This window comes from Tauraco erythrolophus, chromosome 3, assembly GCF_009769465.1.
Source record: "Tauraco erythrolophus isolate bTauEry1 chromosome 3, bTauEry1.pri, whole genome shotgun sequence".
NCBI lineage: Eukaryota > Metazoa > Chordata > Aves > Musophagiformes > Musophagidae > Tauraco > Tauraco erythrolophus.
The window spans coordinates 92281820-92352311 of NC_141467.1; the positions used below are offsets into that span (position 1 = coordinate 92281820).

Genomic DNA, 70492 nt, shown 5'->3' on the forward strand with positions numbered 1-70492 from the left:
GACGCTTTCTCCTAGAGAACAATAAAGAACGAATCATCAAGGATACAAAAAAAGCTGTAAAATTATAATAGCCCAGGAAGGACATAGACTGTCAAAACTCACAGTGACAAACAGACACAAAGAAAACACCTTTACAATTTTGCAACTGATCAGAGAAGACTCCCACCCCAAAAAACAGGCCATTTTCTTGAGTACTTTTATCAACAGCAGGAGGTGGTGTCACAGTGCAGCTGTCAGACATTCCCTGGAGAGGTGCAGATCACAAGGCTTGTCTTAAGCTGAAATACAATTGAGTGGAACAGAGACAGTAACAGAGATTAAAACTTTAATTTAAAACTTTGCCAACAAAAATTGATTACAAAAAGGGAAATTATCTGTACAAAATAAGAAAGGAGGTACTCATTTAACAAGAAACTGCCATTGTCAGTGTACGCTGGAGGGCAAACAGTGCTCCAATTCGAGTGACAAGTGAGGAACGAACAAACTGCGCTCGTAATACGGAATTCTGCAGTGAATTGTCCATAAACCTAGAGTAAATACACCTGAAGCAGCTCAAAATCTAATCCAGACTTATCAGAAGTCTATTTTCTTTGCAAATCTTTTCTTATCAATTTAGAGGAGGATGTACTAGAAAGCAAGACCCAGCCCAGTGCACTGGGCCAAGACAATGACTTTTGTCATGTTTCCTCCCACTCAAGCCTTCCTTCCGGCCTTCTGTACGAAGGTGTTCTGCAGTTTCAGTGTGCCAGGGTTTTAGCCGAGTCAAACTATTGCATCTTCACTTAACAGTGAGGTCCTGACTCAAAATGAAGACAAATGCTTTGGAGACACTGATATCACTATGGCTAAAAAGACCAGCTGCATCATGACTTGATGGAAACAATGGTTTTCAGACTTTTCAAGTTAGCATCAAATAACAGCTTCGCTCAACGACAGATTAGTATTTACAATATTGCAGTCCTCTTTTCTACCTACCATTTTATACAAAGAAAGAGACACGAGCATCTTTAAAACTCATCACTGAACAGACAAAAATGGCAAGTGATTTCTGAATTCCAAGTTTCTGTAAAACCTAAGCACACAATATGATCATTACCAGTTTTCTACGTTCCTCGACAAGCCGAATCAACAAAACTGAGTTGCAGTGAAGAAACAGGGCATGCATTACTTTCAAGCAAGCCAGTTGAATACTTCTAGTCCAACTGCTTATTTTCCAATCAGTTTCACATCACGTAGTATTTACAAGTTTTTAAACCTACAGAACCCAGCTCTAGTGAAGAAACAAAGTAGTAATAAAAACGTTTTGGCCCAGATTCACTTCATCTACTTATAGATACCTGAGATACCTAAGCTGGGGCAGAACAGCTTTCTGTGCCCTACCTACCAAGTAAAAAGACAGATAAATGCTAAAAGGAATTTCGGTCAGAGACTTGAATCTCATCCTAGTGACGATGCTCTTTTTCCTCCAACTATAAAACAAAAAGTGAGAAACTATATTCCAATTTAGAAGTCTTGGTTAAGCTTAGAGTAATTGTGTTCCTAGCTTAAGTGTTGTCATTTACGTGAACCTAAGCCTTACCTTGCTCACTAGCAGCTCCCACCTAGGGGAGCTGGGAACGGCTACCTTTTAAGAATGCTATGAGACATGCATGAGTCCTCCTTACAGCCAGGAAAACTGAGATAAGCAAGAATTTTGCTCAAATCCATGCGGTGAGTCAGTAACAAGCTAGCATTACAGCTTCCTGGAACTTAGCCCTGTGCTCTACCCACAGGAACCCAGTAAGAGGAATACTACTGTACAGAATCATTCCCTTTTCTATGTCAAAAACTTTTACCAAAAAAAGTACAGATACTAATAAACAGTGTACATAATTTCTTATTTGACAATGAAAGAGTCCTGTAGTAAAGCAATCTGTTTTACTGTATCTTGACCCTGGAAAAGTTTATTTCCAGCTTTGATTCTTTGATGTCTTAAAGCTTTTAAGAGAAGGCTGAAGATTCAGTTAACAAGCATAATGCTGCAGTCAGTACCCTTCACATTAACCACAATACGTTACATTTTCTAGTTTAAGTAGTATTTGTGCTACCCAATTTTGCAATCAAAATAGAAACCTTGAAGCCAAGAATTCACAGATCTCAGGGGGGAAAAAAAAAGCCAGACAACTTCAGTTTAAACAAAGCAAGCCTTGTAACATGCCATGAAGAGTTCAGAGATTTCAGTTCTGTGAGTATCTGTTATTGCCATTTCAAACGAAAGCCCACTTATCCTCAGTCTTGCCCATCCCATGCTGTAGCAGGCAGGACGAATGCTGCATGGCAAGAAAAAACTCCCCTCAATACACAGCTTAATAATGGAAATGAATCATTTGCACTTTGCTTTATGAATGCAGCAGAGAGATATCACTTAAATAATATTTTAAAAGACAGCTATGGAAAAACTCAGCTTCCTAAAATTGGAGTTAGTTTGATCCATCTGCCTCACATTGGATTCTTAACTTACCATGGTCAACAAAGCTTTTAACATACCAGGCGAGACAGACCACCATTAGCTTGTTCCATCACATCACAGAACAAGACAGCATAATGGATGCCCGTTGCAACAGACAGACAATACTGTATAAAGAAGGCTTTTTTTAATGGCAGAATCAAATTGGACACTATTGACTAACCTGGAGCAAGATCTACATTTTTCCCTTTTGGAGTTTTTAATTTTCTCTTGAATCAGAAACACTCTTCTAATCAGTTAAATCCAACAGTACTACAGAGAGCTCAGTTCTTAAGCATGCTCTCCACCAGGAAGAGTCGGTTCTACATCCAGTTAAAACAGAAGACAGTTGCTGTTTTCCAAGGGCAGGAGTTCTTCACTGATCACCTAGCCGGAAACCTTGGCCCCAGTTGTGTCTTCCACCACCCTGCTGATCTTCTGCAGCTCTTCTCATGCTAGCAGGTGGGACACCAAACCCCGACACTCCTCCTCTCCTATTTGGCAGCCAGCGGTACCTAGGACAAGCCAGAAGAGACGGAGAGAGTTTGAGAAATAGCTGTACCTTGGGGGTCACTGCCAGACTACTTTTCCATGCACTTCCTTTTAGCTGCTAGACTTTGCAGTAAAACTGGCTTTTCACAGCAGTACTTCACAGAATTCTTTCCAAAGCTAAGCCCTCAGCACATTGAGAAATGGGAATTCTGGGGAACTTCCATCGCTGGTATATGGTCAGATACAGTAATTCAAACACAGGGAAAAAACCCACATGATAAGGGAGTCTCGTTGTTGAGAAAAAATGCTGTGACACAAACTTAATTCTCCTAATTTCTCTCTCTTTCTTTCAGGGGAAATAATAAAAAAAATCCAAATCACTTCTGAGCATTTCTCTCTCCAATAGTTACAAAGGTCCTGTTATCACAGCATCTAACTATCTCACTGCTTCCCAAGTAAACATTCCTGAGGAACTGAGGACCAAAGAAACAGGAGGGCTTGCAAATACAAAGCAGAATATAAAGCCTTCTTACTCGTTACAACTTGTACAGAAAGTTTAACTGTAACTCAACTTTGCATCTTATAATTAAGAGTTTATGCTTTAAAAAGGGTTAACTGTGTTGCTAAATAAAGTTTGGTAGAGAAAGAATATTTACAACCCAAAGGGATGAGGACAAGGGAACCGAAGCTACAAACTTTGGCTTCTGATTGTAGTATTTCAATCCTAAAACAATGAACAGATCCCAAGAAAAAGCACTTCAGAAACTAAGACCTGCAGTCTCAGTCAAGGTGAGTGGTACCGATTGCAAAGCTGAATACACATTATAGTCCTGAACACGCCTACAACCGACTCCTGTTATTGCTACAGGTTGCTGAACTGATAGCTACTGTAACGACAGATGGAAATACAGAGATCACATCATGTACAGGAGAAAACAATTTTTTCGATACTATCTGATAATCATCAGATAATTGAGTTCTCTTTACTACAGCTCAATTCACTAGCAGAACTATGGACTTTTACTCTCACTCTTAAGAGTGGGTAAAGGACACAAGCCATCCATAGGGGTAACAAAGAATTCTCACATGGGCCACTTACAAGAAACTCCACGTTTTTGATGACTTAGCAGCACAGTCACTATGATAGTCAAGCAGGTTGATTTAGCAAAGTACTTTACACCTCATAATCCCAGCAAATGTAAGTCTGAGGAACAATACAGAAAATTGGATCAAACAAACAGTGAGCTAAAGAATAAAGCCAGCTTACAGGAACTGAGGCGTGGACAGGAAATTCCTTCCTCCCAAATCCATTGGATATTTAAACATTAAGAAGAAATACAGGTGTCCAACCAGATTTCCTATCAGCTCATTGATGACTCTGCAATGCAAAAGAAAAAGAATTGTTTCATGTGCTGTCTTCTCTGAAAATAAATGAGTGACCATCATCTGCCAGTTTTTACTGTTCACCTGCCACGGGCACTGCCGAGGTCGTAAGCCACAAAAAATATCCCTTCCCTGAGAATTTTGCAGCCACTTCTTTAGAAGGGCCAGTCTTCAATGCCAACACATCAACAGGCTGTTCCACCCTCCCTTCCAAGCCTCTTCTACAATCTGTACTGAAAACGCAATTAAATACTTGTTTACATCAGGGAATTAGACCGTACAGCTATTAATGTCTAAAATAATAATTTGCAGAGCTTGAGAAGTTACTGCTGTTTTCACTGGACAACCTGTCTCCTGCTGTACTGAACTGTTTTGTTCCCAGTTTCGCAAAAACACTGCTGAATGGAGGCCCTTGAGTATCTTCCATCATGCATAGAAACAGCAGGTATCTAACAGCAAGCAGTTTTCTCAAGTGACGGATGAGTCAGTAGGAGGCACAGCAAGAAAAGGGAACTTGGTTTTGCTGTAAGATCTCCTCCTTTTATAAATCAACCACATTTTATCGTTACTAATTGTGTTACAGCGGCACCAAGAGGCCCCAACCAAAAGGGCACCAAGGGGACAGACCATGCACAGAGGGGATTTCAGCATCAGGGACTTTAGTCAAAGAAACTGAAGACAGACCAACGAATTCAGCAGGTGCTAATACTGCACTCTGTCGGTTTGTTATCACCATTTTCCCTTGTTTCACAAGCCAAAAAAACCATCACATTGGGCGAGACTGTGAGGGAAAGAAGTAACAGCACCATCAGAGTCAAGCTGAATTTGTTGCTAAAACCAGTAACGATGACTGGTCATATTGGATGCCATCTTTCTTTGCCATGCATTACTCTTTAAGTAAGGAAAAGACCTAATGCACAGATTTACTAGAAAATAAACAAAATTCTTATTACTTTCCCCTCACCTACATTCTCTAATTCTCACATGCACATCTCCTCTTTGCATTTGTCTTAAATGACCACCATGTGACACTCAGCATTACCAGTCAGACTACACAGCTTTAAGCCTCTTATTTCAATATTGCTTCAAAATCCAGCAATAAGTTCAATAGCTGTAAAAGCTTTTGTAACTTCAAATTGGCCATATAAGTAAATACGTACGATCCACCAATGATGTAGTTGAATCCCAGAATAACCCATGGAAGGTAACAGGCCTGAAAAAGAACGCAATAGAGACAGCACAAGTTAAGGACATAAACCTGCTCATCTTCACACTACACTAATAAGCATGATTTTAACCTCAATGTTTTAGGCATTACACAAATCCTGATATATTAACTTAATCAAATTCTACCTAACAAGGTAGGATACTGCAAACTGAGCGACCACTAACACTTTTAGACAAATCATACTCATTTAGACATTGTAACTGGATGCACCTTTTGCACTCTATGTTCCACAGTAAGCTTCCATTTGAAACAAAGTCCTAATATTTCTGATTTTGAACAGGTCTGGAAACAATGATCACAAGAGTTTTCACTACAAGATCTGGCAGAAACAGACGACGTTTGTACAGGAAAAAACAATTTAAAGTATCAACATTTTGTCACTATGGTGTCACTACAATTCAGCTTTTATCCAGGTTAATGTTTACCAGAAATGTTTTCCTCTTTTCAGACCGATGAATTTCAGTTGTCAGGACATCTTTTCAGTAAAGTCACACTGAGTGACACTGTATGGAAGACCATGAAGAAATTTGTCTTTGCTGCATCTCAAGGACTATACAGTTATAAGACATCTTTAAAAAGAGAAAATACTTATATTTTTTCCCCTCACCCCATTGATGTGCATCTTCTGGGCAGAAACATTTCTAATATCCTGTCTGACATACCTTAAATCTTGTTCCAAACCAAAATGATACAATCATGTCTCTGTTCAGCTGGGCCCACACATAAAGCACCGACATGATGAGTGGAATCATCAGCAACTGCAATGTTAAAAAAAACCAAAACAAACCAAACAAAAAACAAACACACACAAAAAGTTACCATCACTTTCACAGAAGCCCAAGAAACTTAAACAGGCAACAGGAGCTATAGGCTTAAGAAATGGCTTGTAAACATGATGTATCAGCAGAATCTTTAAAGATTGCCCCAGAATCTTTGCAACCACGTGTCACGGATCTCTTCAAAAGCTATTGTGAAAGCTAAGCAGGAGAACCCACTTGGTCATTCTCTTTTGCAAGACCATGCCAAAGCAAAGGGCTCCAACTTGCACCAGTGAAAGAGCAGCTGTGGTGAGCTCCCCTGCTCCCAGCTGCTTGGTACCACACCTGCAGCAGAATCAGTGACACATTTGTGCCACAATCATTTCCATTCACAACCCAGGGCACTAAGCCAAACACACCCATCTGGGGCTAAGCTAATATGCCAGATAAAATGGCCAGCTACATCCCCCTCAGAGTACCACAGAGGGAAGGTGCACCAGTAAATGACCATTTCCGAGTACCGCAGCCAGCCTTGGCAAAGCCACCTTGGTAGAGCTCAAAGTTAAGCCGTGCTCCCTGCCAGGAGATGAGACTGTTTCAAATACCTCCTTACTGCTGCTGCATATTAGCTGATTGGACTATTTCTAGTGAAGCAAACAAAATTCTGGTTTAGCTATCTGCTGGTTTCTAAACTGAAGACAGACTGTGCCATCAACATTCCCATGAACTGGTTCAATGCTATGAACCAGCTTGTGTGTTCGAAAAAGAGGTTCAAACTCATCCCTTCAGGGGGTACCACTATTTAACAGGTTCCACATTAAAGCCGGCACACCGGCATCAGTCCAGCCTTCCCCAAGCCCTACAGTGCACCAGCAGGCTGACTCATCACATAAGAACCTTAAGGTCTTTATTAAAACCATTTTTATCTTACTGGAAAAACAAAGTTATATCTAATTTCTGAAAGTACTTGACACGGAAATAGAGCCCCAGCTACCCTACTCTATCTTCTCACTTTCAAGCAAGCTGCTCAACACAAGTAAAAAAATGTATTTCTAATAAAAACACATTTGTACATCAAACAACTGATTCTCTTTTAATATTTTGTATGCAGCTCTAAAACCATTTTAAGTACCTTTTAAGAAAAGATACAAATCAACAAAATCAGTTTAAAACTCATACAACATATGAGTGACTTCAGCATATTTGTGAAGAATTTTGTGGTGTCTTCCCAACAGCAAAAAAAGTTTAAGTGCAAAGTTATGGACAGCCCTTAACAGAACTCAGTCCTGACTGCAGATGCATAATCATTATTTTTGTCTAGTAGGGGAGCCTGATAAGTGATCTAACAAATGCTAAGATAATATTGTACAGAATATTAGAGATATTGGTGCAGGCATTGGGAGATGGGGACAGAATAGGATGAGGAGGGAACAGCAGAGGCAGGCTGAAGACATGCAGTTCCCTGATACTCTGTTGTGTCCCAAGAAACACTCCCTCATTTCCCTCCTTAATATTTGGGGGATAAGAACTACCTCGGTTCTTTAGACCACTGTTTTAACCATTCTTGTGAGGATTTTGTACTTCACAGTTCTGATCTGAACCTGAAGCTGCATTTTTCACAAAAAGATCTTCAGTTGGCAAGTAAAAACCACACTGAATTTGAGAAGACTAATGAACCCAAGAATCATTTTTAGCTAAAAAAGCAAGAATGCAGACCCACATTAATTAGAAGAAACGGTGCACAGGTGACACCTTGTGTCCATTTTAGTAAAAGGCTGAACACTTCCTGGCTGCACACAGAGCCACCTTCACTCCTTGACTCCCTAACTGGGTTAGGAGTGGCAGAGTCAGATGCAGGCTTGTGACATTAGCTGAGGCTAACCTAAACTAAAAAACTAACAATACACCCACAGCACTTCATTTCAATGTAGACTAAACCAGCCTGGCTTAACTATGTTCTGCAGTTACGTCGATAATGCTCTCTATGAAGTCATTAAGCAGTCAGAAAGTTCCCTACGATTATTATTTCAGAAACTGCACTGCACTTACCTGCATGTCCATCGCCAAGCCAGTTATCTGTCATCGCACCATTAAGGAAAACGCAGCAAAACCTTATAGACTGGAGCAACACGAAGAAGCTGCACACATGCTGAGCACACACGCAAAGGCCTTTACTGTTCAAAATTAAAACAGCCTTCCTGTGTAGTATTACATTAAGCACTGGAAAAAATGAAAACCTCCAACAATCTAGAGACTTACATACAGTTTCAATAATTGCTTTTCAGTAGCCTTTCAAGCTGCCACCTCAAGTCGTTACCCCAAGGGCTGACGGATGCACTGGCCTCCTTTCCATGATGAAACTGGCTAACGACAAACTCAATCAGTCCTTGCATAGAAGCATGTTACAGGTTTAACAGCTGGATTCTTTCATAGTTTTTTTAAGTCAGTTTTCTAACTAATAATACCAAATCATAAAAACATATCAATATGTTGCCACAGCCATAGAAAATAAATAATTTCTTGAAGCGCATCAATGTAGGCTTTTAATACTACTCTCCTACCTCAGAAGCCAAAGGATCTACTTGCTGTGGTAACTGCTGAGCACAAACAATCGCTGAAGAATTTTGCTATGATTAGAATGCTTTTAACAGTTCACAAATGTGTATAAAATGCCATTAAGCATTTTCCCAGATCACATATCCAGGTTGCTCCATACATCACACAGGGAACAAGCAGCTGGAAGCTTTTAAATGACCAGTTTGCAAGTCAAGTCACAATCAGATTCATCTAATAGCTCACAGCCAACAGCCTGCAACCACAATGAAGCTGATGGTTTTCTTAACAACATAACTAAACCCACATTGTTTTCCTAGTTACTGCTGTGGCTCAACAGGACTAACAGGAATAGCAAATCCCTCCATACTGTGGAATGCGACTAGAGATAGTTAACCTATTGATAAAGGCGACAGCATTTCTACACACTGGCTTTCCTGGCTGTATCTAGTTCACACTGATGTCACCGCTCCCTTTTTCCACATGCTGTGCCACTGCAAATTGCTACAAGGACACAGCAACAACACAGAGAATGGGAGCATCCAAGGATGGAGTTTCCACAACATCTCCTGGCAACTAATGCCAGTGTTTGACTGCCCTTACAGTAAAAAGAGTCTTTCTTACATTTAAATGGAATTTTCTGTGCTTCATTTTGTGCCTTTTCTCTCTTGTCCCTCCACTGAGAGAAGTCTGGCTCCATTTCCTTTACTCCCTCCCCCATCAGGTATTTATCCACATCGATAAAAAAACCCTGAGCCTCTTGTTTTCCAGGCTGCACGATTCCAGCTCTCAGCCTCTCCTTATGTGACAGATGTGCCAACCTTTCAGTCTTCTTTGTGACCCTTCACTGGACTCAATCCAGTATGCCCATGTCTCTCTGGTACTTGGGAGCTAGATGTAGGCCCTCATATGTATTACAAGGGCTGAGCAGAGAGAAATATCACCTCCCAAAACCTGCTGGCAATGCTTTGCCTAATGCAGCCCAGGAGGCTGGTGGCCACCTTTGCCGCAAAGGCAAATTGCTGGCTCATGGTCACCTTGGTGTCCAGCAGGATACCCAGGGCCTTTTCTGCCAAGATGCTTTGCAGACTGTCAGTCTCCAGCCTGTCCTGGTGCCTGAGGCTGTTCCTCCCCAGGGGCAGGACTCTGCACTTCCCTTTGCCAAGCTTTGAGACTCCTGACCAGCACATTTCGCCAGCCTCTCAGGATCCCTCTGAATGGTAGCACAACCATGTGGTCTATCAACAACTCCTCCCAGTTTTGTATCCAACACCTAAAGAATATTCACATAGAACAGCACAGTTCAGGGAAAAACTGTTTCCCGACATTCCCAAACCAACAAGCCCAGGTTCTTCAGGAAGACGGCTCAGTGCAGGTATCACTGCTTTCACAGGCTCAGACGACTTGGACCCAGGGGGTAAAGGATCTCTCCACAAGGTACCCCTGAATTTCCAACTGAGGGAACAGCAGAGATCAGACCTGTTTGCACGTGGCAGCTTAAACACAATGAATTCACTCTTAGCCCACGCGGCAATCCACAAAAGCAGCTAAGGGAAGCAATACACTGAACACCATGGAAGTTCACGCAGCACCAGCTGAGCTTCATACAAGCAGAACTCGAGTCCCCAGATTAATAAATGTGCTAACACAGGTATGTAGTGTTCTCCCTCAAAGTCACTCACTACCTCTCCAGGGAGACTAAAAACTCACCTGTGAACATTTGCTACATGTTAAAACTGTTGGTTGCTAAAACCTGGTCTTTGAATTAACATATTTTAGGCAGAAATAAAATAAAATATTCTAAAAGTCTGTTGATGAGCAGAAGGATACAACAATGCAGATCCAGTTAAACAGGAGCATGAACATGTAATCTGCTGGCCTTCCATCAAAAGCCCCTGTAAATAAAAAGAATTGTTAGGAAAGGTAGTGAAATCTTTGTGAGAAATTTTTTACTTTTAGGAGTCTGAGGAAAGCCCAGTTAATAACAGTTGCCCTACATGCAGTCTGTGGCCTATGATTTTTATTTTTAAAATTTTAAAAGGCCTTATAATACAAAACTACAGGACCAAAACATAAGACATTCAGCCTATTGCCTTAAGTGCACACACAGCAGCTCTACTTAAAAAAGAACACACTTTAACTCTGGAGAGAAGTGGTTTTAACTTCACAAGACTTCAAGACGGAGTTAGACCCCAACCTTCCTAAGCAGCTGCCAGTCAGAAGCACACAATAAGGAAATATACTTGCACAGAAAAAGCAGACACCAAGTTTAATGACCGAGTCACGTGAAAACCAGTCCTTGCTTAGGCAAATTGCATCCTCTTTGCATCACCTAGTCAGACTCAAGAGACACAGAGTTTCTACACTCCAGAAAAAGCAACATACATGACAAGGAGGGTACACGTGCGGCACATTCTGCTCCTTCTCCTAAGCTGAACTGCTTGCCTAACTTCCCATTTCAAACGTGTCGATTTTTTTTCAGGACAGGGAAACAAAAGCGGCAGAGTAACATTCCCCACGGGTCATACTAAACGAAATTATCCTTACATTCCCAGTTGAGTTTGAGACCTGGCAGAGAGAAGGGTTGGAAAACGAAACCCCTAACAACTCCTTGCAAACGTGGAAATCGTAAGCTCTCCCTCTTGCAAACTGTGGTAAAAGGCTGGCACGGACCTTGGCATTTGAGCAAGACTCATATCAGCTTTCATACAGCTCCACGCAGGCACGGAAAGCCTGAGAATGCTGCTGCAACAGACCCAAACCACTCAGCGACAAACAGTGCACCACGAACAAGGTGAATTACATGCTAATTAATTAAACACCAAAATGCCCAGAAAGAAGGACGCTGCTTAATGCTAGCACTATTTGGCTTCCTACAACTACCTTACGTGTCCCCAAAAACTTAAAGACAGACAAACTACTCTTAAGCGTTAGCTTTTTAGAATAACTAGAGTAACTCAGCCTATGTGAAACAAAATTGATGTTTCAGTCATTTTAAATTTATTTAAGTTCAGCCATGCAAGTTACACGATGAGGGGCGGGGGAAGAAAAAAAACACACTTTGAAAAACCTTTTGAAAAGTCTTAAAGTTGGAGAAGTCCAGTTTATGTGGTTTTCTCCTCCTTACTGTTGCCATACAACAAATAGAAACAAATAAAGAGAGGTAGCTGACTAAGCCTGTAGAAACCCCCAAACAGGAATTCCTCCAGAATAGGAAGAAATCAAAGCAAGTATTATTCCCTTAAAGTTTTCCACTTCTCATTATCTAGGAGATTACTAACAAGAATATTAGACAAACTATTTAAGTTGACTTTCCAGCAAATATCTAAAAAACTGTGCTACAGACTGCCAAAAAAGCTCAGTACAGGGGTGAGGTGAGCTCTAACCCACCGGGTCCTTCAGTAGGGCCCTGGGTATAATCCAGTTATCGGGGAACAGCTGCAGACTCATAATCTCATCACTCATACTGCTGGGGAGTGAACTCTCTATATTCCTTTTTCTCTGTTGATATTTGTTGTGTTCTTCTCCAACAGAAACAAAACAAAAACACATCAATCTCCTTTTCCTCAGGAAGCTAAAGGTCAGCTTGTTAGGAAAGCATAGTACAAAACCATATGTGTATTTTTGACAGCTAGCATGCAACACTAGTGTATGCTCAAAAACCATGTACAATCCTGAAAATAGAAGTTTCACTCCTGCAGTTTCACAGACTAAAGGAGGCACAGACCTACACTGGTTTCCACCTGTAAACACATTATCAGCAACTTCTACACCTCCCATTTTCAGAAGGATTCAAGCTTTTTTCATGGAGAGGGAGGACTGACCTAACCAAGAACTTCATTGATACCCAGAAAAATGACTGTAATGTAAAAGAAATGAATTGATTCAAACAACAACACAGCTGACTTCCCAGTTCCAAAAATCCAGATGTGTCGTACAGCAGGAATGTAAATTTACTGCTGAAAGAACTGACTTCCTTCCATGAGGCTTCTGCCACGCATAGACAACTAGAGCATTTTGTAAGTGTATGTTCAAGCAGTGATGTCTTATAATTTGCATATATTAATCAGGAACTCTTACTGCACATGGCTTTGCACAGTAGAACATTGTAACTGCCAGTACTCTCACGTGTTCATAACCCACTGCAGAAAAGCTCAATGAGAAGGAGGAACTGTTTCTAGCTATTAAACTACTACTTATTTTCACTAAGAAAACAACCAAACACAATCTGGCACTACTCCTCCCTTTTCCTGCTACTCTTCTCACAACTTAAAAGGGATTCCACAATACTCACAGGATGACAGGTTTACTGGGATCTATGCTCTGTCGTAGGACTTCCCAACCATCCCCTTGCAATGCATTTCCACTTACACCATCAGTTCCAAGACTCCATTAGAACTACACTGAAATTCAGGTTCGTAAAAGCTTTCAAAAGGAGCTTGGCTTTGCAAATACTTTAATTACTTACTTCAATTGAAACAATTTTTGTCTACTTTTAATGAGCTGTGCAATACAAAATGAAACCAGCTTTGAACCTACTTAGTAAGAAAAATCTCTTTTTTGAGAGAACTAATCCATTATCTTATCTCCCTTCTTCCATCTTAATTTTTCCCCTCAACTGAAAATCCAACTAATGCCTTAACTTTTTCACATTTCTATTTGACAGAGGGGTACATTTCATTTGAACAAACTATGTCTCAATTCAACATAACAGATAGAATAACACAGGTAAGCATAGTTGCCTTTTAAAAAAAAGGAAAAACTGATATTGTTATTTTCTCAAGATGGATAAACCCATTATTACATACGGTCTATCATGCTTCTATATAAGACATATGTTTCATCTATGTTTCATCAGACACAAGAAAACAGAGGTAATGTCATCTTTTACTGTCTATCCTTCATTTCCTGAAATCCAACAACTAAAAGTACCAGGCCCTCCTACTGAAAGATATCAAGTTTAGATCCTAAATGAACAGGCTCCTTGCAAAAAGGAAGGTGCTAGTCACAGAAAATCAGTTTTCAGAACAGTTTCCCAATGACCAACATAAGCAGACACAGAGATGAGTCATCTTTCTCACGATTCCACCCGAATCAGCCACAACCCCATTGCCGCAAACATTCCCAACAGAAGCTCTACCTGACAACATTTAGACTCTTATCAACTCTGGGCAGAGTTCACCATATGCATACAATTAATGGATAGCATACCTGTTTCTAATCGTGATGAATACTGATACAAGAAATACAAATTCACCAGGTACAGGAATCCTGTTCCAGGTCCCACTGGGAAGAAGAAAGTCGCTGTTATCGGCCGCCAGATCTGTCAGGATAAATAGAAAAAGATACATTTATAAACTCATGCACTCCTGAGTATATGAACTCATATGTATATTTTTTTTTTCTTTTCCTTCATTATCAATTACTTGGAAGATCAAGGAGGAGAATAAAACAGCCCAAGTATCAATTACTGCTGCTTTGGCAGCTTTTATGGTCGTTTTCTTTTTCTAAATCCGATAAGCAAAGCTGTTAAGATTACAACAGAAATCACACACAACTTCCCAGCTTGCTTCCATCACATCTTCATAGTATCGAGTCTGTACTTCGGTGCAAAAAGGATATGCTCTCAAGGATGCTATCCTGCTTTAAAAGCCTCCATGCAGAATCCATTCTTGCCTGTTGTACAAAGGCCAAGCAATTCACATGACAGCCTTCAGCATGCTATTCCAGACAGCACGCGCGGCTCTCGAGCATTTTGCATCTGCTTTAGACAGTCTCCCAACTATGAAATCCTGGGCACAGGCAACTGCATAGCAGCACGTAGCAAAGACAGAAAACGTCTGGCCATTTATGAATGAGCTCTTTAACTGGCAACACTTCCACATAGAGGATTAGGATCCTGAACATCACAGTTCCAGAAGGAATAACAGAACTAGAGGAAAAAAGAGCCATCTAAGCTACTAAGTTTTTGGGGACAATACATGAAACAAACTACAGATCGAGCTATCTTTTTACCTTTTTTTGTACTCAGACTTTTTTACTGAAGACGTAACGAGCACATATAATAGAAATTTAAAGGTTGGGATCTTTTCCTCCATTTCCATTTTCAGTTCATCCACGCTGAATCTGTAACCTCCCAATGCAAGGAAAAAGACTACGTCCAGTTTGTGACCACTTTTGATATTGCTAACACATCCAGAAACACCATACATCTGAAACTCCAGGACTTCAGTTGGTAGTTTATGTCAACCACACCTAGACACAGAAGCTGACAATCCCAAAGACAAGCTTTTTCAAGTTCCAAGCAAGAAACGCTCAGAAGGTGTGAAAAAAACACTTCATTGGCTCTACCTTCACAGAATCACAAAATCACAGAATCACAGAATGTTAGGGATTGGAAGGGACCTCAAAGGATCATCTAGTCCAGTCCCCCTGCCGGAGCAGGACCATCTAGATCAGATCACACAAGAACGCGTCCAGGCGGGTTTTAAACATCTCCAGAGAAGGAGACTCCACAACCTCTCTGGGCAGCCTGTTCCAGTGTTCTGTTACCCTTACTGGGAAGAAATTCTTCCTCATGTTTAAACGGAACCTCCTATGTTCCAGCTTATATCCATTTCCCCTTGTCCTATCATTGGATGCCACTGAGAAGAGCCTGGCTCCATCCTCATGACAGTCACCCTTTACATATTTATAAACATCAATGAGGTCCCTCCTCAGTCTCCTCTTCTCCAAGCTAAAAAGACCCAGCTCCTTCAGCCCGAAAAAAACACTTCATTGGCTCTACCGTAACATCTCCAGAGCCACCCGCAGTTTAGGACAGCTACATACCCGCCCGCTAACCCCAGTTCCCAAAGTCACGCCCACACAACCGCACAACAGAGGCCGGGCAAGTCACGTGAAGTTGCAGCCACAGGGTTTATGAGTTTATGTCGTGCTTTGGCACGACAACCGGCGCCAGCCAGAACACCTCCCCCCAAAAAAAACTTCGCAAAAAGAGGCATCGGAATGAGACACGAGATGAACTGTCTCGTGTTCGGCAGGGCCCGGCACCGCAGCTGTGTCACCTCGGCGGGCGGCTCGGGGCCTACGGGGGCAGAGCACCAGGGCCCGGCCCGCAGACCTCACGTAGGCTGAGCAGGACAGTAGGCCCACCTTCCCGCTGGAGGTGACCTGGATCCCTGCTAAGGGCTGCCCCGGTGCGCGACCCCCAGCTCCCGCCCGCAGCCCCCCCGCCCCACGGCACCGCGGCCGCGCACTACAACTCCCAGAGGGCCGAGCGCGCCCCGGGCCGGGCTCTCCGATGGAGCGAGCACCGCGGGGCACGCCGGGGCCGGCAGTGCGGCCCGTACCTGGAAGCGGTTGATGAAGGCGTCGGGCCAGAGGAAGAGGTAGACGGGGCTGACGAGGCCCAGCTTGCCGATGAGCGGCACCGCGATGGAGCCGGCGAACCAGTAGCGGGTGATCAGCGGGATGCTCCGGAACCAGTCCCCCAGGTCCGACATGTCGCCGTCACCGCGCCCAGCAGCCGCCGACACCTCGCTACGAACCCGCCGCCGAGAGAAAGGCGAGAGCCCGGCCACGCTCCGCCCGCCGCCGCCCCGGGCCAGACGTGGCGCCGCCGAATTCGGTCGAGCTGCCGCGACTTCCGGCCCCGCCCCTCCGGCTGCCGGGCACGGGCAGCGCCGGAAATGCCGCCTCCCAGGGACGGGGCGAGCCGCCGTTGCCGGGTGACGGCGCCGCCATCGCCGCGGGCCGGGCTTGCAGCCCGTTCCTTTCCCGGGGCTGAGTGGAGTAACGCGCGGGCGTTCGTGACAAGAGCGGACCGGCAGCACGTCCTGCGCTTGCGAAAGCCTGAAAAATGTCCCACTGCACTATCTTGTAAAAATACTTGCCTGATAGGACGCGACATTATGTTATAAAAATATATTTTTTATAAGGCCTGGCCTCCGCTTTATTTATTATCCGAGCTGACCACGCTTCTCTTCCCGGTTCCAGCGCGGCCCGATCGCGTGACTCTCACCAGGAAAACTACAACTCCCGGCAGCCACGGGGCCCCCGGGCGGGGCGGTTCCATTCCCCGGCAGGCCGATATCACGGGGGGGGTGCCCGACTCCTTCTTCCCCCCTCCTGCCTCCTGCTTCCCTCTTCCCTCCTTGCTCCTCCTTCCTCCTGCTTCCATTGGCGGAGCGGGAGCGGGCCCGGGCCGTACCGCGCGCGCGGCGCCCCCCGCCGCGGCGGCCGGTGGAGCTGCCCCGAGGGCGGGCGGCGAGCGCGGGAGCGGCGGCGGCGCTGGGCGGAGGATGGAGAGCTGCGACCTGGGCGGCCGCCATCAGGGCCCCATTTGGCACCGCAAGCCCGGCCCGGCGGCGCGGCGCGGGTAACGGTCGCCGCGGGTTGGGGGGCGGCGGCGGCGGCGGGGCGGGGTCGGCCCCGCGCAGCGCTGCCGCCTCAGTTGGCAGCCGGGGCTCGGCGGCCGTCGCCGGCCCTGCGCCGCGAAGGGGCCGAGGGAGTGGGCAGGCCCAGGGGCAGCCCAAGGGGAGGGGGCGGAGGGGGCAGTGCCGCCTGGAGCCTCTGCAGGAGGGAGGTACAGCCCGGCCCTTCCCGGTTAGATAACGAGGAATAATGTTCCCGTTGAAGGTGGAGCGGGACCCTGAGGAGGCTTGGAAACCTCCGTGCTCAGAGATGCTCACAACTTGGCTGGACGGTTATCCCAATTTAGTTTTTGGGGTTTAATTTTACTGAACGAAATACCATGAGTCAATTCCCAGAGTTTAGTTAAAATGTGGAATACTCCGAAAATACCGTGTGGCCCAAGCTGAGGAGCAGCAGTAGGAATGCTGCTCTGGGGTACCTGTGTGGTGTTTGACCGGGGAAATCTGGATGCAGCTCCATGAACTCCTGGGTTGGTTTAGTGGCAAAGGAACTTTCGAAAGGCAGAGAGGGACACTGAGGCAGTCCGGGGAGACGCTGTAACTACGCCGATAAGTACGCTTCTGTAGAATCAGAAGTCGTACTTTGCTTGTGGGGGTTTTTATGACATTAAAGATGCTAACATCACTAAATTATAATGATAATTTAAATTAGCCTAACATCTTTCAAATTTCGTTTTTGTGGCCCTTCCCTTTTATTGCGGAAAAGAAAAGGCTTAACAGAATGAGGTACAGTTAGTTTGGTCTCTACCATGGATGCGTGACCCTTCCTTCTTCCAGCGTTCGCTCACACTCTGTAACATAGGCCAACAGCTGCATGCAAGTGCTGGCTTGCATGTTCTACTCTCTTGGCAAATGGTGTCTCAAACAGATACCAGCATCTTCTGTAGCCATGGTCACAGACTGCTGCGAGTGCCTCACAGTCTTCAAGTAGCCTCCCAATATCCTGTACAGTTTTAGACGTTTGGGTTGACTCTGCATTTACATCCAATTGATGACAGAAAATAATGGGCTGGCTCAGCGTTATCGTAGAAATTGAGGAGTAGCAGATCTCCCAAATCTTAATGTGCCACTTCCTGGAAAAAACTTTCCTCTTACGGGTTATTCTGCACATGGGCTTCGGTTCTGCATCTGACTCCATTTTATGTTAACAGCATGATACAAGGATAGAATGTAAAAAAAAATGGCAAATTCTGTTCTGTGATATCTCAGATGAATAATGATAAAAATGGCTTGCTTCATGCTTTTGAAGACTCTGGAAAGAAGTGATATTAAAACCGATTTACCCCCAACATCTAATCCGAGTGGTTTCTTACAATAATTCTTAGCTTTTTTGTTTTCTAGTGTGTTTCTTAAAGTGATAATGAAGAGCCAGGTTAATTTGTGAGTGCTGAATTGTGCTTTCAGATACGTTGGTAGATGATACATCAGCATATATGTTAGTGTTATTCATTAATAATATAACTGAAAATCAGATAACTAGGAGCCACATAAAAAGATCATGAATGGTGGATTCCCCCATACACTTTACATGTCTCCTAACTACCTTCCAACATAGTGAATTAATTCCTTTGTTTAGTATGTTTTTTATATTAGAAATATGTATTTTTCATGGAAGAAGATTTTTCATAGAACACTATGAATTATTAGATTGTAAAACCATAAGGTAGAAACATTTTAATCCTAGGTCTTGGAGAAATATGTGATAATAAAACAGTTCTAAGCATGGTTGTTTTGCTTGCTTTCTTCACAGAGTTATAGTAAACATAATTCATAGTGTCAAAGGATATCACTCAAAGACAATACGTTTTCTGAATGTGGCTTTTGACAGTTCCGGAGATTCTCTACTTGCTGGAGACCACCAAGGCAATATATATGTTTTTGACTTGAATGGAAACAGGTAAGAGTATTTCTGTCAAGGCATTTTAATTGTCTTGACATCTGTAACATTCAAGGGTCTGGATGGAACTTGCCTAGACATCGTGCCACAGGCCTGGTTTTAACCCTCACTTTTCCATGAATGTGGAAATAGTGGTTTTCTCAGAGCTGAAACTGCAAGCCCCTGTAGGCTCTCTAAATATTATTTTATTAGTTTAGCTGCTCCAAAAGATCAGCAGTTTGTAACTCTAAACTGAACAAACAGAAATTTCATAGAACTTCAGTGATTAAATACTACCACAAGGTTATTCCTCAAACAGTACCGATCAATTCATAGAACCATGAGTTACAATAAACTAGACCTGGTATTGTCATGTGCAGAAATATATTAATCAGTCTTTCCAATTTTAGACTACCAAGTTTTAATATTTTTATTTAGATATTATTTTAAATTCAGATGTTATTTCTTTGCTCCCTTTTGAGTTATGTTTTTCTTTCAGTGAAATACATTGAAACCGATTAAGTTGTTACTTCACTTGACATTATGAACCAAAGTTTCCCAACACAATGAGAACATGTATTTTCAAATAGGTTCAACCTTGTTCAGCGGACAATGCAGGCTTGCACTGCTTTGGCATTTAATCTTCACAGAAAGACAGAGTTCCTGGTGGCTTTGGCAGATTATTCCATTAAGTGCTTTGATACAGGTAAAGAAATTTAAAGGCTTGCTGTCTGGGTGGTTAAAAAAACCCATATAATTTGAGTTTCAATCTCATTTTTTTTGTACATAGAATCATAGAATCATTCTTTGATGGAAATCTTATTATGTATTTCATGCCATGTGTTCTTCCCAAAAAAAAAAAACAACCCACAGTTTGGGGCCATGTGGGTTATAGTCCTGTGGGTAAATGAACCCTTTGCTTTGTCAAAGTTTCTTGTTCCCACTGAGTCATGCAGGCGTCTGTTTAACTGAAGTCTAGCACAGGATCACAATTATATATGTTACCTGTTCTAAAGCATTTCTGTATGTTTGCTTAGTATGAAGTGCTATATGTAAAATCAAACCAATATCAGTTGACAGTGTGTTAGTTTACAACTGAACCAGCTATTAACTGTATTTACAGTAAAATATTTGAACGAAGTGACAATATACACTAAAAGAACTGACAGTACTTTTGCGTATGCAAATAGATCTGTATCCTTGTTCAAAGGCGGTATCTAAAATTAACTTCACAGGCCAGCTGTGTGTCTGTCTTGATTAGAAGTTTAAATAATGAAAGGCCTTGACAATTCATGCTTCATAAATCAATCTTAACCTATCAGAAAGTGCAGTTGTAGCATCTCACATTATCTGGATTTAAATCTTTTTTAAAAGCCATAGGAATCACTCATCTGCAATTTGAGGGTTCGAGTCTGATATTATCAGTGAAGATTCTAATATAACACAGTTTCCCAAAATAGAGGAAGAGTCAGATTTAAAGACTGAAATCCTCTGTGCTTTTTCTCCTCCTTTCAGCCACAGTAAGACCAAACTTAGATTTTAGATGCACTTAGAGAAATCTTAATTATTCCACAGAGTCCTGCATGTTTACATGGTTCTGTTTCCAGATACCAAGTCATACTGAAGAATGTTTTAAAGTATAAATGTTGTGAACTATCCTTAGAGGTGTATTAGATAATAGTTGGTGGGCACCATCTCCTTTAGAAGCCATACTCTGTAATCCCATGTCATCCTCCCAGGTGACAATAGCTTTGAGCACTTAATTGTCTGTCAGCACCACAGAAGGTTTGACTGTTAGGCTTTATGAGCTGATTTATACCCGTTTCCCATCTTTGATGCCACAGCAGTAGGTCAGCTGGAACCACCCAGTGGGCTGTCAGGCAAACTACCCACCGTAAATAGTGTAATTGCCACAAATACAGTTTGGTTGCTGAGGGAAGATTAGTGGTCATGCAGTCACAAGTGGGAGACGGTGTGGTCAGAGGAATCATTCATTTCCGTAGTATGCAGTACACAGCATAAAAATGCTTTGGACTCTAAAAGAATTAATGAGGTGTTGCTTTCTGACTGTGCCTTTCTATTGTCATAACCCGTTGTCATTAAACCTTTCTTGCTTGCACCTGTAAATAGCTGCATAATCATTCATACATATTGTTGACAAGTCAAAACAAGTGGAGAATTCTAACTAGAACATTCAGTCTCAACTTCTAGAGATTACTGCAGGTGTTCACATCGGATAATCTGCCTGCAAGGCATGCTGAATTTACCTGATCACAGCATTCATGACTTTTTAAGGTTGATTCTTAGGGTAAATTAAACAAGTCTGTGCAAGTTTACTTTCTGTATAGACCTAAGAATAACTTATGAAATCAGTTACTTGAAGATCAAGAGATGGTTATGTTTCTTTAAGGTATAATAGCTACATGAAGACTGATACCTTTGTTTCTTGTTTGTTGTGCTGTGATGGTAAGTGGTCGTGTATGAGGTATGCTTAAAAGTCTCTTTCACAGCCATAGTGTCAGAAATAAAGAGTAAAGTAGTAGTTGTTTCACTTTGAATGGCTTTCGTATCCTTTTCATTTTTTTCATCAACTGTTACAGAAACCAAGGAGCTAGTTAGTTGGATGAGGGGACATGATTCTTCAGTGTCTTCCATCTCTGTCCATGGCTCGGGCAGGTATGCCATCACTACGTCCACTGATACAGCACAATTGTGGGACTTGGACACCTTTCAAAGAAAAAGAAAGCTGAATGTTCGTCAGTCTGTGGGTATACAGAAGGTGAGTAAAGAGCAATTGCTAAAGCATGAACAAGCATACCTCAGTAGGAGTAACTCCGCATGTTAAAATCGCAGTACTTGAAAATATTTTTTAAAATACAACTGAATCTTTTCTGTGTTCTTTGGGCATATCTCCTTAACTGTCATATCACATCATCCAGACCACTGAAATCATGACTCAATAGCTGCAGAGATCTGCTGGAAACCTCCATCTTTAGACATACTCAAAACTTGGTTGGATATAGAATCATAGAATGGTTAGAGTTGAAAGGGACCTCAAAGATCATCTAGTTCCAGCCCCCCTGCCATGGGCAGGGAAACCCTTCACTACACCAGGTTGTCCAAAGCCTCATCCAACCTGGCCTTGAACACTTCCAGGGATGGGGCACCTACAACTTCTCTGGGCAACCTGTTCCACTGTTCCCTGCTTCATCACCCTCTGAGTGAAAAATTTCTTCCTTAGATCTAATGGAAATCTACCCTTGTTCAGTTTAAAGCCATTGCCCCTTGTCCTATCACTACACGCCCTTGTAAAAAGTCTCTCTCCAGCTTTCCTGTAGGCCCCCTTTAAGTACTGGAAGGCTGCTATAAGATCACTCCAGAGCCTTCTCTTCTCCAGACTGAACAGCCCCAACTCTCTCAGCCTGGCTTCTTAGCAGAGGTGTTCCAGCCCTCAGATCATCTTTGTGGCCCTCCTCTGGACCTGCTCCAGTAGCTCCATGTCCTTCTTGTGTTGGGGATTCCAGAGCTGAACACAGTATTCCAGGTGGGGTCTCACGAGAGCAGAGTAGAGGGGCAGAATCACCTCCCTCGACCTGCTGGCCACTCTCCTTTTGATACAGCCCCGGATACGGTTGGCTTTCTGGGCTGCCAGTGCACATTGCTGGCTCATGTTGAGTTTCTCATCCACCAGCACTTCCAAGTCCTTTTCCTCAGGGCTGCTCTCGATCCATTCTCCGCCCAGCCTGTACTTGTGCTTGGGATTGCCCCGACCCACGTGCAGGACCTTGCACTTGGCCGTGTTGAACTTCATGAGGTTCTCACAGGCCCACCTCTCCAGCCTGTCAAGGTCCCTCTGGATGGCATCCCTTCCCTCCAGCGTGTCCACAACACCACACAACTTGGTGTCATCTGCAAACTTGCTGAGGGTGCACTCGATCCCACTGTCCATGTCTCCAACAAAGATGTTAAATAGCACTGGTCCAAGTACTGACCCCTGAGGAACACCACTCGTCACTGGCCTCCACTTGGACATTGAACCTTTGACCACAACTCTTTGAGTGCAACCATCCAGCCAATTCCTTATCCACCGAGTGGATATGACCTTGACTAACCGAATTTAACCTGGAAGTTGGAGCTGTCTTCTAGATTGACCCTGCTTTGACCTAGAGGTGGGCTCAGAGGACCTCCAGAGATTGGTTCCAGCCTGAGTGATACTGAGATTTAAGGGTGTTGTTAAAAAAACGATTTTGGTGTCATAATGGTAACTTCAAACAGTCACCACCACCTACCCCAATCAGCTGCTTATGCCAAAGCTGCTTTTCTTTCTGTGCACACTCAGCACTGAATGTGGGAACAAACAAAGCTGAAAAGTAACTCAGCAAAAAGAAATTGCTGCTTTTCAGCGTAGTGGTTTCTTTGCTTTGGTTTTTTGCACAGACACTTATACTGGAACAACATGGGGGAGGAGAAGGATGGCACGTCTGTGTCAGGGAGTGGTTAAATAGGTCTTCCTTAGTGTTACACTGCTTTAAACAGGTCTGCCTGCGCCACCAAATGTCACACTTTGGCATAAGTACTACAGAAAGTACTGACGCAGTACCTGAGCATTGCTTACACACGTGCTGCCCTGCAGTGAACAGTCATACAAACACCACTTCAAACCGAAGTTCTCATCAGGCTGGTCACTAGAAAACCATGCTGATTTTGCAGAGAGCAAGGCTAGTCATTTCAGTGCCTTCACTGTGTTCTAGGTCAGGCAGAAATTTTGTCAGCTGGAAATAGTCACCTCGCAATTACTGTGGAAGATCACACATAAATTTTTGTTTGTTTGTTTTATTAAAACTGTTGTATAGTGCACGTTGCTAAAATAATTATGTCTTTCCTCCAAAGATGGCTGCATTTCTTTAGTGGACAAGATATTTCTACTGCTCAGTATCTTTGTTTGTGTAGGCTGTGTATAGGGGCTTCTTACTGATAAATGACTCTTGGAATTTGGTATTGTCAGGATGTTACAGTATGGAAGCAACTTTTAAATCCAAATGATAGTGACTATGATTGAATGAATAAATCACTGTTTGGGAATCAAGAGCCTGCACTTTTTTGCTTGGCTCTACCATTTCTGATAGGATGTTATGCAAATAATCCAATTTATCTGGATTTCATTTTCCTGTCTTTAGAGTAGAGATAACGATACTTACTCCCAGGCCGCAATTTAAGACATACAGAACAGTGCTTTATTAAAGATCAGATTTATTGTTAGACCATGGCCCTGACAGTCACTGTCCAAAGTTGGATTCTTGATTGCTATCTGAGCCAGTGTAGTAGTGTCACACCAATCTCTGCAGTGTACTTTTTGGTGCCTCCACTTAAGTCCAGTTTCACTCCAGCATGCGCCTTCTGTTAAGTTAATATGGGGCAAAGCTAATTTAAAAAGACAGAGACTGAGCTGCACACTGTAAGAATAGCAGATGACCAAAAAAAAAATGAGAAAGAAGAACTAAGAGAAGACATCTATGACTGTTTTCAAAGCATCACTGCTTATTCAACAGCTCTGTGTGCCCATCTTGCAGTATTCTTCTAGGGCAAAGCAGAAAATGAGGAGCTGTTCAGTACTCCAGTGTACCAAAATTTAAACTTCATCCATCTGCATGATAGGCATCTGGTCTCTGTCTAGTCTTCTCAGAGTCCCTGAAGGAGGACAGGCAGCTCAGTCTGTCTGAGGATAAGTGACCCTGGTAGGTGAGGTGACTCTTTCCCCACAGGAAACTTTTGCTCACTATTTGGCCTGAACATCCAACTTTCAGTCACTAACATTCAGCAAGATGAATCTCATCCCACGTATCCAGATTTACAGATTTTCAAGGCCCCAAGAGACCTTCGTAGCACTGGCTGTTAATCTCAGCCAGTGAGTACCTCAGGTAGTCCCTCCGTGTTCAGATACCAGAAGACGTTTTCAATGTAACCTTCAAATTACAGGTACAGGGAATTTGCTGAAGCTGCATGTGCTGCTGCCAAAATAGAACCTCTGATCTAAACCAATAATTTGCCATTAAGCAAGAATGTATCTGATGACATCCGAAAATGTAAATGATTCAGTTCTCTTTTCTTATCGAAACAGATTACGCATAAGCAATAAACATGTTCAGAATAATGGAAAAAATATATTTACAAGCTTTTTGGTTTTATCTTCATTCATCCTCACAGTAAAATCTGCATTTTATAGTTGGAGAATACATTGCTAAACTTTCTACAGTATTTTTTACTGTTGATAGATGTACATAAAACTAAGGAGTTCAAGTCTAAAGATGAATGCTTCATAGAGTGCGTTTGCAGGCTCTTGGTATTATGTGAACGCTGAAGCTAGTTTGTAGAAGATGCGACGAGCAGTTGCTCAGTGAGCAGTTCTGGCTCGTGTCTCCCATCCCTCCCTGCTCCTGTGTTCATGTTCCCACCGTTTATATTACGTCCTCTCTGCGAACTCATCAGAAACCTCCACAAGACAGTTTAGCAATCATAAAAGTAACACAAACATTTGTGTTATTTTGGTGAGTTAAACTGGCTTAGCAAAAGGTACAAGTTCTGAACCAGTGCACGGGAGAGTGGGCCTGCCTAGGCTGTGACAGGGGACAGGGACCCGCTCCCAGTGGGATTAAGCCTTGCATTGCAACTGCATTACACGATTATGGTAGTAGCCATGCTGTTATGGTTTCTTGCTGTATTTCATTTTGCCATGCACTTTGGTCTAATTTAAAGGGTACTGCCTTGACAACATGCTCCGTTTTTTTTTTTCTTTTCCTTATTCTTCTAGGTTTTCTTTCTTCCATTGAGTAACACTATCCTCAGCTGTTTCAAAGATAGCTCTGTTTTTGCATGGGAATTTGATACTCTTCACTGTAAATACCGGTTGCCGACTCCTGTAGAAGGTTCTGAATTACTTTATAAGGTCTTTGCAGTTACCAGGTAAGTTGCTATTTTAAACATTCTAAAGGCAGACTACAAAAACTTTAGTTTTAAAACAGATTTTCTTTCCTTGTTTGTAATGTTTTACGGAAGTTTTGAGCTATATACTATGATGAGCTTTTGAAATCTGCTGTGATTGATACTTTCAGCAAGGATCAATAGCAGTTTTTATTACAGTCCCATAGCAGTTGAAATAAAGTAAGTTGATTTTTTAATGACCACTAAAATAAGGTTTAAACTATCCTTTAAAATGTAAATTTTATTGTTTAGGAGCTATTTTGTTCTTTCAGGAGAGCATGACAGGAATAATGGCAGATTCAAAAGTGGTTTGAAGGCATAGAAGGAAATGTATGATCTCTTTTTTTAGCTAACACTAACTTAAATTATAGTATTCTGATGGAAACTTTACCTCATCTGTGATCCAGAGATGGACGGATTCTTGTAGCTGGTGGAAAATCAAATCATCTTCACTTATGGTGTTTAGAATCAAAGCAGTTGATAAGAGTAATCCAGATGCCTGCAAAAGTACGAGCTGTCTGTCATCTGGAATTCCTCCCGGACAGTTTTGATGGGGGCTCCAATCAGGTCAGTTTTTTTGCAAAGCTTAGGGCTGGAGTATTTGGTTAGTTGATTTAACACGTATACTTTGAGGGCTTTTGGGAGATGCTGGGGATATGGGCCCATACCATACAAAAGGAAAGTTACTGTGCTAAATGTTCGCCCCATTGCTCTTTTAGCTTAATGGAATGTCATTGCTGAAGTGGGTATTCCTCTTTGGTTTACATTGACAATATTAATTGATGAATCCTTTTAACTTCTAGGTCCTTGGAGTGTTAAGTCAAGATAATATTATGAGATTTATCAATATAGAAACATGCAAACTTCTTTTTGACATTGGGAGTCATGAAGAGGGAATTAGTACAGCAGCAATTAGCCCCAATGGACGGTATATTGCATCAGTAATGGAAAATGGTAGCCTTAATTTGTACAGTGTCCAAGCTTTGACTCAAGAAGTAAATAAGGTAGAGTGTTTTACATTTCTTACAACAGCAGTAAATCCATTAAAGTTGATACTTGTCTACATAACTCTTCTATCAGCAGTAGTTTGCAGACGTGTTGGAATGCCATATTTAACACTACAAATAAAGAAAAAAATGGTTTACAGAGTTCCCTTTGTAGTTACTCCAGCCTGTCAGGTAATATGATGTTTTAAAATTACAGACATCATTGTGTTTCTGGTGTTGGGAGGAGGGGGAGATGATATTTCTTTCTACAGCTGTTCATATGAACCAATTACTCTTTGTAATGACATTTTAGGAGAGATGGAAATGGCATAATTGTGCTGCTTCTGCTCCGTTTCCTATCGGAAATATGATCCTCTCTCAAACTGCGGGCATGAATGGTGTTTTTGTTACTGTGATTTTGTTCTTCCTACTGTGTTATTGGATACCAGCATCCATCATTATGGCACAATACAGACTCCTAATCCTTCCTAAATAACAAACATTCTAAATACCAGTTCTTATTTTATTAAAGTAATTTATTAATGGGAGTCAGGTTTCTAAATCCAGAATTATATATCTTTAATCACTATGTCTTTGAAGTAAACGAGCTTCGGATAATGACGGGAGCTGGAGCTGAGGAAGGATGTGTAAAGATGTCACGCATGCATTCCATTTGCAGTTTTGCTGCCGGTTTGACATGAACTGGGATATCCACTTTGTTACTTGCTTTCCCAATCTACAGCATTGAATTAGTACCTCCCTGACACTGAAGACTAATTAAAGTTTGTAAAGGTCTTTTGTATTCTTTTTAACTGGTGCTATAGAAGTGCAAAATATTGTAGTAACATTGAGAAACAACCAAAGTAACCTGAACAGTACATGATACACATTTATACTATCTCAATTATATTTTAATGTTTGCTAAACAAGTAAATAACATGATGTTTGAGTTGGTTTGGAAGCTACATAAACCTTCCTACAGTCTTTCTAGTTTCCTACAGCAGTTTTATTCACTGGCATACTTATTCAGGAGTATACAGTTCATATATATTTATTTATGGTATAAATGTGTATCTATAGCCATCAAGCTCAAAATTATCACATGTAAAGTAGAGAAAACATCAAATTATAGTGTTATTTAATGTCTTACAAGACGTTAATCAAGTTATTTTTACTTAATATTAGCCTCCACCACCCATGTTCAAAGTAGCAGAAGATTGGTCCAAGTGCATGTCAGAGGCAAATAAACTGACAATGAGAGTGACTTCAGGAAGCTCAGAGCGGCCTTGGAAATCTAAAGGAAACAAAATTCCAACCAGATCGCTAAAACCACAAGTGACCACATCACTTGAAAATAAAGAGGTAGGAAAAAGTTGCAAATATTTTCTTCTCCATCTGCAGCATTTAAATTTCATTGCAAAAAAAGTATTTAGCCACTTACTTTAAAGAATAAGTTCAAGCCCTGGATTCGCATGGATGTTTGTGCAGAGAGGGGATTAAGGGAGTTTTAGTATCACTTCCTCTCTCTGTTTAGCCCATACTCCTGTAATTTGTGACACAGCTAGAGCTGCCTCCAGTCAGCTTGGGGTACCTCTGAAGTTGTTGAGGCAACTTGTGACACATTTGGATATTGCTAGATCCGATCTGCCTCCTTGCTAGCAAATTGGCACTTCTAAAATGTCTGCCTAGAAGCCATTTTGGGTTTTATTAATTATTTAGAAAATACATTACTGTTAGATTTATTTCCCTTTTATCATCACTGTGCCATCTTCTCTGTCTTTATCTTGCATCTCATATATGTATATAGTCTCATACATAAATATATACACATATCTATATACACATACCTATACCTATACCTATACCTGCATCTGTATCTCCTCCTGTAACATTCCTCACAATATGATCTACTCCTTATGTCAATATTCTTCATCGTTTGGCTATATCCATAATTTAATTATATATAATTTAGTCAGTTAGGGCCCGATTTGCTTCTGACTGAAATCAGTGACGGCTGTTCTTTGAGTTCAGTAGAAGATGAATCATCTTTTGAATTATCTTTTTTTTTGTTGAAATACCTAGGATTATGTAACAGATATCAGTACACTATTTTTATTTTTTTTTAGTATTGTGTTAGCAACTTCAATATTTGGCTATTACCATCAATTAGAGTGCAAGGAAAGAGATTATGAAAGAGAAATCATTACATTTATTATTGTTCTCCTATTTTGTAGAATGAATTGTCAGGTGAATTAAACAAGAAACGTCTGCAGACCTTATTGAAAGGATTTGGAGAATATCCAGCGAAGTACAGGTACATTTGTGTGCATGTTCATGCTTGCACAAAAGAAAATTGCTTGTGTTCACTGGCCTGTGAAAGAGAAGTTGCTTGACTAAGTCTGCATTTTAATTGCAGGATGTTTATTTGGCGTTCCTTATTACAACTTCCTGAAAACCACTTAGCATTCAGTAGCCTAATGGATAAGGGCACTCACAGTGCATTTGTGAATTTTCAAAAAGAATATCCCATCAAAAGCAGGAAACTGCTGAGAGTTTTACAGAGGTAAAATATATATTTATATTTATTCAAATATTTTACATTTTTATTTTCATATAGTGATCTGAAATGTATCCAATAGCTGGAATCGGCTGTAAGGAAAATTCTAAAATGAAATAGTAGTGCCCTCATGCAATTTTGGTTTTTATAACTCTTATAATCCTGTATCTGTCTTGAAGTTTACAATCTTTCTATGTTGTGGTTCTAAAAAGCATATTATCTTTTTGTTTGGCTTTGGATTATTGTTTTCTATACTTTTGTTTGCCTTTGCTTATAGGACCTTATCAGCTCTAGCTCACTGGTCTGCTATCTTTGCTGAGACACCTTATATTCCTTTGCTAGCATTCCCATTTGTAAAATTATTCCAGAACAACCAGCTGATCTGCTTTGAAGTTGTTGCTACAGTAGTAGGTAAGCAATGATTTTAAAAACTCAAATAGGCTGCAACATGTTTAAGCTTTCCCATGTAAAAGAGCTTTTCCTGATGAAATGAGTGAGATATTTCCTGAGAGGTCACCAGGCTCTCTTCTAAAGGTGTTGCCAGGAATTAATATGTAGCAACTATATGCTTAAAACAAAAACCTGCTTGTAAATAAAACAAGATATTAGACTTCCTTTTGCAGCGTTTCTAGCAAAAAGTTAGCAGTTTGACAGTATTCACAAAGTCTAGTCAGCAAAACCAAATGTATTTAACATAATTATAATAACTAAAATCTCTGAAACATGGGAAAAGTAGTCACATCCACCCACCCCACCCCCTCACCCACTCCCAGTCCAAAGAGAATGATCTCTTAAAGTTTTACTGTGTTTAGTTGTCCTAAGCATGTGGTAACTCAAAACTAGACGTTTGGCTGAAAGCTGGCTATGGCTGTCTTCTGAAGAAACATTCTAAATTGAAGTGCTTTACACTTAAATTAGTTGTTACAGCTGCTGCTAAGTCTACAGAAGATACGTGCTGCCAAGCATACATACCCACTTTGCAAACACATGCTGTTGGTGAATAAGTATCCAAGTTTATGGAAATTGTTCTTAGTATGTTAAAAATTACTTGATCCAGGCTGTAGTTCCATGAGACAGAAATACCAGTTTAAGTATTTCCATCTGCCTCCAACCACAGCTCACAGACTTTTTTTTTTTTTTTTTTTTTTGAGCCAGGTTAGTTCCTTGGTCTGGTTTGTTTACTGACACAAACACTCATGCCAGTGCAGCTGGAGGAGCCGTGTACTGTGGGAACGTTTTAGGGATAAACGCTAGGAAGGAGGCGAGATGGGAATATCTTTGCTGCCTAAAACTACCTCTTAAATTCATAGCCTTTGTAACCAAACCTTAAGGTTGTCAAGAGTCGATCACTCTGGATTACAGTGGATTGTGTTGGGCTTTTTATTCTCTTTCAGTTAATTTTTGTCAGCACTGGTTTGAGTACTTTCCCAATCCTCCAGTTAATGTCCTCAGTATGATGGAAAACATTTTGGCACATCATGACAAAGAACTACTTCAGCATTTAATAAAATACAGTGTGAATTCCCAGGTAATATTCTAGCCAACTTTTGTATATAAAATGTACTGCAGTGAAGGATAGTGTATTAGTCTTCTATTTTGACATAATTCTTTCTTGAGGGAGTTTTCATTAAATAACAGTGAATGATAGAGGAGTGTAAAGAATATATCATTGCTTTCTTGCAGCTTTTTCTTTTCCATGATCATAAATCTCATATACATGCTACTATATAGTTCTTAAAAGTCCTTTGCTTTCAAGCCCACATTGCTTGAAATCTACTCATCAAATGATAAATGTGCTTTTTTTTTTTTTTAAAGTAGACATAGGTGTGATGATTTAATTTTGTAATCCCTATTTATCATTAGGGATGATTTTAGCTTCACAAATCTAAACAGAAGATTTAGACATCCAGTGAAATAAGAAATTTATTTATAATCACCAATTTTGAATGTTTATAGTGGGTGATAAAACTTGTTTTAAAATATTGTAGTTTAGTTCCTGTTTCTTTCATAAATCAATAGATTCTTGGCATAAGGCAAGAAAATTTTATAGTATTTCTTTAAAAGGAATGGTAAAATTGCACTAATGGATTATTTTCTTAATTTTCCCAAATAATGTAGGTTTATGCTTGGCCTCTTCTAGAAACACTATTCTCTGAGGTTCTAACAAGAGAAGAATGGCTGAAAGTCTTTGACAATATCTTCTCCAACCATCCTTCGTACTTTCTAATGGTTGTTGTTGCCTATATTATATGTTCCAGAGCTCCCTTGCTTCACTGTAATCAAGCAGCAGATTTTGAGGTAAACATCTTCATATTTAAGTCAGTCATATGAAAGTGTACATACAGAGCCATACAAAACATCGTATCTGCTGTTATCGAGGTTAGAAGGAGATGTTTCATTTCCACATTAATATATTATTACATGTTTCTGAACAACATCATCTATTACCTGACAAATATACAATAAATGAGTAAAATATTGAGCAATTTCCTGCAGTTTCATGCAACAAGATCTTTAAAAGCTTTCATAAGCTTTCTAATGCCACTAGAAGGCATTTTGTAAATGTCAATAGTTCATAAACCACAAAATAATTCTGCTTCTTTTTTGGGGATCTAATATGGGCTTATGTCTGTGGAGACAAGACACAGTCATTCTGTCATGTTGTTTCATTATTTTGCTTTCAGATTTGCAAAATTAGGCAGTATTTTTTGACATTCTCTGAAGCTAAATGAAAATATTTCCTTATGTTTAGCCTTACATGGGAGGAGGAGGTTTTTTCATGTAAAAACATCTCTGAATGCAAACAAAAGGTTCCACCTTGAAAATGTGCTTGCGAGCAGTCAGTTTGACAGACATCAGACAGACAACATTATTGCTATGTTTAATAATAACCAATTTAAAGATTTTCTTGATAAATAAGCTGTTTAACTGGAAGAATGGTCCTGCAAGAAGAGGAGCTTCCAAGCTTCGTGTTTGAACATCAAAAGTTGAGGGAGGTTTACCCAGTGGTAGGAGTGTCTGTGCGGGGGGGTGGACACTCTAAATTCACACCTAGCTTTCTAGGTCCCTTATGCAACTGCCATTTGAAAAGAAGGAAAAGAACCAGAGCATACTTCTACAACTTGAAGAGGTTTGGTCCAAGTCATTTGGGCTGGTGATATTTTAATGATCGGTAGGGCTAACTTAATAATCCCATTTAAAATCAACTTTTGGAATATAGATCTTTCTAACTTATCTAATTATTCCCAAATAGGTATAGTAAAAACTTTATTAATCTTTTGTAGAATGTAAATGGCAGCATGTCTCTTACAGTATTTCTTTCATCATCGTAACAACCTGGACATTAACGTTGTGATTAAGGAAGCTTATCATCTTATGGAGGCTACACCAGTAGATATCCATCCACAACGTATGCTTGATGACTTCATACCACTTACAAAAGGACAATACCCTGTATTTAATAAATATCCCAAGTTCATTGTGGATTATCAAACTCAGGAATGGGAGAGGATCAGACAGGATGAAATCGAATACTTACGAGAAAGGTATTAATGGAAAAGTTGAAGACAGTATAAGACTGGGAGGTACAGATGGACACAATTGCCTTTTTCTGCAGTAATTTGAATGCTCGAGAAGAGAGACAATTAAGAAAATTCAGGAAAATGACTTTGAATAGCTGCTAAAGGTTAAGAGTTTACTTGGTTTGACACATTTTTAAGTTAAATTGGTAGCTTTATCTTAAACAAAAAATGTTTGTTAATTCACAGAAAATATTTGGCCTCAAGTCTTCAGACTTGAAAGGTTGTTACGTTAGAGCCTAAACCTCTGTTGACCTTGTAGTGTCCAACTTGGTGAGGAGCCAGGAGTTCTCAGCTCGCTATTGAAGTCAGTGCCAAGGCACCTTTAGAATCTACTTTTTTTTAAGAATACGAGGAAGAAAGTATCTGCACTCCTGTGAAATGCCCTGTTGGCTGGAGCAGTCAGGATCGTAACTCTTGTTCATGTACTTTATCAGTACTTAAAGGGGATGCCATACTCTTTCATGACATTGCATTTCGGCAGGTCTTTGCTAGTACAGTCATCAATTTCTAAGTAATCAAGTAATTTCTTCATACTTGGCTTGAATTATTAACGTCCTCTCTTTCCATTTAGACAATTAATGCATGAATTAGAAGCTAAAGTACTGGAACAGAAAGCAGAAGATGAAGCCTGGTATCGAAAGCAGGAATTACTTCGAGAAGCTGAAGAACAGAGGCGAAAAATGCTACTGGAAGAAGAAGAGAAGCTGGCAGAACAGAGGCAGAGGTATTATAATATAAGAAGCATTAGGGGCCTGGCTTCTGTGTCCTGCTGTTACCTTCTTAACCATGAGTAAAGGAGAAACAGCCATTAATTTGTATGAATTGTAATGTGGGAAAAGAGTGCGGTCTGGTGGATCAGATTTTGGTGTGGGAATGAAGGAATCTGGATTGTATTACCGCCTTGCCTGCGGGAATACAGCAGGTTAGAGGCCAAGTCACTCATTTTTTTGTCTCAACTCCCAACCTTTTGTCTGGTCTCTTCGGATTGTGAATGCTCTTAAGCGGTTACTTGCTGCGTGTTTGCACACTAAGATTTCAGGCTTGCACTGTGGGCAGACTCGCACTGCAAATACAAGAGTCACTTGTAGTATCAGTGACTGTACACATTCTTGTAGTGCTCATGGATTTAGAAAAAAGACTGCTTTTTATATCAGTTGCTGAGCAAAGAGTTGTGATAGTACTGAAGCTGAACTGTTAATTTGTAGGTTTTGCAGTTGTGAAGGTTTAAGAGAACTTCAGCATCTCCGTATTTTTTTAGATCAACTACAAGCAATCTTAGAATCATTTAGGTTAGAAAAGACCCTTAAGATCATCGAGTCCAGCTGTTAACTTAACACTACCTTGTCCACCACTAAACTGTGTCCCTAAGCGCTACATCTACAGGCACTTCTCTTAAACCTCTGTAACCTACAGAGTAACTTGTTCGTTGTGTTTTGTTTTTTTTTTAAAGAGGGCAGTGAGTCTTTCTTTGCAAACTAATTCTTGAGTTTGTGGTTTTGTTCCTTGAAAGAGTTTGATATTTTCTAAATAAATTTAGGACTGATTTTGTGCAAAAAGAGGTACCAGGACACTGGCAATTATTCTAAGGAATAATTTCCAATTCTGGATCATTGCAATAGTAAACGAGCGCTTATTAAAGTAGAACAGAAACAGAACACAGGACTTCAAAGCTTAACTGGGGACATGGCCAATAGAGGATGTCTGTGTGTCTATGAATTTAATTTTGTCTTGTAAATGAAAACTGGACAATTTACAAGAATGAAAGCAACTATCATAAGCGTTTTAAGTTAGAGATTTAACTTGTAGTAACTAAATGCAGTGCAAGTTGTGCTCTTATATAAAGTTCCCTTGTTTCTGTTTGCTTTGGCTTTGAAGACTAGCTGCTGTGAAAAGAGAATTGAAAGTAAAGGAACTACAGTTTCTAGATGCTTCAAGAGGGCGTTTTCTGAAATACCAGCAAGATCAGCGTCAAATGGAACTGAAACGTCTTGATGACGAAATTGCGAGAAAGGCTGAGTATTGCTCAAGCAATTCTTTTCTTGAAGGTTTATTAGTGAAAATAAACAAGGAAAGAATGCAAAACTAAAATTTCAGTTGATATACTGTGATTCGTGAGCCCAGAGGTCTATTTAGCATGAGATGGACTGCTTTAAGTGGGAAATGCATAATTTAACAGTTTTATTTGGCACTTACGGTGTTCCACTGGCTTGCTTTAACTGGCAGAATTCCTCAGCAAAGCCAGATTCATCTGTATATTGGCAGTATTGAAAAATGTAATGAACTCCTTAAAGGACTAGTGAATTCTCAGATGTCTGTGGGCTGTGTGTCAAGATTGCAAATTAACTCTGCTGTTGATTGAGAGGCTCTGGAGCAGCCTCTGGCCAGGCCTGGCTCTGCTCCCGTTTTACTCGCTCCAGCACCATGGCGTGCAGATGCTGAGAATGGAAGCTTTTGAACCTCGTGGGCACAAGTTGAGTCTTTGCAGGGCCGTTCTTCGTGCCTCAGCACCATGCTTTGCAGAGCACGCTGCAGCTGTGTGTGTGTTTCCACAGTCAGTGCCCTGTAAGATGCGTTAGCTCCAGCTCAGCACAGGTTCTGCCAGGTGCGAAGTGGCCACTTCCCTGTCTGTGGACTGTCCTCCAGTGTGCTGGGTTCAGAGACTCCTCATTCAGTTTGGAGCTGCATCTGGCAGGTTATTAGTCTGGATCAAGCCTGACATTTCCCTAACGTGTTTGGCTGGATGCAAAACTATCCCTGTGCCTCTTCTCTACCTTACCCTGTACTTTTGATATGGTATGACAGAAAGTTAACTAGAATTTAGAAGTAGGGTGTGGTTTGGGGTTTTGGACGTGCTTCTTGATAATGTTTTTTTACGGGAGAAGAATTTCTCCTTTTCTGCATGTTCATGTGTTTTCTCTTCACCTCAAGGCATCCATGAGAGAGCAGGAAACAGCTGCTACTGTACAAGATGTAGAAGTACGACGAATGGAACTGGAATCACAAAGACGGCTTTTTGAACAGGTAATTATTAGGGAACTGTACAGATGTTCTGCCTTTGCAGTTCTCAGATTGGTTGTGTTCATTCAACCAGACTTTGTGAGGAAGAAGGAGGCCCTTTTTTTTCCTCTCTGAAACGTTTTTTAGAATAAACCCTCTGTTGATAAAAGCATTAGCAGAACTCACTGTTATCTGTGTTTTGGGAGAAAATAGCCATATGCTCCCCATTTTATTTTTCTCCTGTGCAGAGGTATCATTTGGTTGCTACAGGGTTTAGCTGTGTGCTCAGCTGGTTGAGAGAAGTGAGGAACATGTAAATAAGAAATAAGGCTATAACAATATGTTCCTCATCCCAGAAACTGCCACCTTTTTTTCCTGGTTTCAGCTGGGACAGAGTTAGGTTTCTGTTTAGTAGCTAGAATAGTGCTGGGTTTTGGATTTAGTATGGGATTTGTTATGTGAAGAATGTTGATAGCGCCCTGATGTTTATAGTTGATGCTGAGACATCAAGGACTTTCCAGCTTCCCGTGTTTTGCCAGTGTGCAGGAGCACATCAGGCTGGGGGGAGCATGGCTGGGATGAAGGGTCTACAACTCCTAGTTTATGATTTGAGTTTAGATTTAGGATTGAACCCCAAATTGGCCAATGGAATATTCCATATCATGCAACCTCATGCCCAGTACATAGATGAGGGTTGGCCAGGAAGTTTGGATTCTCAGGTCCTGTCTGTCTCTTGCTCTCTTTTCGGATCTCTCTTTTCAGGGCTCTTGCTCTTCTGGAATTGTGGTTTCAGGGCTTCTGTGCTTTGGGATCACTTGCCAGGATGGGATGGGTGTTGGTCAGCAGGCATTGAGCAATTAAAATGTGCATCACTTGTTTGTATATAGTATTATCATCTTATATATTATCATATATTATTGTCAACTTTCTTATTATTTTTATCATTATTGCTTTTATTTTAATTTCAATTATTGAATTGTTCTTATCTTAATCCACAAGACTCCTTCCCTTTTCCCCTTTAATTCTCTTCCCCATTCCCCAAGGGTGGGAGAGGGTGGGCGAGCAGCTGCGTGGCATCTAGTTGCTGACTGGGTTAAACCATGGCACCTTTCATCTGTGGTATCCAAATATATCTAAATTTTCTGAAGAGAACAGTATAGCACATCGATGTAGTTGGTGAAAAAAGGTCTAATTGTCATCATCAGTAAGCAAAAAGGAACGGATGGTTCATGGGGAATGTGCAGTTTCTTTCTCAAATGACTGACGTATAATTCAGAAAGATCACTATTCAGTAATAAAGGGTTTTAATCAATAATACTTTTTAAAGCTATATATGAGTTAATTATTATAAATAATTAATGACTGAAATCAAGGCTGCCAATGGAAGGCTTTAGTAATGTCTGTTTTGGTTAGAAATAGTAAGTTAAGTGTTTAGCAGTCACAGCTACATGTGCCCATCTTGCATACCTGCAGATCTGATGGAATGCAAGCAGAAGTGGACATCCAGATTGCTAACCCTTATTTTGGAGCATGTGTCTCCTTATATTTGGCTTTTTAAAGCTTTTGGCCATAGACTTTGTATAACCCATGCTGAGCATAACTGGGCTAAATTTCTTTGAGCATTTATTTATTAAATACGCAGCCAGCTGCACTGTGGCTACATAACGCAAACTAGGCTAAGGTCGTTTGTGTTCCAGCACATGTGAAGTCAGCTGTTTAAAGGAACTAATTCTACAGTGATCATCCTCTTTAGGCTAGAAAGGTAGCAATTATTTAACTAACTGAGAATATATGCCTGCCCACAAGAGACTCTGTAGACAGGCTCTCCCTCTCCCTGCCCATGCCCTGCACTGACTGTTTTACTGCCATCAGTGAGGGGCTATATCCAAGCTCGGAAGGTTGTGTACGTTAACTTTGCTTCAGTACCCTGCTGACACAGCTCAATAGATTCCCGCAGGCCTGGGAAGGGGTTATGTCTTCTCCAGAAAACTGTCTAAACGTGCCCTGATATGTGAAGAAAAGGAGGTGAGAATTAAAATTCTAGTTCTAGGTCCACTGCTGATTCATACTACTTTGGCAAATCATCTCTGCATTCAAGCTGCAGATGTGTTTATTATAAGTCCCTGTACCATGAAACGTGATTTATATTTGTGAAACATTTCGAGGTTCTGGCTAAAACGTGCCATAAATGTGTGTAATGTTTTCATAATGAATCTAATTCACTGAAGTTGGAATTCTGCTTTTATGTTCCACTGTAATCCAAGGAATGGAATTACATCAGTATCAACCTGCGAGACCACTGTGATGACTTGGGCTTAGTGTAATTCCAAGTGCATAAAACAGCAGGGACTATCACTTTCTTGAACGGTTATGATATGTAGTGGGATGACATGTCTGGATATATTCAAATATTAGTTTAATAAAATTTTAATAAATGTTAAAGAGACAGAATTACAAATGTGAGTTAGTAACCTAGCAACAATAATTTCTGTTTCTTTGTTTGGCAGCATCTAATCAAAGATCAAGAGGCAGTTACAAAGGAAATGAAAGAAGTGGTGGATGCCCATCAAAGAAAGGTGGATCTGGAAGATCATCTTGTTCAGAGATTGATGGAAATAGATGAAGAAGAAGAACAGAAAGCTCAGATAGTAAGATGATTGGATCGTAACATGTATTTTGGGTAGTTAGTATGCTAGCTAGTACAAGTAGTACTAGTTAATAGTATTTTAATTGCAATTAACTAGTTCAAGTTAATATGAAAATATTTTCTAAAGAAATCTAATTTCTAGATACCTATATTAATAGATTATGACGGTATGTTTGAAGTTTTGAGGTTTTCAAAAATCTGACTGAAGTGTCCAAACAGCTATATAATACTGAAATTCTCTGGGCCAGCCATGAATATTAACTTTTCTTTACTTCTCAGAACTTAGAAGGCATATAAGTCTCAAAACTGCTTTTCAGAATAAGTCATCCTCCTGTTAAGGAACATGTTTTATTTGTAACCATAATAAAACAAAGTAAGCCTCGAAGGAACTTTCAGTTGGCAGTACTTGGCAGGAAATGGAGCTGTAGAAGCTGTCTTCTAGATCACATTAATGAACGTGTACAGCTTGACATTAGGAATTGTTCAGATTTTCAAGCTCAGAACTTGTAACTGCACAGTTGGAAAAATAGTTGCAGCTAACCCACTGCCCATATGCTTGGCATCTGCATTTATATTTTGTCTAGAAGTAAACATATGGGTCTGAATTTTTGTAAACAGCCTTCAATTTCTGGAAGCAGATGGATGTGGGTGGAAGTATTGGCATCCAGGTATCAATCTTATGTTAATTGCACCTGTAAATCATATTAAATCCATGCTAGGAAAGCAAAATCCCCCAAATCATGGAGAAGGTTGATGCCTCTTTCCAAAAGATTTAAAAATAAAAAAAAGACCTTCAGTAAGGGAAAGAATAAAATGAAGAAGAAGCAGAAGAAAGCCCTGAGAGATGAGACAGCCTGCTGTAATGAATGGAGCAGTGGCACTGCAGGTGCAGTCTCCCAGCAGAGACACCCAACAGTGATAACTGGAGACCAGTGCATCTTACCTTATCTGTATGTAAGGCTGTGTGCTTCAAATAGAGTACGTGGGTTCCTGGTAAGAACGATGTTTTATCAGGTGGCTGAAGAAAATTTAGCCAGAGCGGAGCAGAAACACATTGACACCAACTGGAGGTTGCGAGCGTTGCATAAACTGAGGCGTGATGATGAGGACCGCGAGAAGCGTTACGAAGAGATCGCCAAGCTCCTACATGACAACAGGGTGAAAGAAGCTGAACTGCTGAAGGCCATGAGGGAAGCAGAAGGAAAAAAGGTATTTGTGCTACTTCTTTTTTCAAGTGGAACTGGCACAAATGTAACTGTCTTTTGCCCATAACATGATAGAGCATAAAACTGAATAACGCTGAAGAAATATTTTGTCAGGAATCTCCTTTCCTGTTTTGATTGGAAGTTTCTGGAAGCACTAGAGGAAACTAGCATATTTTAGGCTTAAGAAAGCATATTCTTAATTCTGTAAGTTCCTCTAATTTTTTTCCTCTAACCCAAGACTTTTACCTTTCTCTAGGTGTTTGAAGGAGAAATTTTTTCAAAAAAGGAACTTTAATTCAGTTTAATAACATAGATTTTTATTTAAAGATGAAGTGTAGTCTGTAATCATCCAGATGTTTTTACTTGTTGCTCTTTCCTTGCAACACATCTGTTGAAGACACATTAAATATCTCTGTTGCACAGCGGGAAGAAGTTATACAGAAAAAAGCTCAACTGGAGGACGAGCAGAAGGCTGCTGCTGCTGCAGATGAGCAGAGGAAGCAGTTTTTGGAAGACAAAATGAATGACACATTAAAAGTGGCTGAAAGGCTGCAAAGAAAAGATGGCTGTTTTGGTGAGCATACAGATAATGCAGTTCTGAGTGGATGTCGACATGGATATTAGCATGAAGGACTCAATAACTGAATACAAAGTGTCCAATATTAGGGATAAACTTACGTTTAACTCCTTTATGTAAGTACTTTTTGGCAGTATTCTTTCATGAAACCACTATATCAGGCCAGACTTGGAAAGGAACCTCAGTTTGGTATCTGTCAGATGCAGCAATATAAATGGTGTCGTTGGTAGGAGCACAGGCTTACATCAGCTTAAGCTGATCATAAAATCGCATCCCTTAAAAATTATCTGTCAAATAACATAAAGAACAGCAAACTCATTACCGACAAGTAACTTTTTGCCAAATGTTTGTTCACAGGAAAAATGCACTGATGCGCTTCCAGAATTGGCCAGTACACCCTTCTCAAATGCTGCATTTGTGTGTTTTTGCAGTTATTTCTCCTATTCCCCCGTCTCTGCAAGGCTCACACCAGATTACTGATTAGTATTAAGATCAGGTGATTAGTATTGCTTTGGGCGAACTTTTTCAGACTTTGCCCTTATTTACCTAATGTTTTTAATTTGGAGTAATTTGCAATTGCAAATTACTAAAATGGGTGTCTCCTTCTAAAACTGCAAGTATGAGTAGCCATATTCCACATGATCTTAGTGGCCCATTTGTCAGAAGATTAATTATATAGGAAGAAACAGCACATGTGGAGCTGTAATTTCTTAAATGATGCATAGCTTTGACCCATAGAGTAGAAACACTGACTTCTAATTCTGAGCAAATTGTACTTGCCATTAGCTGGAGTGAGTGAGTGAGTGTTCCAGTTTTGCTCCTTGGAGAAAAACTGTTTCACCTCAAGCTAGAAAAATTCACTAGAAATTTAAACACTTTTAGTTTACAAAGAATCCTTCTCTCCATTTCCCACAGAGAGACTGCGTGATTTAAAGGCCGGCTGTATAGAGGGAGAGGTAGAACTCCAGCAGGTGCCAAGGTCTGGAAACATCTGTCTGAATGATTTGTCTGCATCAGAGTCATCATCTCACAGTAAGTTTCTAAGTTAAGACCCTCCTTTCTTTCATGTTTAATTTTAGAAGCATTACTGGAACACCTCATTGTGCGATTGAGTCATTATTAGTTGTGTGGGTGTTTAGTGGATAGTAAAGCAGTTTATTGTTGTATTATATTTCACACCTGAAAAAAACGTCTTCACTACCAGAGACAGCACAGGTAGGAAGTGCCTGAAGTTGTCATATTATGAGAATAGTCATATTAAACCTCAGACTAGTTTAATCTCATTCCGACCTGATGTTTTTGCCCAAGCTTTTTCTGTCCTCATAGTTATGTATGTCTTAGGGGTGCTGAGAAGATACAGAACTATCTTTCATCGAAATCATACTCAGAGTTATAGTCAGGAATTAGTCTGTAATCATTTCCTCTGGACTGTCCTAGCTGTTATGGCCAGTGAAAGCACATTTTAAAATCACATGCATCCTACGCACGAAACTCTGAACGCAATGAGAAACATATATCTATAGACCTGCCATAATCTATAGACCTGCTATAGCAATCCATCAGCATCTGACCTTTTTGTAACAAAACACAGGCACCTCTTTCAAAGAACTTGCTTTTACAGGTGTTAGGGCTGTCTCGCATACAGTGGTACTAATTAGACAAAGCATTTCTATGCCAGAGATACCTGTTTTCCAATAAGCATTCACAGCATTAATGGAAAACCATTATTTCTATGCCAGAGATAACTGTTTTCCAATAAGTATTCGCAGCATTAATGGAAAACCATTAGTTGCGATATTAAGTCTGAGTTTCTTGTATTAAAGTGTCTTTAGACAGAAGACGAGAACTGGCACGCCAAGAGCGGGAACTGATGGCAGAAGTCAGACGGCTCAGACAAAAGCTTACCTCGCAGGCTCGAACCAGACATCCTCCAACGTGTTTCCCAGCTACAAAGTGGACGCCTTGAGATGGTTTGCTCTGGACCTCAGCTGTAATTTCAAATTAATAATCAGTGAAACTTTAACTATGTATAGTGTGATTAAGGACTGATCGTAGATTGTTTATTATAAAAGCTTTTGGAAATATTTTTATATAAAAACAAAATGCTAGCTAGAAAAAATGTGTGTTGTTTGTAACCTTCTTAGGATTTTCTTAGTAACTATAATGCTATTTTTACTTCTAAAATAAACTCACTTTTTACCACTAAGTTATTACACTTGCAGTATTTGTATACTTATTTGTGAAAGTATACAAATGTATACAAGTGTTGTTGGTTTTGTCAGTGATGTTTAAGTGGATTCATGTCAAGATGTGTAAGTTGCAGCAGGGAAATTTGCAATTAGAGAAAAAAAAAATCCTTTCTGTTGAGAGCCAAACACTGAAAACAAGGCCCAGAGAGGCAGTGCAACCTTCATTGCTGGAGATACATATAGCTGTGCGTACATATTAGCAGGTACACTTCACGATAAAGGGGACCGAGGATCTAAATAAAGAGTCATGTTTGTGCTGCTAGGCTTTCACTGGCTGTCCCATTAGGGTCCTCTCTGTCTACAACCGGAAATGGTCACATTAGTAGCAACCAGGATCCATGGGAGTTTCATCACAACCCTCAGCAGAGTGCAGGGAAGAGGTGGCATTCCTTTTCAAAGGGAGAAGAACGTGGCAGGCAAAGATCCTCTCCAGGAAGCAGATGAGAAAACTGCCTTGTTCTGATGACTGTCTTGGAGTTTCCATGGGATTATTTCCATAATAAAATGTGGGCTCTTGCAGCCCAGAAGGCCAACCGCGTCCTGGGCTTCATCAAAAGGAACGTGGCCAGCAGGTCGAGGGAGGTGATTCTCCCCCTCTACTCTGCCCTCGTGAGACCTCACTTGGAGTATTGCGTCCAGTTCTGGAGTCCCCAACATAAGAAGGACATGGACCAGTTGGAGAGGGTCCAGAGGAGGGCCACGAAGATGATAAGAGGGCTGGAGCACCTTTCCTACGAGGACAGGCTGAGAGAGTTGGGGCTGTTCAGCCTGGAGAAGAGGAGGCTCCGGGGTGACCTTATAGCGGTCTTCCAGTACCTCAAGGGGGCCTACAAGAAAGATGGGGAGAGGCTGTTCAGGAGGGCCTGTTGTGATAGGACAAGGGGTAATGGTTTTAAAATAGAGGGAGGTAGATTCAGGTTGGATATTAGGAAAAAATTTTTTACCGTGAGAGTTGTAGAACACTGGAACAGGTTGCCCAGAGAGGTGGTGGATGCTCCATCCCTGGAGACGTTCAAGGCCCGGTTGGATGAGGCCCTGAACAACCTGATCTAGTTGGAGATATCCCTGTTCCTTGCAGGGGGGTTGGACTAGATGACCTTTGAAGGTCCCTTCCAGCCCTAACGATTCTATGATTCTATGATTCTATACTTAAAGAGAAGGAAAAAAACACACAAAGTTTTTGACTAGCACCTTGGGCCATCTGCGTACACACGTACGTTCATAAAAGCGTTACGGTTGTAAACGTGCACGAACGGGCGAGTTTCCCGCAGGCGGGAGCCGGTGCCCGGCTGTGCCCTTGCAGCAGCTGCCGGGGCTGCGCGGCCCCTGGGCCCTGCCCGCGGGCTGCGGGCAGCGGCGAGACTGATTTCCCCGTTCCCAGACGCCAAGAGGGGCTCGCCGACAGCTCGGATTCAGAAAACTGTCTGCCAAAACGTGTTTTTGAAGAATATACGTTACGGCCATCACATCCATAAGCCCACAGACAGGAGACAGACGCCCTTGGCCGCGGCATTACAGCTTCCTCGATCATTACAGTCACGGGAAAGCCGAGGGGTTGGAGCGTGACTTTCGCGGGTAACAGCCCGGGCGCCGCGATCGGAGGGGCCCCGGCCGACCAAAGCTCGTCCCACCGCAAAATGAAAAGAGTTATCCGCCTTTGCCCCGTGTGAGGATCGAACTCACGACCTTCAGATTATGAGACTGACGCGCTACCTACTGCGCTAACGAGGCGGCTGAAAAGCCCTTCCGCGCGCTGGCTCTCGCCGCTACCCTCGGCCCCGCCCCGGCGGCCTCCGGCGCGGCCGGGACTGCTGAGGGCGCGGCCGCCGCCTCAGCCGGGGCCGCGGGAGGACGAGGGGGTCGGGGGGCGGCCCGGCCCGGATCTTCCTCCGGCTGTTGTAGCGGGCTCCGTGCCGGCGGGCCTCGGAGTGGGCGTGTGGGACCCCACGGTGACCGAGTGGGACCCTGTGGAGTTGGTGTGGGGCTCTGTGGTAACTGTGGGGCGTGGTGGTGACCGTGTGGGACCCTGTGGTGGCCGTGTGGGACCCGGTCAGTGACAGGCCGGCCCTGGCCGGGGCGGGGGTGCCCGCCCTGCTGCGCACCAGGAAGCCCGATCGGTGTTGACAGGGCGCAATCTTGCGTGTCAGGTTAATTAGGCGGCATCATTTTTGGCATAATTGTGCATAACAGGTCAGTGGATAATTAGTGACTTTTCGCCACATCTGACAGCTGCGGGCGGATGTTGGGGGCGGGGGGAGGGCCGGGATAGGTTTTAAAAATCACACCAGGAGCTCAGGGGCGGCCCTGCCACCACCTCTCCTTGGCCCCCAGGTGGGTGTTTCTTGCCCTCCATGGCTCTGAGATTAAAATTCAAACCATTTCATACCCTTTTCTCTTTTGAGATATATATATGTTTGCATCATTCTTATGTATAATTACTTTGTTTTCCCCCCATTCTGACATAGACACAGGCCCAGAATCAGGGAAGCTGCCCTGGAAAAACTGGGCCTGTGTCACTCTGAGCAGCCTTGAAAATGTCCGTGTTCCAGAGCGTGTAGGTAAGGGTGGCGGGACCCTTTCCCTGCTCAGATGTGCCCTCAGCAGCCCGTACCCCTCTGCAAGAGCCCAGACTGGCGTGTCCCCTCCATCCCACACTCCCCTCTGGACTCGTGGCATGCCGGTGCACGGACACACAGCTACGAAGGGTGAGGGCAAACCCAACCTGCATGAGAAAACTATGTATGTCACACGTGCCTCTGCCTAAAAGCATGCACACAGGTATTTATGGCGTACCTCTGGCAGGGTGCCTTCCCACCCTGCCTCTCCTCGCCCCCGCGCAGTCATACCAGTTGGCCTGGCTCCCCGGAGGCATCGCGCCTCTCACCCCGCTGCAAACCTGCACCTCCATCCTGCTAATGACACAGCAGCCAAGCTGCCACGGGGACAACGTGACTCCTGAAGCTGCAGCCTGGAAAAAAAAAAAATGACCAACCAACCAACCAACCCTAAATGTGCACAATCAAGTGATGAGTGTTTGTATTTCTGATGCTTTGAGGCCAGCTCACAACCCTCCCTCCACATAATATTCAGGATGTTTGGGAAGGGGTATTTTTCTTTTAATAGGATGGCGTAGTCACAAAGCTTGAAAGAAATAAATGAGTGAATCGTCTATGGTAATAGTAACATAGTATGAACGGGGCACAGTGACGAAGTTCAAGTCTATTTTTAAGCCTGCCTGGTAGCATGTAGGTGCAGACAAGAGTCCATGACCCTTTTTGCTGTTCTGAAGCTGTGGACATGGCTGATGTCTCTGTCCCAGTTCAACGTCAGAGTTGTTTTTGCTCCCTAACGAATGCTATGGGAAGACAGAGAAGCCTGAAGCTGTTTTGAAGATTGTGCAACGATGCTGGGAAGCCTACCTGCTTTTGCTTGAGTGCTTTCCTCGCTCACATTTCACAGGATGCGACGGGAAGGGAAATACAACCGAATCAGAATCGGACGGCCCTGGTAATTGGACTTGAATCCTTCGTATGCCCTGGGGATGAGGTGGGTGCCTCTCAGATAAGAAATCTAATCAGCTTTGCACTTGTGTCCCATCTGGAAACAGATTGTTGCCGAGGTACACCACCACCTGAGAATCAAGCTTCAGCTTTTTTTTTTTAATGTAATCGTACCAACGAAGTCAGGCAGTGTGAATTTGCCTGAGGTAATAAGATCTCTTTATTTTTATTCATAGTTAATCCATTCAGCCGAGGCGATTTCACACCAGAATGCAGTCTCCAAACAAGAAGGACGACTGCGTTGCCTGCGCGGCGCATATGCATGGTGCCTGCCCGGCAGATCGACTGCTGCGACAAAGAGCCATGAGCCACTCCAGACACATGGGCAAGATCAGGAAAAGGCTGGAGGATATCAAGAACCAGTCCCCGAAGTTGACAAAAGCGGATTTCAGCCACAACGAAAGCATAAGGTTGGCCACCGATGCCTTCCTGGATGGCGGGACAGATTCTTACCTTGAAACTTTAAGCAAAGAGGGCGAGGTGGATTTCCTCTCCTCAGTGGAAGCTCAGTACATCAAGGATAACGCCAGAGAATCCTATTATGCGCAGGAGTCCCTGGCTGCGGACGGAGCGACTGTGCCAAAGCAGAACGATGCCGGGTCACTCCCTTCAGGGACCTACTTCCCCACCGTTTCTGACAGCAGTGAGCCAGCTCTGCTGCACACATGGATTACAGCGGAGAAGCCCTATTTAAAGGAAAAATCCACTGCCACTGTCTATTTCCAAACAGAGAAAAACAGCAACATTAGAGACATCATACGACGGTACATCAACAAAACCACTCAGGTATGAGCAGAGAATTGCTGTTCCGTCTGCACTCGGTTGTCTTCCTGCTCTTAAAAAGATCAGGTAAATGTGGTGTTTGATCCAAGCCAGCCTTGAGTGTTGCAGTGTAGCTTTGCTGTAGAAAGTGGCTGTAAAGAGCCCATTGTTGAACACAGGCAGTGCTTTATTTATTTTTTTTTGGTACTCATACCAACACGTTTTTATGTTGGTGACTTTTAAACTCCCATTAACCCAGCAGAGCAAATGTGCCATAGAAAGGGCAGCTGGGCTCTGTCTCTTCTCATGCATCACCAGCAGGGTGGTTTGCTCCGTTCAGACCATTGCACCAGTAATGAGAATTAAGCTAAAGCGAGCTCTGAGCCATTAGTGATTGTTTTAGGAGATTCATGGGAGATGTGGGTGAAGGGGAGCCCAGAGAAGGACATGTGGGTCTGGTGTGCCAGCAGCCATCCCCAGAGGAAGGCAATTTTTCAGAAAAAAGATTTTTCATCCCTAATACGTTGTCAGTGTCACTAAAAATGCCGTGTGAGCTCCATACAGAGGCTCTGCAGTGTAGCTTCGCATGTGGGAAAGGTGCAGACGATGATGCCTCTGACAACAGAAAAGGGACGGGGGGCCACAGAGCAGTGCCACCCACCCACAAGCCAGGTTGCCCACACACTGGGAAACCAGAAGCTGAGCAGCTGAAGGGTGACAAAAAGTCTCTGTCATGTGTGTTCTGGCAGCTTTCCTGTTTTCCTGGAAAAAAAATATTTGTCATTTGAGGTCAGTGTTTACCATCATCTAGGAGTTTTTCCCCTTGTATAAACTCAAGATGCCACTAGCGTTTTTGCAGGGGAACGGTCAGGAACAAAACCAGGCTGTGGTGCCTGCTGTCCGGCACAGGCTGCAGAGCCCACTGGACTTACAGACTTTCACTTTTTTGTTCTCCTGGAAGGGCAAGTGCAGGGCCTAATAATGCTGAGTGTAAGGGCAGGGGAGAAGAATCCCCATTGGCAGCTGCCATGTCAAAGGCTACAAGTGCTCAGCACGAGGGGAATTATAGATCAGTCATTTTATGTTGGCAGCATCAGAAAGAAACGGTAACAGAAGAAACGTCTCTGGAATAATAAAATAAGCATCAGGTAAAGTATCGATCCCGGCCAATTTTCTGTCCCAAGCAGAGGAAACTTGTAGGGGAAAAAGTGGGAAATGTAATATAAATTCGTGGTTCACGTGACCTTCTTAACCATGTAATTTACATTACAAGAGGGTGCTGGAGCAACACTTACAGTATAAATTTGGCAACTGATTTTTGAGTACAGTTTTCAGTGGCAGCATTTATTAATTAGTATCTGATAAGGGTCCATCCTGGATAGCCTAGTATTTGATATATCCATTAATGATATATATATAATCTTCTATATAATATATAATCTTCTTTCTTAGATACAAGAGAGAAATTCTTTACATTGAGGGTGGTGAGGTACTGGAACAGGTTGCCCAGAGAAGTTTTGGATGCCCCATCCCTGGAAGTGTTCAAGGCTTTGGGCAACCTGGTGTAGTGGAGGGTTTCCCTGCCCATGTCAGGGGGGTTGGAACTAGATGATCTTTGAGGTCCCTTCCAACCCTAACCATTCTATGATTGTATGGTTCTATAATGACTTGAACAACAGAATAAAGACTCTGCTTGTGGATGACATCAAACTGCAAAGGATTGGCAAGTAGTACTATAATCTTAGCACGTTTGTGGCATAGGCACGAATCACGATATGAAATTTGGGCAAAAGAAATGAGAAGCACTGCAAGTAAGAGAGGAAAGTCAGGTGCAGAAATACAAATTGGGAACAGCTGGTGAAAAAGCAATAGCAGAAAGAGTGGTCTGGAGCTGCGGTGAGGCTGGATGTGGTATTGTGCTATGTGAAAAGATGAGGTTAGTTAACAGTAAGTGTGGATGTGAGACATTGGACATAATTCTGCCACTTTCCTAGCACTGGCAAGGCCCTTTCTGAAACACCGTGCTTTGGCAGCAGAAGGAAGGTGTGGGATCCTCACTGCTCGGCTAATAATTTGGCTTGCCTGAACAGAATGCTGGCTGCACGGGATGTGCTTGGTCTTGCAGGATTTCCTCGTGGGGGTGAAGGGAATAAGCTTGCTGGCAGGTGTGGGCACAGGCTTCGGAGTAAGATTCAGTGCAAGTTGGAAGCAATTAGTAAGACACATCTGCAGAGATACTGTAAAGTTTGGTTTGGTTGAAGATTATATCTGTGAGTGCAATTATCAAGGGTTCTCTTTCGAGTCAATGGAGAAATAGGCACCTTCTGCAGATAAGTCAGGTGTTAGCTGGGCTGAATTGCCCTAGGGAGATTACCCTTCCCACGGACAATTGCAGACATCAGCAAAGACCAGCACCTTCATGAGGCCGTGCCCAACGCTGAGCGTAGGGGCTAGAGTATGGAAGTGGGTTTATATCACGTTTACTGTTCCCTCGATCCATACTGGCTGGAGGCCGCGCATTTGAGTAGCTGCTGGGGCTCCTACGCCCGGTCATGATACTTTTACACACTGTCCTGCCAGTTGTGAACGGGGAAGCATGGATGTACAGTTAAATTGAAACAACTAGTTTATAAATTGTTATAAAAAACAAAAGAAGATGAAGCAGTTTCAGTCTGTCCCACCACCACCACTGACAGAGTGAGGATTTAAAGCCAGGACCGTTCCAGGTGTAAGTCATAACAGAGAAAGCGTCATCCAGTGATTCTTGCAAAATGCATGTCACTTACGAAAGCTAGTCAGCCATTTGGCAAAAGCTGCTGTCTCTTATTTTAGCTACATCCTTATTATTCTTCAATTAGTGCTTCAATATATTTCTTAGTGCTGAAATCTCACCTACAAATTCATGTGTCATCTTGTGCTTTAGGATTAAAAGAGCTTAACTGAAGTGTGTATGTTGTGTGTTATGTTGGCTTTATATGAGCAACAAAACAATGACACAACGTGTCTCATTGATTTACTGATTCAGGCACTTAGGGAGAAAGTCAGAAGAAATATCCACATATTTTTGAAAATTTTTCACTCTGAGGGTGGCGAGGCACTGGAACAGGTTGCCCAGAGAAGTTGTAGATGCCCCATCCCTGGAAGTGTTCAAGGCCAGGTTGGATGAGGCTTTGAGCAACCTGGTGTAGTGGAGGGTTTCCCTGCCCATGTCAGGGGGGTTGGAATTAGATGATCTTTGAGGTCCCTTCCAACCCTAACCATTCTATGATTCTATATATCTCTGAAGATTTGTGTTTGTTGGAATATTTCTTTAAAAAAAATAATCTACATTTCAGTGACCTCACAGACAACTTTGAGTTATGTAAATTGACTCTGCTAATGCCTCTGCTTTTTCCCTCCTAGGTGCTAGCTATCGTGATGGATGTGTTCACAGACACTGAGATTCTTTGCGACCTCCTGGAGGCAGCTAACAAGCGCATGGTGTTTGTCTACCTGTTGCTCGATCATGGCAATATAAATCTCTTCTCGGAGATGTGTGACAAGCTGCAAATTGCCGAGGATCTCTTCAAGGTACTGTGGCTCTGTGAAGCTCTTAGGCTCAGATTCGTCTGCCTAACTTTAGGCACACTGAGCTAGAAGCGTGGTTATGCTAGCGTCAGTCCGCCTTGTAATTAAGAGGGAGCAAGAGATTTATAGAGTTAGTGTTAGTGCACCTAATTCCCCTCTGAAGATGCCTACATTTTCCCATGGATGTTACAGGAAGTTAAGTCATTTCCATTAGGTCCTTAGATGAAACTAATCCGGGCCCTGAACTCCTGAAACAGAGCTTAAGTCCCCTAGTAGCGTTGTCTAATGTAAGCATTACAACTGCTTCTGTTTAATAACTGCAGCGACTGTGGTCTGGCAGCTACGGGTAGCAGGTGCACACAACTCTTGCATGGCAATACCTTGGTTGCACTAGATGGTTTCTGATAAAACCATGTTGTTAAAACTCTGTTTTAAAGATGATCCCTCAGATTTAGCTGGCTGTTAGCTTAGTCCACCTTCATCTCTGCCAGAGGAAACTGACTGTAAAAATAACCTCTCAGGGGCTATTTCAGTTTTAAGATGCTGTAGGGCAACTGTGACATCTTCGTGGGGATGGCTGATAACTGCAGAGGCAACGGCCTGCTGGAACAGCAGCTGGAAGGTGGGCAGGAGACCTGAGGGCATTTTTCACGCACCAGACACTAGTGTTTCGACAGCTGAATTCCACCCCAAAGAAACTGAAATTAATAAAACATGCTCATAACATGCAGTGTTTGCATATCTGTAAACCCCCACTCGTTAGGAAGAACAGTTCTGTGCTATTTATTGTAAGTATGTTGCTGCAATACTTGGGCTTTGACAATGCATGAGCCAAATTTTTTACCATGAGAGTTGTAGAACACTGGAACAGGTTGCCCAGAGAGGTGGTGGATGCTCCATCCCTGGAGACGTTCAAGGCCAGGTTGGATGGGGCCCTGAGCAACCTGATCTAGTTGGAGATATCCCTGTTCCTTGCAGGGGGGTTGGACTAGATGACCTTTGAAGGTCCCTTCCAGTCCTAACGATTCTATGATTCTATGATTCTAAATCCTTGGTGCCACTCATTTACTAAGGCCTTGATTCTGCAAGGTGTGTGTATGGAGAGCAGAGTCAGGCCTGGGTGCCTGGCCTGCCTTAAATGCGCTTCCTCAGGGACAAGGACAGCGCAGGGCATCACGTGGGCCAAGGTGGCCTGCGTCTCCGCTCACATATGTACTTGCATCTGATCCTGCAGGACGGCATTCGCCTGGGCTGCACTAGAAGAGCAGCATGTACATCCTTGCAGGCCCAAGTGGATTGGAAGGGCGGAGGTTTTGCCCTGCTGTGTTGTGCCATAGCTAACATAAAACGAGAGAGCTTACAGCTAGAGCAAATTGTTGCTGGGGTGTCAGCGGAGGTAACAGACTTCTCTCAGCTACGGACACGTCTCGTACTCATTTCGGTAGGGATGGCATCAGTTACCGTTACACAGCACAGCTCCATCTGTGTGAACTTCCATGCAGGTCTATATCCCCCTTGAAACAAATAGCCCTGGGGCAGGTGAGAGAGCTTGGCTAGGTTTCCTCTAGCCCCAGACCTTCAAATATAGCATTGGAGACTCCATGGAGAAATCATGACAGACATTGGGGAAGTGAAGAGCTAAAGGCGGGGGGGCGGAAATGGCCCTTTCCTTCTGATTTTTAATTTTAAAAAAAAAAAGGAATTAACTCTGTTCTTTTTTTATTTATTTATTTACAGAATATTTCAGTCCGCAGTGTTACTGGAGAGGTTTACTGTGCCAAGTCAGGCAGGAAATTTTCAGGACAAATACAAGAAAAATTTCTTATCTCTGACTGGCGATACGTGCTTTCTGGATCTTACAGGTGAGATAAGCTATTGCAGTTCATGTCTAGGTGCTCTTTCATGATTTTTAGTATTACTTCACAAAAAAAGTGCCATGGAAATTTTTGTACGGATGAGAAGTTTTTTTGAACAAAAGCCCCTCATGTTTTCAAACAGGTGCCATTCTTCAATAATCCATTTAACTTGCTTAAAGCCAATGTTAGTTCTTCCTGGACCGTGGTCTTTAACTGAATCATTCAGAAACTAACGTAAACAACTCTGCCAGTGCAGCCCTGGGGCAGAACTAGAAATGTGTATAGCTTAATATTATGCTTTCCTCATTGTTTGTGCCTGCAGATGCTGTGATCATGAGACATGATACATTTCCATCTCCCTTGGGATCCCTTAATGTAGCATATGTCACTCAGCTTGTCTGAGGATTTGTTCTCCGTATGACAAGTTTAGTGATTAAAGGGAAAACAGAAATACTTCAGAGACTTACTGTTTTTTCTTGTGTTTCATTAACAGGTAGGCAGTATGTGTCTACACGTCTGTTGTACCTTCCCTTTTTTTTCCCCTCTTTTTTTTTTTTGTCAGCTGAGTCTGTAACTCAGACTCAAAACTCTGGTTTTGTACTGCTATAATTATTTCAGGTAGAGGATGTAGCATCTCAACAACTGGGTTTTTAATTAACGTTCAAGATCCTTCAGTCAGAGAATTTCCAGAAACTCTGAACTTGCATCAAATAAATAAAGTTCCTAAGCCTCGTGCATAGATGAGCTTCACAAATGACAGAGCGTATCCTAGAAATCTAGCTACAAAAAGACAAGAGATGATTATTTAATGAAAAGGATGAGATTGTTTTTCTTAATCCCAGTTTATGATTTGGAAGCTTCAGTGCCTCTAGTCTGATAAAACTGTGCCAACAGGGAGATTGCACAACTGTAGTAAGGAAGGTAAAGCTGAATGCATGGGGTTAGCCATAGGCTGCAGGAGCTCAGCTGTCCACAGAGGCGGGCGTCCAGTTTCATTCAGTTTCCAAACGAACCATCAGAAGAAAATGAGTGAACACTCAGAGTGGATTTTTTTATTGGCCACTCTCTGTTTTTCTTGTTCTTTCAGGTTCTTTTTTAATCCCTCTCCAAAGATGTGTAGAAGTGCAGATTTATTTAGAGAGTAGAAGTGAAGGATTTGTGGGAGAAGAGGGACAGAACGAGATCTATTTTCTTTAGCCAAGCAGCTTCTTTTTGGTTTCTCTTCAATCCTAAAAATAAAGGACAAACCCTTGAAGTCATGTGCAGACTCACTTCTGTCATTCTCTGCTGCTGTTGCAGTACCTTCTAGCCTCGAGAGCCTCATCGAACCACATAATCCCCTATCCAGCAAGTAAGCAGAGAGGGTGGTGAGGAACAAGTCTGTGCACTATGTAACTTCAGCATGCTCAGTGCCAGTTTGCGGATTCACTTGAGTTATACCTGGCTGTCCACACGTGGCATTTCTGTAGGCTTGCTAGCTCTCACTTTATCCATCTGAAAGTTTTCTGTTATCCCTAAACCTTATCCACCAACCTCTGCAGGTATAAACAAGAATGATGTTGAGTAAAACAGGCTGAAACTCTTCTGCAATGCATTTGTTGGAAATCAAACTGGAATAGATCTTAAAACTCATACAAAAGATCTTAAGACGAACACGACAGCAAACTTCACCCAAGTGCTGTGCTCTGTGTGACTTTGCAGTAGCGGTGGGGGAAACAGGCTGAGGAAATACAATAGCCCTTCAGGACATACTACGCTAAAAGGGACCCTGCCTCCCTGCTTCTAGCCACGTGTTTGGGGACAAAATACACTTGCCTCACAGACGAAGAAGAGGACTGAAGCTGGCAGCTAGTTAGAGGCAAAGGAACCACCACCAAGTCTGTGGCATCTCCTGCTCTGGAGTGGTTTTTAAAACCGCATTAAAAAGCCATTGCCTGGGTCAGTGTGGATAGTGTGATCCTGCCACACAGGATCTGCAGCTGAGAAGCTTCTGAAGGCTGTTCTAGCCACGTGTCTGCACAAGTGCAGGCATGAGTAAGTGTTTTAAGTTACAGTTTTCTTCTCAGTTTTTTGTTGCCAATGTCTATGGTGTGAGGTTCGGATGCTGTATTTTGTTTTACTGTCTCTGTGTTACGCTACTCCCTCCTATTTTAAATTAATTTTCAAACTCATTTGAAGTTAGATGGTGCATGAACTCAGTGCCACTGAAGAAGGCAAACTGAAAACAGCAGAAAGCATAGACCTTGGTCCTCAGGGGCAGCTGCGTACCTCCCCAGCTGCCACTCTGAAAGCCACCAGCCTGTTCAGGGCCAGTATCTAACACCTGACACTGGGGTGCTTTGCTGAGAGCGTCGGTTCAGGTGGGGCAGGTTTCTTACACAGAGGTTATCCCACCAGCAGGCAACACTAAGGTGGAGGTTGATTCAAACCTGAGCATGGCTGAAAATCCCAGTCCATCTGTTTCAGATTAAACGCGTGGAACATCCCTCGTGAACTGCAGCTGCAGTAGTGCAGAGGCTGCACTTGGAAAAGTAAACAAGTCCAGTGCAAATGAAGATTAGATGGGAGAGGTGCATTTTGTTTCAGACAATCATAAATGAGAGGATCTGGAACAGGACATTGTTTTGGGACAAAGCCCTGGAGAGAAGACTGAGAAGTTATCTATTAGTGACTGAATTTGTGATACAGCTTTGGCCCCAAGCTAGGCAGTACTTGCTTGTGCTTTCACTTCTTTCTAATGTGCTTCACCCAAAGTGGCCTGCTAGAAAAATGATCCTCTGGGCAGATAGTGACAATAACAGACATCTCTGGGCCTTTCCCGAAAGACCGCTCACTCGCTCCCCTTCGATGGGATGGGGGAGAGAATCAGAAGGGTAAAAGTGAGAAAACTCGTGGTTTGAGGTAAAGACCGTTTAGCAGGTAAAGCAAAAGCCGTGCATGCAAGCAAAGCAAAACAAGGAATTCATTCACTACTTCCCATTGGCAGGCAGGTGTTCAGCCATCTCCAGGAAAGCAGGGCTCCATCATGCGTAACGGTTACTTGAGAAGACAAATGCCATCACTCAGAACTTCGCCCTGCTTCTTTCTTCTTCCCCAGCTTTATATGCTGAGTATGATGATGATCATATGGCACGGGATATCCCTTTGATCAGTTGATGTCAGCTGTCCCAGCTGTGTCCCCTCCCAACTTCTTGTGCACCCCCAGCCTGCTCGCTGGTGGGGTGGGGTGAGAAGCAGAAGAGTCCTTGACTCGGTGTAAGCACTGCTCGGCTGTAACTAAACCATGCCTGTGTCGTCAGCACTGTTTTCAGCACAAAAATTGGAGCAAAACAGGGCCTAAAAACTCAACTATTAATTTCCTCTTAGAATGAAGCCAATGAAAACCTGCTAAGTCTTTATGTCACGTTCTGCTTTGTTCTTCAGCAAAGTGCACAGGATGTAAATTGCTGTGACTCACTACAAAGTCCACAAACATTTGTCTAAAATCATGCAGGTTTCACACCTTGTTACTTTACAGCTGACCCATTTGCCCTCGGTCCATGGAGAATCTTTGGGCTGTTAATTAGATCCGACTTCCTCTGCTTACGAGGATTACAGAAAGATCGATGAGCCAGTGTCTGTCCGTCAGGCACGCCAGGTAGTTACATGTGGGAATAAATTATCAAAATTGGGCGCAACAGTTTTTTCCTCTGATTTTGTTGGGTTTTTCTAAGCCATTTATAAGTGTAATGGATTTTTAGTTCTCTCTAAATTTTTTTCTAAACTAGATATATCTCTAGCACATAAAGCCTAAACCTGCCACTCCACACCTCAGCCCTTTTTACGAGTTTGTAACCTCCAGCGTAGATATCCCAGACTAATTGCGTGTGTTTTTGTATTTGTGCCTGGCTTATTATCTCTTTAACAGTTAGACGAAGGACATGCAAAGGTTTAGAGAGTGCTTCCCAGTGAACGAAGGCAATGCTGAGCTGGCACAGCAGACGTTACCCAATCAGCGGGGAGCTAGCTTGCTCTGCTGTTTACGTCAGCTCCCAGGGTTTTGTCCATATTTACAAGGGTTTTAACAGAGTGAGTGAGAAGTACCTGTACTCTAGTGACTTACTGTATATTTTCATGTCCAGTCATAAAATGTACAGTATGTATTGCAGGGTTGCCCGGTGGCATTGAACTAGCCGTTTCTTCACTCCTCCCCTTGCTCCTGAATCAAGGATATCAAACCACGGTGTGCCCCAAACCCAGCCCTCTTTAAGAACGCTCCGAACGGGCAGATGCGAACCGTCTGTCTTTATTCCCCGAGCATCAGCTCAGCCTGTCAGTCCCACTGAGTTTCGCAGGAGTTTTGTCAAAACATGACAAGAGCAAGATGTAAAGCGCACACACCTACTGCCAAGTCTGGCTCTCGGCAATCCTTGTGCACATCCAGCGTAGCTAATAAAGTCACGAAGGAATAACCGGGGCAGAGCTTTGCCAGTACAGAATAACCTTGGGTTCAAATCCAGCGCCGCTCTGTATCGCCTGCTGCACAGCTCAAGCCCCAGCCAGCTCAGGGAGCAATTACAGTTCGTTCTCTCAACTGTGCTCATTTTATTGATGCCGCTGCTGCTCAGACAGGGCAGCCTGCACAGCACAACCAAGCTGCCTTGTGGTTTTGTAAAAGAAGGCAAATTTATGTTTGCGAAGTGGATTAGGGAAGCATACAAAAGAAAAATCATTTAAAAGCCATGGTGTGTCTAAGGTGTGTCTCTGGACTACCAGAATGAAAACTATTGCCGTGTTTCTGCCTTACTTTATAGCAAAGTAGTATTTTCATTTTTGGAAAGGCTGTAGGAAATATTTATGATTTCATTTTCTCTGTAGTGAAGAAAACAAGCATTCGTCAGGTGTGGCAGTTTGTTTTGTGGGAGCGGGATGAGACAGGGAGGTTGGGTTTTTAGGTGTTGTTCTTGACGAATGCAGAAAAAGTACGGCAAAAAGAAAACAAAGGATGGTTATTTTTCTCTAGTCTTTCTAATGTCAGTTTTGAGTGGGTGAGAGTTACCAACAGGCACAGCATTCTGCAGGGAAGGTACAATTTGTGTGTGTGCAGACGAGACACAGTAAGACCTTAATTTAAGCATTGTGCATGGAAGAGAGGTACCCAAAAGAGGGGTCTAACCCGCTTTCTGTGGAACAGACACCCACACCTTGGATATTGGATCTGACGTTTAGTCCTGCAGTGGATCTTGATCACCACTCCCTTTAGGAGGTTGTATAACTTTAACTTGAAGGTTTTAGGGGCAGCTGCAGTAACAGAGCTTGATCTGAGTCAAAGAGCACTGATGTGAACTGACCTGAAATTCAACTGCGACACCATCTCCATCCCGTGTTTGGACACGAAGCTGCAGCAGTAAAACACATTTGCCTTTCACACCACCCCTGCAGGGATCTCCAGTTCCTAATGGCTGACCTTAACACTAACCCTCACCTTGTCTCTTCTTCCAGCTTCACATGGTTATGTGGCCAGGTTCACCGCAACCTCCTCTCCAAGTTCACGGGTCAAGTCGTGGAGCTGTTTGACGAGGAGTTCCGACACCTTTATGCACTGTCCAAGCCTGTGAGGGGGCCAAAGTCTCCGCCACGCACCATGCCCTTCCTGTTCAGCAAGAGCTGGGCCCCCCAGCGCAGCCTCCCCGACAGCAATGAGGGAAGCGCTAACACTCTTTCCGATCCCTTCAGCAGCCTCTCAGCTGGTAGCACCCACCAGACCAAGCAAACCCCAAGAACTCTCATGTTCAGCAGCAACTTCACCCCCCAGTCGCCTCTCCATAGAGTTAATTCCTTCCACAGCTATGTCTCCTTCACACCCCCGCCACCGCAGAAGGCCATCCAGCCTAACTACTACCAGTCACACTACGTGGCCGATAACTCCGCCGTTCTGTACAACAACATGAACGTTTACAGACCCATAAGACTTAGACAAGAGGAACCGAACAGGACAGGGTTAAGCTCACCCTGGAGATGCCTCCACACTTCCAACCTGTTTGCATAACCACCACCTTGTTTTGAATTGCAAGTAGATGCAGCGAGGACCTGTTTAGCAATCGCTTCTGTACTGATGAATATAGAAACCCTGTATAATACAAAATGAGGATGATTTCAAGCCTCTTGTTTTGTTGTGCTGCTTATGGATGCTTCATTTCCCTAATTAAAAAGCCAAGCCTGCTAACATGTAAACCTTGGGTGCATCACAATCCCGGGAAGAACACATCTAAATCATGCTGCTCGCAGTGCAACACTGCTGCTGCCTGTCACCTGCCCTTGGTACTTGTGTAGCAGTAGGTTTAGGTGGGTAACTGTTCTTCATATGGCCAGGCACCTGGAAGAGGGATAAGTCACAGTTTATTACTGTGCATTTTGTGCGCTTTTTAAGGAGACTGAAGGCTGCTGTTTACGTGCCAAACCGATGCGATGCTGGCAGCAGCCGTCTACCTTCGAGCTGTCATCACACCTTCACCTTGATTTAGGAGGACTCCTTTAGGGCTGGTGGGGATGCACAGTTTCCACCATCACACTGTCTCCAAGCTGACTGCTTGAGGTGCACAGCAAGTACGCCTGTCTGCAGGGTTTCTAGGAAGGGATCTGCTGAGCATGACATGGACTGAGACCGACAATTCAGGTTATGGAGGACATCTTGCAGCCACTGTATGCTCACTTCCACTCGGTAGCAACATGGGAGCGTTCCAGCACGCTTTGTTACAAACCTCCAATCCCACCAGCTCGGGGCAATTTTCCTCATAGCAGAGCAGCTGTGTAGATTCAGACTGGAAAATGAAGCTGAGTAAAGAAGAGAAGTCCTATTAGTAACACACCAGGACTGAGTTCCAATTCATTTAATAGCACATCGATCTTAGAAATCCTCTCAGTGGTCATTTAATTAAGTGCTAAGTTAGAGATAATGATGCTTTATTTCAGAGTTCTTCAAGGTTTCTAATTTTTAAAGAGAAAGTGTCTGTAGTGAACACAGTTACAGAGGTTCAGCAGCTTGAACCAAAAGCAGAAGAACTTTCTGCCAAATAATCTATGAAAATTAAGGAAGCTTCTGGAAGTGAAAGGCAAATAACAGTAAGAAAATTCATGAAACAAAGGATTTCCATCCAAATCCCAAAGTTACAATATGCCTAACATCTGTTGTTTTCTCAGTTGATTGTTTTTTACACCTGCTTTATATCATCTTTCATCCAACAGAAAACAGAAACCTAAACACATTTGCACATCTGGCCCATTTCGCCTGACTTCTCACCTGTGCAGCAGCAAGATCCTGGGTTAGGAAAGTTTCTCATCCTTGGAAAAGCAATCATTTTGAAAGTATACCGGTGAAGTGTAGAGAACATTATGAAAGGTACAGAATGGACACCTCCTACTCTAGCTACGTTGCGGACATTTTTACCTGTGATATAAAGTTTTGGAGTCCAGAATAACAATAAGCTATTGCATATAATTGTAAATTCTGTACATAGTAACATTTTTTGGATTCCTTGGGAAGAAGGGAAAGTCGATTTTAATTCCTGTGAGAATTCTACGTAATTATCTAAATATGGCAACCATTCAAATAAAAGACTTTCATTAAAATCCTTTTGAGGATAATTTTTGTTTCTTCGTATTCTCTTGACTTGTGCACCTTACTCTCTTCTCTTTGTGCTGGGTTTATGTGGTGGGGCTTTGGTAGTGGAGAAGGGGCTATAGGGATATCCCCATAGGGATAGATCCTGGAAGGAGATGTGAGAAGCTTCCCCAGCTCCAAGTCGGACCCACCTCTGGCCAGGGCTGAGGCAATCAGCACCTCTGTGAATAAATATATTTCAGAAGGGGACAAAGGAACCCGCGCCATGTGGGACCTACACTGAAGAGAGGGGGGAGGAGAGGCGCTGGCCCCTCACGGCCTCCTGAGCAGGCGGCTGCCCATGCTGGGCCACTGCCATTCGACTGGAGATGGCCGCAGAGGCACAGCTTGGAGAGCTCCCAAGTGCCCTGCTCCCGGGACACCCGCTGGGCAGAGTTCATCCTGCCAGGACTGCCAAGGTTCCTTGGGCCGGTCCGGCCCAGCACAGCTGCAGCAGAGAAAGGACTGAGATCTGAGAGAAACAGCTATGCGGACACCAAGGTCAGGGAAGATGGAGCAGGAGGAGATGTGCTGGAGCTGAGATCCCCCTGCAGCCCGTGGTGAGATGGCAGGTGGCCCCACTGCCGCCCATGGAGATTAACAGTGGAGCAGAGACCCACCTGCAGCAGGTGGAGGACTCCACACCAAAGCGGGTGGCTGTGCCTAAGAAGCTGTGACTCCATGGGACAGCCTACGCTGGAGCAGTCTGATGGGAAGGATTGCATCCTGCAGGGAGAAATTATGTCGGAGAAGTTAATGGACAGCTGTCTCCCATGGGACAGAACCCCATGTTGGAGTAGGGGAAGAGTGTGAAGAGTCTTTGTTTTGAAGAGGAAGGAGCGGCAGAAACAACGTGTGACAAACTGACCTGCAACCCCCATTCCCCATCCCCATGTGCTGCTGAGAGGAGGAGCGGAAGAGTGGAGGAGGTAGAGCTGGGAAGAAGGGAGAGGTGGGGGGAAGATTTTTTAAATCTGGGTTTGTTTCTCATTATCCTCTCTGATATGATTGGTAACGAATTAAAATGATTAGTCCCCAAGTCAAGTTTGGTTTGCCCGTGACCGTAATTGGTGAGTGATCCCTCCCTGTCCCTGTCTCGACCCACGAGCCTTTTGTGACATTTTTCTCCTCTCCATCCCACCGGGGCGGAGGAGTGAGTGAGTAGCTGCGTGGTGCTTAGTAGTCGGCTGGGGCTAAACCACGACACTCTTGCAAAGCTAAACAAGTTCCGTACAGTCAGAGTCCAGGTGAAGAGGAAACACATTTTGTTTCTTCTGAAATCAACAGGAACAGATTTAAACAGATGTGTCTCCCAAGTCTAATTAAGATTTTTCTTCTAAATTTGGTTCAGTTCCCTCATCCCATTGTGGCCCAACTGGAGGTGATAGAGAGGGATATGGGAAGAAGTTTGTAGACCACTACCTCTAAAGCCTTCATTTCCTCAGAACGTGACCCATGAAATCCATGACGAAGCTCTTCTTATCTCTGTAGGGCAAGATAGTTTGCCTACAGAAGTTTTGGAGAACACAGCTAATGAAAAACAGATAAGGGACAAGCTAATAACCCAGAAGGAGCACTGTGAGTTAAGAAGAGCTGATTTCAGCCCTGGATCACAGATACACCTTGTGCTAGTTCAGACAACACCTGAACTTGAACATCAAATTAATGGAATTTCGGTTTTGACGGAGAATAAACAAGAGTTTACAAATTCAGCAATGAGTTATGCCAAAAATCCTAACAGGCCCCCACAAGCTTGATTGTTCAGTGATGAGGGGAACGTGTGGTTACAGGCAGCTGCAGAAACTACCTGCAGGAGGTCACGGCAGGATGCTGACACACCTCGTCCATCCACTGCAAGGGAAAGGCTCGAATAAGCACCACTACCATACACTGCACCCTCAGCAAGTTTGCGGATGACACCAAGCTGAGTGGTGTATCTGACTCAACTGAGGGAAGAGATGCCATTGAGAGGGACCTGGACAGGCAGGAGGAGGGGGCCCATGTGAGCCCCGTGAAGTTCAACAAGGCCAAGCGCAAAGTCCTGTACCTGGGCTGAGACAAACCCCAGTATCAGTAAAGGCTGGGAGATGAGTGGATTGAGAGCAGCCCTGTGGAGAAGGGCTTGGGATACTGGTGGATCAAAAATCGGACATGAACTGGCAATTCTCAGCCCTTGCAGCTGAGAGAGTCAATCATGTCCCGGGCTGCATCAAAGGAACTGTGGCCAGCAGTTGAGGGAGGTGATGCTCGACAAACCTTGAAAAGGACACTAATTGCCATCCAGAGAGCCCCAGGACCGTAGCTGGGGTCTACTGATAACTGAAAAGTCAGTGCAATTGAACGTTCTGAGACTCGTTTTGGAGTTTAGAAAGCTGGCACTCTTTATTGCAGCGCCGGGCAGCACTGGGGATGGCTCCACCACGAGCACTTCCCCGAACAGGCAAAATCACAAGGAATATATGTTGCAAAATCATATCTATTCAACCAATTTCTGAGAACTAATTTACATAAACATGGGATTACCTGGAACTTATCATCACGAGAGCAGCCCTGAGGAGAAGGACTTGGGAGTACTGGTGGACGAGAAGCTCAATATGAGCCGGCAATGTGCTCTTGCGGCCCAGAAGGCCAATCGCGTCCTGGGCTGCATCAAGAGGAGCGTGGCCAGCAGGTCAAGGGAGGTGGTTCTCCCCCTCTACTCTACCCTTGTGAGACCTCACTTGGAGTGTTGTGTCCAGTTCTGGAGTCCCCAACATAAGAAGGACATGGACCAGTTGGAGAGGGTCCAGAGGAGGGCCACGAAGATGATGAGAGGGCTGGAGCACCTTTCCTATGAGGACAGGCTGAGAGAGTTGGGGCTGTTCAGCCTGGAGAAGAGGAGGCTCCGGGGTGACCTTATAGCGGTCTTCCAGTACCTCAAGGGGGCCTACAAGAAAGATGGGAAGAGGCTGTTCAGGAGGGCCAGTTGTGATAGGACAAGGGGTAATGGTTTTAAAATAGAGGGAGGTAGGTTCAGGTTGGATATTAGGAAAAATTTTTTACCATGAGAGTGGTAGAACACTGGAACAGGTTGCCCAGAGAGGTGGTGGATGCCCCATCCCTGGAGACGTTCAAGGCCAGGTTGGACGAGGCCCTGAGCAACCTGATCTAGTTGGAGATATCCCTGTTCCTTGCAGGGGGGTTGGACTAGATGACCTTTGAAGGTCCCTTCCAGCCCTAACCATTCTATGATTCTATGATTCTATCATACATAAATGTTCATTTTGCATGTGCAGTCATCTGCCTTGGTGGTCTTTGAGGGTCCTCTGGCGCTCAAGGGATAAAGTAAATACTCTTCCTCACTGTGTTTGCTAGTTGAACTCTGTTTTGTCGCATGCGTAGTTAGCAGTTGCTTGAAGGTCAGTCCACAGCTCTCCTTTGGTCTTTCTTTCAACCTCCTTATCTCTTTGCAAGGTTGGATGGTTTCATCCCGACCATCTGTCTTCAGGGTCCCCCTTTACACAACGATCAACCATCCACAACATCCATCAATCAAGGTTTACACTGTTCGGCAATACTTGCACAACCGTATCTTTATTCCGTTGTTATCCACTAGTTATTTTAGTGTTGCAAAAGCTTTGGGGTCCTGAGAACATCCTGGTTTGCATTTCACACGGCTTTGGCCTGGTCGCCATGTACATGGTTCAGTGGCAGCCTTTGTGTGCCCTACAGGGGCCCGTGCAGGGCCCTCATCACCCTCCGGAATGCCCTAAAGCCTCACCAGGGCTTTACTGCGGCCACGCACATAAGCCCGCACGGGCCCACCCCGGTCCATGGCAGACGCCATCTCTGCTCCCGCACGGGGACGGCGGGCAGCAGCGGCCGACCCGGGGTCGGGGCTTTGCCACCCCTCGCAGACCCGGGGTGACCCGGTGCCCGACGGCCGCTCCCCGCGGCGCAGCCGCCCCTCGCCCCGCCGGGCCCGGCGCAGCCCCGGCCGCCCGCGCAGGAGGAGGAGCGGCGGCGGGAGCGGCGCGGCCGCCGGACCGAGCCGCGGTGTTTCCGCCCGGCGCCGCGGGAGAGCCGCTCCGGAGAGCGCCGGGCAGCGGGCACCGCGCGGGCTGCGGCGGGGCTCTGCTGCGGGTGCGGCGCCGGCGGGGCGGGCTCGGTGCTTCCCGGCGGCGCCTGCAGCGGCTGCTGGAGCAGAACGCCCGCGTGCGGCACCCCGGGAAGACCTGGAGAGGCAGCACGCCCTGGAGATGGAGAACCACCTCCTGAGAGAGCGCGGCTCTCCGGGGGCAGGCGAGGAGGCAGAGAGGCTCCAGCAGAAAAACGCTCAACTGGCTGCTCTCACCGAGCCGCTGCAAGAAGGATGCAGGCGGCTGCAGGAGACCATCAGACACCTGAGGAACAGTCCAGTGCCACTGCCCATCCAAAGCTCTGCTGAGGAACGGGGCAGGAAAGTGTTTCCTCAGCAGAGGGCTGCAGAAAGGAGAGAGCCTGCAGGAGCTTTGCTGGCACAGGACCAGCAGAATGAAGCCTCATGGAGGGTGGCTGAGGAGCTCCAGGCCCAAGTGGCTGCAGACAATGAGGGCTCCTACGGTGCGAACAGCCTCAGCCAAAGGTGTGAGGAGCTAGAGGCCCAGCTCCTGGAGAAGATGGAGGAAAACACCAGACTGGCTGGAGAAAATGCTTGCCTCCATGGACAGATGTGCTGGGCAGAAAAGGTTCAAGCTGAGAACACTGATCTGAAGGAGCAACTGGCATGAACAGCAGAGAAGCGAAATTCTGCCATCCAAGCCATCAGCAGCCTTCAGTCTGCCTGGGAACTGCCGAGTGCAAACTGGAAGCCATGAGAGACCTGGCAGAAAGCGCTCAGAGAGAAGGAAAAAGGGACCACGGAGAAGCCAGGCAACTGTTGCAAGCTCAGATGAGGGAACCAGAGAATCAATTTCAGAGCCCCTCGCAGTTCGCTTGGGCAGAGGACAGCCCTGGGTCCTGCCTTCTTTCAGAGGAGGACCCTCCAAGTGAGAGAGAAGAACCAGTAGCAGACAGACTGTCATCCTTCAGGCTCTGGGACAACCACCAGGAAAGCTTTGAGCATCCACAGCTCCATACAGCTATGATCCTTGTGGTGGTTCCAGTGAGCAGCTTGAATTAGAGCTTCCTCTCACTTCTGGACAATCTGTTTCTTTCTTTGGACAGCTGGATGAAGATGGGTGGTCTGTGGGAGAGCCGGCGGACAGTGTAAGAGGATCCCTCCCCTCTCATTTGGCAGAAGATGCCGATGACAACCTGGCCAACAAGAACTGGAATCATCCTTGGTATTCCGTTTTCTGTCTCTCGCCTCTTCTGGAGGAAGATGAAGAGGATCTAGATGTGGTTGATGGGGGCTAAAAAGCATCAATAAAAGTAGGCTATTCAGTCCTCTCGAATATCTACAGAAGTGAATTTGTACTTAAAAGGTTTTTTTTTTCAGGCTTCAGGATTTTTGTAGAATGGGGGGATCTCTGGAAGGCAGCAGGGGCTTCCAATGGGCCCCAGCAAAGCCTGGAGAAGACCCTGGGACATTCCAGAGAGCCCTGCACAGGCTCCTGTGGAGCCTAGCTATGGTCCTGGGGCACGCTGGAGGACAACTGGGGCCCTGCACGGGCCCCTGCAGAGCCTGGATGAGGCCCCGGGGCACTCTGGAGGGTCATTAGGGCCCCACGGGCCCTCCAGAGCCCAGCCAGGGCCCCTGGGACTTTCCGGAGGGCAGCTCTGCCATGTCAGAGCACCACTGCTGTTGGCAGCCATGGGGACTCTCCTGTCGGGGCTGGCTGCTGTGCACATCCTCGCTGTGGGAAGCAAAGTGAAACAGCAACTGGCATTGCCCAGGGGACCATCCACACAGGCATCGCTCACGCGCCAGGGAAGAATGTTTGTGGGGCACGTCGAAGCCACTCTGTTCGCACCCTGGAAGGAAGCTGAATGGACAGGCTGGGCTTGGCTGGGGCTTTCCAGAGTGTCCCCACGTCCCTTTGCCCGCCTGAAGCGGCTCTGCAGGTCTTTTGGCTCAGAGACGCTTCTGCTGGTGTCCTGCGAGCATTGCCCACGGAAGCAGCCCTGAGTGCGAAGCGCGATGCCTGGCCGTACGACAGCTAAGGAGGACACCTCGCGCGCACGTGCGTGTGCGACGGCTGTTCATGCACAGAGCACCCGGAGGAGCACGTGCTCAAGGACATCCCCTGTGCTTGCTGCTTGTGCTCCTTGGGAGTGTTTCCCTGTCCGCTTCTTCCACAGGATGCCTTTTTTCTGTAAAAGAGAGTGTCCAGGCTGCCCCTGTTGCTCTTCTGAGACAATGAAGAGGTCCCAGGCTTTCCTCCTTCCTAGACCACTGCACACTATGCTCCTTTGCAGCCCCCTTCTATGACCCTGGCTAGGCCTCTGCACCTCCATCCCTGGCTTGGTGATTGAGCAACTGGAAAAAACTTCCAACTTGTCCTGTGAAGGACAGGGAGGCGATGGGGAGTAGTCAACAGGGATCTACCATGAGTCAATTCCTACACCATATCACATATGAGGCAGGAAGGTCAGCTTACTTTTACAAAATGAACCTCCCAGGAGCCAGTGCTTGGAGGATGTCCCATCCTGAGTTCAGATGGCCACTTGTTCTGACAGAGAACTACAGCTCAAGCTCTTCTGAGTGCTGAAGTACCATCAATTTTCTTCCAGTTTCCCAGAATTTCTGCTAGCAGTAGACCCTGTTTCGCCTTACCTACTGAACCCCCACGACTTATGCTGCCCTGGTTTTAGGACCTTCCCAGATCCCACAAGGACAACCAAGTAAACTCAACCAGTACCAGCTGTGTTGTGTGCCATCACTATGCTCAACAGGTTGGGAACCTGCAGAGCTCCACCTAGGTCACCAAATTGTTACCAAAATGGTTTTGTTTGCGTTTTTCTTTTCTTCTAGTTTGCGTGTGGGTACCGGAAAGAAGGCAGGAAAAGTAGACACTAGCTAAACCCCCTCTTTTTATTGCCGGCTATAAAGCTGGCTCGTGGCTGGGAGCATGCGCAGGATTCCTGATTCCTTATAAGCAATTTTAATACTATTCACATACTCATTTTTACAATGACATCGCCTGCTGATGTGCAGCCTTAGCTTTTTATTTACTTAACTACCTTTATCTTGACCCACAAGTGGGGTTTTTTTAATTTTTTTTTTTTTCCCTTCCCTGTTGTGCTGAGGAGGGGGAGTAGAGTGTCTGGGTGGGCACCTGGGAGCCAGCCAAGATCAACACACCACACAGTGATAGGACAAGTAGCAATGGTTTTAAACTGAAAGAGAGTAGATTTAGACTGGACATAAGGAAGAAATTTTTTACAATGAGGGTGATGAAACACTGGAACAGGTTGCTCAGAGCAGCTGTGGATGCCCCATCATTGGCAGTGTTGAAGGTCAGGTTGTACGGGGCTTTGAGCAACCTGATCTACTGCAAGATGTCCCTGCCCATCGCGGGGGGGGTTGTACTAGATGATCTTTGAAGGTCCCTTCTATCCCAACACATTCTATGATTCTGTGATGGAGAAAACTGTGTTAATGTCACCAGTTACAGCACTAACATGTTCCCTCACCTCAAAGCCAGCAGCATTCAACCACTCAATATCAAGACACACAATTACAGTGTGTTCGTACACAGCAATCATTTCAGAAGCACCAGATCCAGGGTCAGAGGGTCCTTCCCAAAGCACCTTTGACATAAGTGAGCGTTAAAATAACAACATCAAACTTCAATAACTGTTGATGGATTCTCACTTGCAGTTTGCAATCCTAAAATGTGCTGTTTATTAATACAAATAATAATATCATAAGAGCCAAAACATGAAGAAATCTATTGGAGGCAGATAGTAGAATTATGCAGAACGTAGAAGCAACGACGAGGCATTCAAATGCAAGATGGAAATGCAAAGCCCCTGATGAGATATGATCAGAAACAGAAAACTGGAGTTAGAAGTGGCATGCCAAAGAATTGAGGAGCAGGCCAAAAAAGGAGGAATTGAAGTAGCTGAGATGAGAGATAGCCAGGCACAAGTGGGACAAAGGAATATTTCATAGCCCCAGTGCAATAAACACTGGTTATTTGGGACAGTAACTATGCAACGTGTTCAGGACAACGTTCGTGCTGTTTTCTTTGCAGTAGCGAAAAACAACATTTCTGCTTTATTGTTGTGTTTGAAGAAACACTGCCTGTTCATAAGGAGTGCCACTTGCCTTTCCCTCCCAGAGCCAATGGGGAGTTAACTGTTGTGTTGCCAGTCTAAGACACAACCTCAGGTCAAACAAAAAGTTTCCAAATCACCTTGGCTAGCTGCTGTGTATTTTGGACATCTCAGTCAGAAAATGACAACATTTGGCAAGTATTTAATTTGCTGCTAAAACAGCTCCAAAGCTATTTCCACTTTCTAAACTATGGAGCCAAATGGTTTGGCAAGTTCCCATTAAATATCTGTACAGGCCTGGTTCCACAAAAGCTGTGTTCCGGTGCCCTAACTATTGAACCTACTCGAGAGCTGTGGCAAAACAAATTATAGCCTTTTTATGCGGCTACTCATGACCTTAAGTCTAAGAAGAAACCAGGAAAGTCCCTGTTCCAGTTTTTTGCTGACATATTTGGCGTTGAGCTTTCTACGTTTGTTATGTCTTTGCTCTAAGACATCTTCTCTTGATGCCAACATCATAATTAATTTACAGCAAGTTATGGTCAGTCTCTACTGAACACTTAGGACACCAGTTAGTGTTAAAAGTATCCCCAGCCCTTCAGGCGGGCTTCACTGCTGTCCAAATCCAGTGCTCTACACATGCACGCAGAAATTTCCACCTAGCAAAGCACACGCCTGACTAAGCCAAACGCTCTGTAATACATTATGAGTGTGTTAATGCTTACCCAAGTATACTTGCGAAGTCATCGTCTTTTGTAACAAGCTGACCAGGATGTGGTTTAATTGCATTAAGTCACCAAACTATCAAAGATAATTTGACATGGCTGAAGGTGATATTCCATTTTTCCAGAGAGGTTTCACAGTCAACTTAGCAGAGAGCTATACCGTATTAAGGGTTAGTGACAAGTTCCCTAAAAGTATCTTAAAGCTTTAAAATTCACCTAAAAGTAACAGATATAAAGTTTGTTCACGTATGGTGAATTACCATTCAATTGTGAGTTGTTTGAAGTTTCAGCACTCTTCAGTACTTCAGAAAGAAATCATAGGAAAACATGAGGAAAAGTGACAGCAAATTATGTCTAAGAGATTTCTGATTTTAAACTACATCCATTAAAGAACACTTTTACAAAAAGCTACAAAGAATTTAAGTTTCATAGTTTAAGAGAAGACGGGGGAAAGGCACACCTTGTTTGCCTCAAATGTAAATTATTTCAAGGAAAAAATCTACAGGATAATGTCTGTCTTTTTCTGTGGAAGCCCAAAGCATGTCGCATCGATGCTTCAGAAAGCAAAGCAAAGCGGTGTCATTATCAACTGAAAGCACAACATAAGGAGCTGCATGACGCAGAAGCAACACTGCCAGTTTTCACAGCAAAGATCTTCTTCCTCGCAGGGTTTTACAAAGGATGTGATCTGACTAAACAATCTTCAGTACATATAAACAACGTTGACAGTTTTTCTCCTCCCTCGTCCAAGCACGCTGAAGACAAGACTATAGCTACTTCTACGCCTGCAAAAAACACTTGGCTTTGAAGAAAGAAAATCTCCTTCCTGTTTTAACTTAAAATATTTACCATTTAGATTCTTCTTCTAAAACATGGAATTATTCTTATTGACAATTTCTCAGCATAAATATATTTAAAATTTCTAGCTATCCAGCTCTGAACAGGAAATCACTATGATGTCGATTAATCAAGAAATATTAAAAAAATGAATTAAGAAAAGGGCTAATTCCATGGCTCTAAATGCAACAACATAGAATTTGATACCAAGAAACTTTGAAACTGGACATCATAAAGGAGGCATTCTATCCCATCAGCATCACAGGCCCCAAAAAATCACAGGCGCTTCAAGCACAACATGGTGAGGTTTATGATGGAAAGCCACCTCGGAAAAGCTGAACTGAAAGCTCGATTTTATACTGGATTCCTTATTATTTT

The 70492-nt window shown here is 43.6% G+C and overlaps 4 protein-coding genes and 1 non-coding gene across 8 annotated transcripts in view; 2 read left to right on the top strand and 3 right to left on the bottom strand.

Annotated features, from left to right (window-relative positions):
• Nucleotides 1–311: 311 nt before the first annotated feature.
• On the bottom strand, nt 312–16477 carry DERL1 (derlin 1). Of its 2 annotated transcripts, none has more exons than XM_086608802.1 (8): nt 16252–16477; nt 14111–14222; nt 10730–10794; nt 8396–8422; nt 6251–6346; nt 5521–5573; nt 4245–4295; nt 312–3000 (listed from the first exon to the last, which is right to left on the bottom strand). In XM_086608802.1, exons 1-8 carry the CDS (start codon nt 16402–16404, stop codon nt 2862–2864), a joined length of 696 nt encoding a protein of 231 aa, XP_086464928.1. In that variant the 5' UTR covers nt 16405–16477; the 3' UTR covers nt 312–2861. The 2 variants fall into 2 exon arrangements, with proteins under 2 accessions (XP_086464928.1, XP_086464927.1); XM_086608801.1 differs by having other exon boundaries at nt 4245–4355.
• A 725-nt stretch (nt 16478–17202) lies between these two features.
• TBC1D31 (TBC1 domain family member 31) lies at nt 17203–42886 on the top strand. Of its 3 annotated transcripts, none has more exons than XM_086608804.1 (22): nt 17203–17279; nt 19085–19231; nt 19801–19916; nt 21811–21989; nt 26019–26170; nt 26596–26755; nt 26992–27192; nt 28360–28536; nt 29409–29488; nt 29591–29737; nt 30009–30142; nt 31126–31259; nt 31850–32029; nt 33044–33276; nt 33884–34036; nt 35188–35323; nt 36241–36333; nt 38817–38957; nt 39971–40165; nt 40585–40755; nt 41656–41770; nt 42562–42886. In XM_086608804.1, the coding sequence occupies exons 1-22, from the start codon at nt 17203–17205 to the stop codon at nt 42702–42704; spliced, it is 3264 nt and encodes a 1087-aa protein (XP_086464930.1). In that variant the 3' UTR covers nt 42705–42886. The 3 variants fall into 3 exon arrangements, with proteins under 3 accessions (XP_086464930.1, XP_086464929.1, XP_086464931.1); XM_086608803.1 differs by having other exon boundaries at nt 40585–40735; nt 41654–41770; XM_086608805.1 differs by lacking the exons at nt 17203–17279; nt 19085–19231; nt 26992–27192 and having other exon boundaries at nt 19808–19916; nt 40585–40735; nt 41654–41770.
• Nucleotides 42887–44645: 1759 nt separating this feature from the next.
• On the bottom strand, nt 44646–44718 carry TRNAM-CAU (transfer RNA methionine (anticodon CAU)). Its single transcript has one exon. It is a non-coding gene; the product is annotated as a tRNA-Met (tRNA).
• A 2039-nt stretch (nt 44719–46757) lies between these two features.
• Nucleotides 46758–58760, top strand: SACK1A (scaffolding CK1 anchoring protein A). The gene is made up of 4 exons (XM_009977160.2): nt 46758–47333; nt 50712–50879; nt 52614–52738; nt 58214–58760. Exons 1-4 carry the CDS (start codon nt 46758–46760, stop codon nt 58758–58760), a joined length of 1416 nt encoding a protein of 471 aa, XP_009975462.2.
• A 9550-nt stretch (nt 58761–68310) lies between these two features.
• The window catches only part of C3H8orf76 (chromosome 3 C8orf76 homolog), a 10870-nt gene continuing 8688 nt past the window's right edge, over nt 68311–70492 (bottom strand). Inside the window, exon 6 of the mRNA XM_086608806.1 lies at nt 68311–70492. This exon is cut by the window's right edge and continues 378 nt beyond it. The gene's annotated coding sequence lies outside the window, so the exon portion shown is untranslated.

Coding starts and splice junctions, on each gene's coding strand:
- DERL1 (XM_086608801.1), bottom strand. CDS start 16,404: ATGTCGGACCTGGGGGACTGGTTCCGGAGCATCCCGCTGATCACCCGC. Junction 14,223..16,251: donor CCTTCATCAACCGCTTCCAG/GTACGGGCCGCA, acceptor TTATCCTGACAG/ATCTGGCGGCCGATAACAGC. Junction 4,356..5,520: donor AACTACATCATTGGTGGATC/GTACGTATTTAC, acceptor TTTGCATTGCAG/AGTCATCAATGAGCTGATAG.
- TBC1D31 (XM_086608804.1), top strand. CDS start 17,203: ATGGAGAGCTGCGACCTGGGCGGCCGCCATCAGGGCCCCATTTGGCAC. Junction 19,917..21,810: donor CATTAAGTGCTTTGATACAG/GTAAAGAAATTT, acceptor CAACTGTTACAG/AAACCAAGGAGCTAGTTAGT. Junction 33,277..33,883: donor ATCGAATACTTACGAGAAAG/GTATTAATGGAA, acceptor CTTTCCATTTAG/ACAATTAATGCATGAATTAG.
- SACK1A (XM_009977160.2), top strand. CDS start 46,758: ATGCAGTCTCCAAACAAGAAGGACGACTGCGTTGCCTGCGCGGCGCAT. Junction 47,334..50,711: donor ACATCAACAAAACCACTCAG/GTATGAGCAGAG, acceptor TTTCCCTCCTAG/GTGCTAGCTATCGTGATGGA. Junction 50,880..52,613: donor TTGCCGAGGATCTCTTCAAG/GTACTGTGGCTC, acceptor ATTTATTTACAG/AATATTTCAGTCCGCAGTGT.